Source organism: Lipophrys pholis (assembly GCF_963383615.2).
Source record: "Lipophrys pholis genome assembly, chromosome: 13".
NCBI classification, from domain to species: domain Eukaryota; kingdom Metazoa; phylum Chordata; class Actinopteri; order Blenniiformes; family Blenniidae; genus Lipophrys; species Lipophrys pholis.
In genome coordinates this window covers 6077399-6149487 of record NC_137632.1, presented here as the reverse complement: position 1 = coordinate 6149487, position 72089 = coordinate 6077399, and the positions used below count along the sequence as shown (strand labels likewise).

The 72089-nt window shown below is 41.7% G+C and overlaps 2 protein-coding genes across 2 annotated transcripts in view; both read left to right on the top strand.

The window, feature by feature from the left end:
- The window catches only part of LOC308118551 (uncharacterized protein), a 23268-nt gene extending 3790 nt beyond the window's left edge, over nt 1-19478 (top strand). The window contains exons 5-23 of the mRNA XM_080478009.1: nt 1830-2066; nt 4891-5009; nt 5553-5671; nt 6712-7042; nt 7965-8122; nt 10079-10219; nt 10306-10339; nt 11581-11808; nt 11937-12889; nt 13907-14034; nt 14984-15100; nt 15225-15341; nt 16295-16390; nt 16475-16668; nt 16781-16827; nt 16922-16965; nt 18704-18772; nt 18845-18995; nt 19076-19478. Coding sequence (XP_080334135.1) covers nt 1830-2066; nt 4891-5009; nt 5553-5671; nt 6712-7042; nt 7965-8122; nt 10079-10219; nt 10306-10339; nt 11581-11808; nt 11937-12889; nt 13907-14034; nt 14984-15100; nt 15225-15341; nt 16295-16390; nt 16475-16668; nt 16781-16827; nt 16922-16965; nt 18704-18772; nt 18845-18995; nt 19076-19231 — 3439 coding nt within the window. The 3' untranslated portion in view covers nt 19232-19478. The remainder of the gene's footprint in view (nt 1-1829; nt 2067-4890; nt 5010-5552; nt 5672-6711; nt 7043-7964; nt 8123-10078; nt 10220-10305; nt 10340-11580; nt 11809-11936; nt 12890-13906; nt 14035-14983; nt 15101-15224; nt 15342-16294; nt 16391-16474; nt 16669-16780; nt 16828-16921; nt 16966-18703; nt 18773-18844; nt 18996-19075) is intronic.
- A 5788-nt stretch (nt 19479-25266) lies between these two features.
- On the top strand, nt 25267-51880 carry impg2a (interphotoreceptor matrix proteoglycan 2a). The gene is made up of 17 exons (XM_080478165.1): nt 25267-25602; nt 25695-25925; nt 28618-28784; nt 30609-30767; nt 32149-32207; nt 32377-32397; nt 36242-36450; nt 38524-38567; nt 39862-40045; nt 40215-41146; nt 41610-41885; nt 41977-42196; nt 44023-44233; nt 46223-46411; nt 47389-47590; nt 50685-50764; nt 51817-51880. Exons 1-17 carry the CDS (start codon nt 25524-25526, stop codon nt 51857-51859), a joined length of 3306 nt encoding a protein of 1101 aa, XP_080334291.1. The 5' UTR covers nt 25267-25523; the 3' UTR covers nt 51860-51880.
- Nucleotides 51881-72089: the final 20209 nt, after the last annotated feature.

Sequence of the window (72089 nt, the reverse complement as noted above, 5' to 3'; positions counted from 1 at the left end):
TTGTTTTAAAACCGAATCATTTAGTTTTCTGTAATTATGATGTAGACAGAAGTCATGGATGTTCAAACTATTTCAATTCAGTTTTGAACTGTAATTGAAAAGAGAGGTTTTCTTCGGGGAGTTTGTCTCTTCTCTCTTTGCATATGTGGTTTTATACCGTCGTGCATTTGAGGCATGAAGGAGGGATTCTCAACCGGGGGAATGATATGGCGCCATGAAGCCCTCTTCATTTTAAGGGGGTTAATCATTTTAGTTTTAAAGATTTAGATATAGATGAGTCAGCATTTACCAAATTGATGTCACAAATCCAAGTTTAAATGTTCCATTAAAAGTGTATATTTAAAAAAAGCACATACTCCAAAAAGTTAAAATATTTTAAAGGTATGGACGTGTTCAGTGTGAACATCCTGTCTGCAGAATACATAAAGGTAAGCAGCTGGAGAAAAAAAAAATGGCGGCGGGTCATGGGGGTGCTGAAAAGTTGGATAGAATCTGACTTGATAGCAGTAACGGACAGAATTAGAGCTGGATGCAACTTTTGAGGTGAAAAACTGGCGAATGACTGTTTGAAGCGATGCAAGCAAACCCAAAGAGTTTTTCCTCAGAAAAAAGGAGCTCCTCGTCAAAAAACATAAAGGAACTGTATTTCAAATATCGTACGTTTATGAGGGTCCTTCAATCTTTTTGGCCACGTTTACATTAGTTAAAATTTGGGGTCCCGACCGCGGCCCGGCATGCATCCCGGCGTAAAATCTGCCAAATCAAACATCCGGTTTACATGTTGTGCTGATCTTTTAACTACAGCAGGAGAAATGTCAAATATAGAATAGAAAACCCCCCAAAGTATTTAAAAAAAACCATTTGACAGCGGGAGGATGCGTTTTGGCCAAATGACCAAGGATTTCCCTGTAAAAGACTCGGTCTGGAAGCCAGTGACCGTGTCCTCTGTGCTGAGACGCCTCTGAACCATCACAGATGCTCTTTTTATGTCCTCTGACCCAGTTAAGCTAATTAGATGCCAGTGGCGCCACCAGGTGGGTATTTGTTAGGCATTGCATCACTCTTCCTGTCCTAACTTATTTGGCACATGTTGGCAAAAAAAGAAAAGTATTTTGAAGACTGCGATTACTTGTCCTTTTCAGTCCTATCAATGCATTCTGCCTTTCTGGAATTGGGATTACATTTGTATCCTCAAATATTCTCTAAGAGTTGAAGCTTTTTAGTTCGAAATATATGAACACATTTTTGCTATTTGGCTGTTTGACGTTGACAATTTGAAACAACCTCATTTTGCCAATGATATCTGGTTTATTGCTTTCATCAATACTTGTTTACTCTTATTTTTCCACGCTCTTTAATCAGTGTGACAGTTTTAACTGTGAAGACTAAAAGTCGGTAGTGTGGCTGGACTTTCCTGCGTAATCGAGGGAATTCAGTCGTTGGTTAATAAGACAAAGTGATGCGACGGGAAACTTTCCAGCACTGTTGTTGTATGAATTCTGCAAGTTGCATAACTTTGTGTTGCACTTTAAAACGACAGCTGAAACCAAAGTGCTGTGCATAAATAGACATAAAAACAAAGTGCAAACAATAAAACGGTAATCTAAACGGAACCTGGGTTAAAAAAGCCAAGGAATAAAATGGGGTTTTGAGAAGAGTTTTTAAAAGCTTATCTGGACTTCCCATGTTGTTTATCTGCACTCGCCAACCTCTCCCCGTAGATAAGCCGGTCTACATAAAGTCACGTGAGCGATGACCGAGGAGCTGCGATGTGACGGAGGCAAACTCAGCTGGAGGAACGTTAACACTTTGTCTTTTTGCCGCGTCAGGAGGAAGCCGCTGCTGCTCCTAACAGACGTCCTCAAGACAGAACCGGGGAGAGCTTACGTCGAGAGGATGAGAAAGGGTCTCCTCAGCAGGAGCAGCGGGAAGCGAGAGGCGGCCCGGCGGAGGACCCCAGTGCAATCCTACAGTGAGACGACCCGCGTGGCCGAGTCCAGGAGCAATGGCAGAAAGAGTAGTACTCCACGGGGGAGGCAGAAGACCCCGCCTCAGCCCTCCAAGAGGTAGTAAACCATTTTACCACAAACCAGTTAAAGCCTGTGAGTGTTTTTTTTTTCTCATTTGTTAGTTCACGTGTGAGAACTTTTATTTTGTGAAGTGCAGCAATGTCCTCAAGTCTTACGATGGATCAGGGAACCAGCAAAGGCCTGAACATCCAGCAGCTTGAGATACATTTTTATTTTGTGATGAACATCAGCATTGACATGTAATTCTGATTTAGCAGTTGAAACTTTAGCCTCGTTCACGCTGCAGGGTAAAGCGTCCCAATTCTCTTTTTTTTTTTTGCTCACAGTGACTCATGTCCGGCCTGTTTTGTGGTCGTGTCAAAGCTCTAATTCCAATTTTTTCACACCAGAGCCAGGCCTCGTTCATATGTGGAACCAATTCAGATATTTTTCTAAATGCGACTGCCTCGTCATCGACGTGTGACTGATGTCACTGATGAGCGCCGGAGGAAGCGGCTTCGCCAAAATGTTAAAAGCTCTTTTTTTTTTTTTTTCATTCTCTTTCTTTCCCTCGTCATGTCGTCTAGATTTTGTCGGCTCTTATTTAACAACCACTTGAAAATGAATCTACACGCTGACCAGCGTTGCCAGATATGGCGGTATCCCCCAATTGGGGAGCCAAACACACTTACCCTTTAACTTTGTTTATTTCGTGTGTTTGTGTTTTTTATTACAAATTTAATAGTTTTATGGTTTTAACTTTATTCCTACACAGGCTGAGATTTGAGCTGGCTCTTATTGAAGTGTGTGAGTTTTATGTTGTTTGGGCTGGAAACAGTGAGTCACATCTGGCAACCCTGGTGCTGGCTGGCGTGCCAGGTGTAGGGAAGCACCGATCCACGTTTGTTTCACTTCCGATCCGATCCTGATACCTGAATTTGGATATCTGCAGATACCGATATTATTCCGATACCAGAGCTGTTTGCTTTAATATTATTATTATCATGATATGAGGCTGAAATAAACTCCTCTCTACAGTAAAGTATGAAATGTACTAATGTATGCATGTATTCTCTCAAAAGACAACTTGAGGTTAGTATAAGGACAGAAAAGGAAGCAGTACAAACTATTTTTGTTCCAGTTGGACAATGTGGGGGTCTACGTGACGTCATCCTCTCATAATAAACTACTTCTATCTTTCAAACCTCAGAATCACTTTATTAATTCCTGGGGAAATTATTGAGCAGCGCAGCACAAACAGCAGTGTTTCCAGCTCGAACAACACAAATGATTGGGGCTATTTTCAGGGAGTTTAGTGCGGAGTAGGACGCAGCTTCACGGAGGTGTGAATCGACTGCTACAGCGGAGGAGCGAGCTGATCATTGTTCTAATGCTGCGGTCAGCGCCGTTCTCCTCAGCGAGCTGGAGTTTTAAAACGGTGACGTCTGGCGGCAGAGCGACCGCCTCGCTGTACAACGGCTTTGCAAACATCCACATCGATGCTTTGTGGTGTTTTCAGCATAAAATATGTCCAAACAGCGACATGTTGTCATGAAAAGTTGGATAGCCATAGTGCTACTACGTTAGCCTGCTCGCTGGCTGCAAACTGAAATGGATTTCCTGACCCATTACTCCTCGTCTCATTGAGACCCGCCTCCCTTCAGGAAATCCAGTCCACAGTTTGCAGCCAGCGAGCAGAGCAGCAGCAGGGAAACACTGTGGAGTCATTTCAGTAACAGTGAAGCAGACGAGGCTTCATGGATCAAAAATCTCTGCAGGCTGGATCGGAAAAATCCGATCCGTGAATTACGTTGATATCGGAACCTGATACCGATATTTTGTACCACAAGGTTTCAGTAAAATCGGCCTTATTTTGAGATTGTAGTCATTGTCAGTAGTAATTGTTTGGTTTTTGCAAAAATAGACATTGTCATCACATATCCTCTCCGCCACAACAAAAGAAAAGCTTTAAAGTTTAAATTTAAAGGTTATTACGACACTACTTCACCAGTCCGGCCCACTCGAGATTAGACTGGGTTGTATGTGGCCTCTGTAATATAATGTGTTTGACACCCCTGATCTAATAACCTCCTGAAGCCTTTCTGTTCAATAAAGTAAAGTGGTGGTGTATCTTGGGAGGGAGGCCTTCTTCAAGATAAGCTGCGTTATCTGTGAAGACGGGGTGGGATCATCACGTCTCCGGTCAAACGGTGTGTGGCGGTCTCCGCAGCAGCCCTTGTTCAGTGCACATTTGAGTGTGGAGCGGAGAACCAGCAGCCATCTTTTTGTTTATATGTTTGCCATCGAGATGCTCTGCCTTACCGCAAACTTCCCAGGTTCCTCTCTGAGTTTGTAGAATCTCTTCAGTGACGAGAAGAATCACGATGCTGTGGTACAGCTGCACTCCGTTAGGCACCTGACTGAACTATGATTGCTTACTTGAAAAGGTTTGGTGACTCTGTGTTCGGGAAAAAGACCGTAGCCTCTTTCCTCGCCGCACAAAACTATAGGCTCAGGTCTTTTTTTTTTCTTTTTTTTTAACACAAACCTAAGCATGGGAATGACCACTAACCCAGCGGGAGGCCTTCTCAACGAGTGTAATTTCATCGGTTTGTTTTCGATTAGATGAGAAGGAACGACTTTTTAATGGAGCCTGGCCTGGCCAGCTGTTTTCCATGTGGAGTATGTGGTGATTTTATTTGGAATAATACCCCACAGAGTGGAGTGGGGGATTCTGGTGCTGACCTGGATATTTTGCAATAAAATGTAATTCTGGGGTGACGTCTCTATGTCATGCAGATTTGCTAATAAGAAGAATTAAGTGTGCAGCACATCCAGTGACTTATTGTGGGGTTTTTTTTATTTGTTTTTTTACGTCAAGATCTAACCTCAGGAGAAGGACACAGTCTGCAAGTGATGAAGTGGACAAAGATGCAGAGAAGGTGAAGAACAACGAGGACAGCAAAGACGAAGAGGAAGACAAGTTCGCTGAAGTCGTAGGTGGGTGAACGCAAAGAGTTGAGACGCAGTCGTGATTTAGTTTTCTTCATTCGGTTGTTGAGGTTTGGAAAGAATATTTCTGCCCGTATTCTCCTTTTAGCAGGTTATAGAGTTTCACCAGTAGAGTTTTCTAGATGAAGACATAGAGATCGATTACTATAATTAACAAGCAATTTGTTTTGTCAGTTGTTTCTGCATTCATAAAGAAGTTCAAATAGTTTCTAAATATAATTTTAAGTTGTTATGGCCTCTTGATTTTAACTTTCATAACTTCAAACGCTAAAGAATATTGCAAAAATACTTTCTATATTTCAGTTTATTTAATAATGTTTGAAATATTTGGCAGTTTGAATTAAATGGCCGCAGAAGTGCACCTCTGAATGTTTATGAATCTGCTTTTGTTGCTAGATTATTTTGTACACTGCAGTTGCATATCCCGTCCATTCATTTTTTAAAATACTTTTTTCAACACGTTGCATTTTTGAGTGGCGTGTGCGCAGCTCTGCGAGGCCCCTCAGTTGACCCGTTGCTTGTCCTACACAGATTGTGGCCTGTCGGTGAGCTGGGAGCCGTCTGAGGACGCAGCCAGCCGGGACAAATTCTCTCCAGCCGCCACCAAGGACAAGAGGACTGAGCCTGAAAAAGATGTCCAACACAGTTTGGTACGTACCGCTTTTAGAGTTAATCCATTTCTGCAGCGGGAACAAGGCAAAACAACTGGTGTACGTCTTTTAATATAAAAACTTAATGTTGGCTTCCATCTTTTAAATAAGCGGTGAAATCTTCTCTCGATAAACGTGTAGTTTATCTTATAAACTCAAGCACATTCTAATCGGGCATCTAGTTCTGTGTTTTATTTACATTTCCTACAAAGTCTGAAAATATTGGACTATGTATGAAATATGGATTCTGTTTCTCTGTTTTCGCTGAAGAAATAATGGCAGAACTTAGTAGAAATCACATTTATATTAATGTGTTAAATGTAGGACAAATACAGACATTTTACTTTTTAAAATCACGTGTAAAATAATTTTCTCATTCAAGTTAGATAATGTGGTATAGTTTTATTTAACCTCATGTGAAGTCAGTGACTCAGGGTTTACGGTGTGTTGACGTCATTTAAAATAAGTTACATATTGTTTTTGTGGACAGAAATTAAATGAAATTTAACTTTTCCTTTCTGTCCCAATGAGTTCCACATATACAAAACTATACTAAAGTCGCTCAGCAGAGGTGAAATGTATCTTTGAAACTTTCTCTTCTCACCTGCTATTCCTTACTTCTGACATTTTTGGTCACAAGCAGCAACATTTTCCTTGGATTAGTTTTGTTTATGTTTGGGATTCAACTCGGAGCCTTCAGGACATGTTCAGTGGTCAGGACAAGCAACATGATTTTAAACAATTACTCAAAAAGCTTGTAGTCAAGTAGCTTTTTGTGTTACTCTGGAGCCTCAAAGTAACTCTTGTTCCAAAAGGGTTGGTGACCTCGCAAGTTCAGCGTGTGGGACAAAGGATCTAAATCCCTCACATCTAGTGTGTATTGTTTTCAGTTTAAGCAGCACAAAGTCGAGATCTGTCCAAGTGAATCTGTCTTTTGGCTCCAATCAGATGTTTTGAAGGTCTTTCATTAAAATAAAACAGATATTTATGTTGAGTGCACACCTTGAGTAATACACGGTACTCTGTGGTGTCCCAAACAGAGGAGGAAAAGAAAAGATTCGGGATCACAGTGCAACGGGACGAGCACCCCCAAACGCCACCGCAGGAGCGTCCTTCGCCTCACCGGGGGAGACGTCCGAGACGGAGAAGGGGAGTCTGCAGCAGTTTGTCCGGGGGAAACTTTTGAACAGGCAGAACCGGAAAGCCTGGACTGCAACATTGTCCAGTTCACTGTGGGAGGAGACGATCAAACACGGGTCCTTCTCCACGTCGACGCTCCCAATTTGACCTCTGGCGACATTATCAAGAGCCCTGAACGAGGCTCTGCGCCGAGCTCGGAGAACACGGCCGAAGCCAAGGTCTCCGAACCCAGTGAGTAAACCCACACAGGAGGGACGTTCATGTCTTCATGTGTTTGTTTCTGTCACAGAGAAAGCACAAGTAGGTTATACTTCAGTTTTTATCTATGTGAGAGCCTTTTGTCAACATGTAAATAACGCCATTTCGTGCAGTAGATGGTAGTTTTTACCACCTTTCTACCCCGAACCCATCTTTATCATTGATTTATAGCTTTTTTTGTCTCAGTTCAGTAGTTAAGCAATCAACTGGAGTCAAAACTCTGCACTCTTAATACAGTTGTGTTATAAGTTATATGGGAAAGAAAGTATTCAACCTGTAAATGTTCGTGCCATTATCCAGCTCTCTTTATAGAGCACCTTCCATGTGCGTTAATGCAAAAGTGCTTCAAAGACCATTAATTCATGATAACGATTAAAAATGGGCACAGTTGGCAAAAATGATACATGATTTCTTATTATAATATAATTAATGCTGAACTAAGAATACCAGGCGGTCATGTCACTAGTTATTTTTATGCCACTTTAGCTAAATTTAGGGTGGCAGTGTGCTGTAGCTGATCCCAGCTGACACAAAGCGAAGAGGCAGGGCTGATCCTGGACAAGTCGCCAGTCCTTCACAGAGCAAACAGAGAGACAGACACTCACAGTTACGAGCAATTCAGACTCACCAATTGGCCTGAGTTACATATTTTCCTTCTTTGGAAGGAAACTGGAGCATGTGTGATCAAGCATAGCTTACAAACTACTCTGAAAGACCTCCAAGCCCAACCTGGACTCAACCCGGGGATTCTATTACTATGAGAAGTACTCGTAGTTTTTCTTGAACTTAAACATGCTCCTTGTTTTCTCACTGGGTCCCAGAGCACAAGTAATCAGGGTCTGATTCTAAATTCACAGTAGTCTGCTTCACTCACGTATTTCTGATTACATTTCAGTTGTGCTGTCCAGTGACGACGAGGAGAGTGGAAATATTTCCCGACGCATCCAAGTGACCCACAGGCGGGTGACCGTGGGAGACACGGTGATACGGGGACTGTCCTCACAGAAAGCTGCGCCCAGACGGAAGGAAATTTCCAACCTGCAGAACATTGAGGTTGGTAAAATGTCTCTTATGTCGGAAACACACATCAGAAACAATTTGGACCGTGTTTATGGTCCCCGCCTGCAGTTCTTTCACTTTTTATATCGCTGTGGACAAAGACCTCATGCAGATCTCTGAACAAATGTGACATCACAAAGGGTGTTTAAGAGGTGATGTGGGGGAGAATGAGGTTTTGTTTCACCCCGGGGCGCCCTGCATGCCACCTGTTGTTTGAAGAGTTTGTCTTTGAAACAGTTTTAGTCTGGTATCACAGCCAGTGACCAGCAGAGACAAATTACATGCACAGGAAGGATCCTGCAGCCGTTAACACTCAAATGTGTTTTACTGATTTCATAAACATGTACACTGACGTTACTTGGTTGTTCAACTGTGAAATTGATATGAGCAGACAGCTTAAGACATTGAAGCTATCAATATAACAATCGCATCTGCCTCTCGGTAGAATCACAAGTAATTGAGAAAATAAACCCTAATCATCAAAATACCATAAAAGTTTTGAGTGTGATGCATGATGACTATAACATTGCTGGAAAACTTTATCAGCTAAGAATTTAGGCTTTAGAGAGACAGAAATAAGTCCACAACTAAACAGTTCTATGCAAAAGAAAGATTGTAAACAAAGCAAAACACTGGTAGGAGCTTTAATTTTCATGTGCACGCAAAGATAAAAGAAAAACAGACCACCCTTCCTGAACAAATCCAAACTTGAGACGTTGATACGTTTGTTTTAATAGAATTAGAGTGCGTTTACACTGCAGCAGCGGACACACGATGTAGTTGGTATGCCGGGCCACGGGAGGGCGCTGTTGCTTGATTTTGTAATGAAACCACACTGACGTGTGCAGAGAACAATTCACTATAAGCGTAAAGAAAATGGAGAGAACCTGAATCCGTATGGACTGATGAGGAATCTGATGCTATCAGGGGTGAGTCTCAACTAGTAAACTACTAATATGGAGGATAAAACTAGAATACTAGCGAGTTATTCCACTACCGGTCCGCTATATTTCTTTACAACTGAATGAGGAGAAGGAAGGGGAGGGAAGACGGAGAGAGATGCTCAGGGGCAGTAACAGGCTCCGTAGCGGGAATAAAAACTTTGCGGATACAGTGGATCCTCACACTGGTGCCGTGTAAACGGACCCCCCCAAAAGTGAAGAAAGTTTTGCGGATACACTCGTTTTTGTTGTTGTGTAAACGGGGCCTTAACCATATAAAACTGTTGTGTGCGTGTACATACTTTATATATGTGTGTTTATTACACGTTATGTGCTCACTACACTGAGATTTTCAATAGCATTTTTGTTCTTGGAAGAAATGCATTATTCAGATATTAAGATGTACAATAATCAGAATCAGCTTTATTGGCCAGGTACGTTTAACATACAAGGAGTTTGGCATTGGTAAACTGTGCACTCTCTGTACAAATACAAACATTAGATAATAACAATAAACAAAAAATATAAACAAGCAATTAAAGACTAATATGTACAGGACTAAATAACATAATAGATAATGTAGTGCAAAAGGATGATGAAGTGACGAGAGGTAGTTAAGTATTTACATTATAGAGTGGTGTAGATGGTCATTTAAATTAAATAATATACATATAGAAATAATAAAATAATTTCTGTGCACTTCCTCTTACTGCCACTAGATGCTGCCAAAGTTGGGTACTTTAAAAAACAATGTTGCTTCTAAATGTTGAAATTGGACGAGGAAAACTGGTGTGAAACCCTGAGTGAAACAAAGTCATTTATAAAACACTAAAGTTTTTCACTGTAGCTGTCACAGTGACTGGCCCACTAATAAGTCACAGAAATGAACAAGTTCGTTAAAAGGGCCCTGCCATATATGCACATATTTACTCTCAATTGTAGCAGAGGGATCGCTGTGCATTACTCACCATGTGTGGTGATACAACACAATATTCCTAATGTTTTGTAGGTGTTGCAAGTCGTGGCAAAAGACATGCCTCGTTTGGTGACTGCTCCCTCCCCCCGCGATGCCGATTACTCCAGAATCGAGGTGGCCTTCTCAGCCCTGCACTGTGGAGGTTACCATGGGAAGTCCAACGGAGACATCATGGTAACCTGAACCAGCCAACTGAACCGTTGAGTCAAAATCTGAGTTCAAGTGTGTAAATTGTAATGTGTCTTTTTGCCCATTTGCAGATAGAAAAAGAGAAAATAGTCATCCCTTTGCAAGGTAAATTGACTTTTTCTTTTCTCCCTTTCTGGTTCTTGACTAAGCTGCAGTGAGTTCAAGGTGCTGTGCTGCCGTCTGCCTGTGACCTTTGGTCTCAGTTGTGTAGACGTGAACACAAAAGCAGCCCATCTCGTCTTGTTTTGGTCAGGCTGTGTCTGTACGCCATCCGCTCACAGCTTAGTGGTCTATTTCAGTGAGTTAAGTGTGTTTGTGTTCATGGATTAGTCCCACAAGACCCCCTTGCACTTTGATCTCTGAGTCTCTCCCCCCCCCCCCCCCCCCCCCCCCCGCCAGGGAACCAAGGTTGTTTTTATTTGTCCTGATCTCGTGTTTGAGAGACGATGGGATATCTGATGGGCCGAACATCGTGAAAACAAACTCGTGTGCTGGTGTCGACAGATTTTATAAACACAAATGGTGGAACACCTCGTGACCTTATTTTTAGTGTTTGTACAAAACACTGGCTGAGCATCACTTTGCACGAAACTTAAACCCAAACTTTGATGCCCAAAGTCAGAAAATACCACACACGCATTAGCAATGTCCCGAACTGTCGTCCTACAATTGAGAACAAATGGTGTAATTTTAATCTCAGGAATTAGCCATCATCCCCCTGAAGCCTGAAGTTCTACTGCTGCTTTCTTAGACATTTTGGTTCATCATTTATTGTGTTGAATATTGATATTGCAAGGACTTCGTTATTGATTGCTAAATAAAGTTAATAAAGAAGTTCCTTATTCTGCACAATACAAATAAACCTGTGAGCCAGTGTAACAGAATGTTTTGACTGATTTGGATAATGGTGAACTAAAATTAAAACCAAAAAAATCGCTTCCTGCTACCATAGCTGATCAGATTTTGTGAATATTCTCCACACACTGCATTGATGCAACAAAATATTATTGATCTGATATTGTAAAGAAGTCATACTCTGCTCTCTGGTTTGATTTCAATGTGCAGTAATTGTGATTTTTTGCTCTGACTGCCGCCTTGGTCAGGACAAGAGATCTTCGTCTCAATTGGACCTCCTGAAATAAAAGAATTTATTAAACAAACAAAACAAAAAAAAAAGAGGCATGCTGGGTAATGCGACGAGCTCCAGCGGCCTGATTCATGCTTTGCCTCCCATGTGACAGAGTAACAAACGGTGTGTATTTGTCTTGTGTGTAAGCTGAGGTGTTGTTTTTACGGTGAGGAGGAACGAAGGAGCAGCATCTGATTCTGGACTCTCCTCTTCTCAGATGCTTCCGAGGAGATGGAGGTGCTGCTGAGCTTCGACAGGAAGGAGCTGAGACGGTACAGTGTTTGGGAGCAGTACGAGCTGGAGGAAAAGGAGTTTTGCTTCGTGGATGACGAGGACCCATATCCCGCTGCTGTGCTGCTTTTTTTCGTGTCGGAGAGTACTGCGGCTACTGTTCAGCGAGATCTCTGCCAGCTGGGCTTTAAAAGAAACGGAGCCAGAAAGGCTGGTGAGCCGTGATTTCTTCTTGCTCGATAAAACGTTCCTCTTTAAATGGGTACAATCTATATTTCGTGGTACTTCTTTTTTGACATAATACACATTTCTGATATGTACTGGTATGTTTCATTTTCATAGGAAAGGCCAGCCCCTTCATCCTCCTCACTCTGACGTGTCCCCTGGAGGGAATCAATGGGGCTTTGCTGCGCTCGGTCCTGGAAATTGAATGTCTCAACAGTATGGCACAAGAACAACGCTTACTGAGCCCATGTGTGGACAGATTTGGTAATTTGGATGAGTTCCTCAGCCCGGTTCTGTCTCTAGAGGAGAGCATCGAGCTGATGAGTAGAACTGGACTTGACTCTCATCTACTCTTCATGTTGGGTGTGAAGGGTGACGACCCTGTAGAGGAACGAGGCAGTTCTCACTCTGATGGGCACAAAAGCCTCGCAGCACCACATGAGCCTGAAGTCAAGTCACGGAAAGAGTCACAGGTGGTGGAATTAGACATTTCACCAATAGTAGAGCAAGAAACTTCCCCGGCAATAGAACAGGAAACTTCCCCGGCGCTGGAACTGAAGCCTTCCCCAGCGCTGGAACTGAAGCCTTCCCCAACGTTGGAACTGAAGCCTTCCCCGACGCTGGAACTGGAGCGTTCCCCGACGCTGGAACTGGAGCGTTCCCCGACGCTGGAACTGGAGCGTTCCCCGACGCTGGAACTGGAGCGTTCCCCGACGCTGGAACTGGAGCGTTCCCCGACGCTGGAACTGGAGCCTTCCTCGGCACTGGAGCTGGATCCTTCCCTGGCGCTAGAACTGGAACCTTCCAAGATACTAGAACCACAACCTTCCCTGGCGCTGGAACCGGACGCTTCCCTGGCGCTGGAACCGGACGCTTCCCTGGCGCTGGAACCGGACGCTTTTCCGGTGCTGGAACCGGAGACTTCCCTGGCCCTGGAACCAGACGCTTTCCCGGTGCTGGAGCCGGCGACTTCCCTGTCAGTAGAACTGAATACTTCTCCGGCATTGGAACCGGAAACGGCACAAAAAGAAGGAACAAACCTCAACCCAATAGAAGATCCACCCTGTGAGGTAAGTGGTTTTTGTTTTTGTAAACCTTAATTCACTTTGCTCATGGCTGCAGAGCTACAGGTGCTGGATGTTGTTAACAAGCCTTTTAGAGGCTTTCAAAGTGCTGCAGCTCAAATTCTTTAGATGACAACAATGATGAGCGATGCGTAGGAGCAGGAGATCTGTGCAGTCTTGAACTGAGTACAGGAGTCTGCAGGCCAGCGGTCACCAAAACCTGTCGATCGTTCAGACCAAAAATGATTAGTCTGACTGGCACACAGAGCAGTTAGTTTGAGATCCGACTAATTGTTGAGGAGTTAGCTGTGCTGTGGACCGGTTAACGTCACCGTGAGATGGAGCTGGTGTCTTTGCAATTTACTGTTTCCATGGTAACGGTCAGCAGTCCTACAACGACGTCGACATAGTTGCATAGTCACAGCAAGCTCGTGGAGACTAAATTTACTTAAGAGTTATGAAGAGAGCAGAAAGTTGAATTGAATTTAGATCCCCTCTGACTGATCTAATCCCTGTTGTCACATCAGGGCGCCCAAATTCACTTTCTAAAGGTTTTCCAACAGTAATAATCGTCCCCATACCTGCAATGACGCCACAGAAGTGAAGAAAGTCTGTCCTCTCTCTTCCTGGCTTGTTTCAGTTTTTAAAAACTGTTGCTCCGAGCCAATCAGAAATCAAACCCTATATAGTGTCATCGGGGGTTTAGCCAATCCCAATCAAGGTAGGCCCTCCCTTTGACCCTCCCACAATTAGGTAGCTCTGCTCTGGCACATGGCACCACCAGAGGAAGTACTTCCTCCTCTTCTCAAGATGGGCATGTGTGGGCGGAGCCAGTCCACCTCTCACAGACACAGCAGATTCTGAATGCAGCTCCTATGATCCAATATTCAATTGGAGGAAACTCAAGGAGATGCTGGATTTGGGGCAATAAACTTTAGATTGGACCAACGAGACCCATGTGAAAGTGTTGAAAAGCTGTATAATATGACTCCTTTAATGTATTTATTGTGTTTTGTCCTGCAGAAGGAGGAGGAGGAACCGGCGCCGGTGTACACGCTGTGTCATCGAAGAAACAAAGGCTCCTACTCCGTGTCTGTGTGTAAACCAGACTCCAAGTGGACTAAATATAAACATCTGGGTCTGACCCGGAGGCAAGTCGGTTACACCGTCCCACACACAGGTTCTCATGCAGTCTGGTGCTTTTGGTTGGCGAACATGTAGTTCTCCTTTTGGAACAATTTGTTTTCAAAACAAGCTTCCGATATAAATCAAAGGATTTCAGTCTGACTAAATCTTAATTAACCTGCAGCCAACCCTTTTACTTTGAATAATGACTATAGGTTAGTCCTTCTAGACTACCTGGCAATTGTTGTACCATTTGCTAGAAGTAAGTTGAAGTATAACACCTCTCTCCAGTTATATAGAGTTCTCAAGAGAACATTGGAAACAATCTGTTGCTTATATACATTTTTTTTTTCTATCTCACTTGTGCAACTTATTAGGGGAATATTTCTCAAAACAAGTCCAGAGGAGCAGTGATAGTGAGCTGCCACTGAAATATGAAAATAACTGATGAAATTAATGCATTTTATGTTCTTTTTAAGGCTTTCCCAATTAGTTTATTTGAATTAACATCAGACCTGTGATTGTACGACCTGCCGGTTGTCCGTGACTAATGAGAAGTGATAATTAAGTTAAAAACCAATGGATATGACGCGTGCAAAACAACTGCTTTGCTTCTATTTAAAAACTGGCAAATTCACCTTTATATGTATTAGTCGATGCTTGTGGACACTGCGACCCGTCTCAGCGTTGGTTGTCAGTTCTCGGAGAACAGATCAGTCTTCAGGTTCCGATCACCATTATTGATACAAAATGTAAATGAGAGAATCATGAAACCTTTTTATTGGGAGATATACTTTTTTTTTTTAGCTGGATTGAGTTTAATATATTAATTTAACAAGCCTTACTTTTCCCCTGTCGCCCACCTCTGATCTCCAGACAGGTGGATGATGTAGTTGTGATCTTTCCCATCGATCGTATCGATCTTTGTACTCTACATGTAAACCGTCTTACTCTTCTTTGTCTTGCTCGGTTTAGGTTGATCCAGTTTCCTCCTCCGCCTCAAAAAGGAGGGATTACTGTTACAATGGAGGACCTGCAGTGCCTCGACAACGGGCAGTTCCTCAACGATGTCATCATCGATTTTTACCTCAAGTGAGGAGCAGCGTTTTTCCATTCCTTTTCTCGATGTCAAACAAACCCTTTCTGTGAATTGTGACAATCGCTCGTTAATTTTCTGGGCCACCTCTGACGGTTTCGATGCCCTCTGTTTAACCAGGTACCTTCTCCAGAATGCACCCGCTTCTGTGGCCGAGCGCACTCATATCTTCAGTAGTTTTTTCTACAAACAGCTAACGAGGCGAGACAACGCCAGCGAGGGCAGCAGCAATGAGGCGTAAGTGTCTGGATGAAGTTCGCAGCGACGTGTACTGAATCCAAGCGGTGGCCTCACCGACCACCTCCTGAACGGCGTTAGTCACGTTAACATACCAGCTGCCGCATACAGAAGGAAGTGTCCTTGAGCTTAATTCAGTGGGGGTGACTTGCTCATGAAACCGCACCTCTAAAAGACATATATTTGTGTTTTGCTTTATACTTTGCTTTACCAATTTTTAACCTAAACTATTTGCAAAAAGAAAAATCAAGTTTCTGTATATTGTTACACAAACACTCTTAATTGGTGGTTATTAAGTTGTGGTAGGATGTGATTTGTTTTCACAATACTTAGAAGACATTCAGTTCTGAAAATGTCTTTTAAAGTACACATGATTTAAAAAAATTTTTTTAATGAGTTTATTTCAAATTAAAAGTTCATTTATTTATTTATTTTTTCAAATGTGCAGTGGAAAAGCACCCCCCTGACACTCCCCAGATCTTTGCTCTTCGGCCCCCCGAGGGGGGCTTGTCCACACTTTAGAATCTATTCTTACATTAGAAATCAACAACTTGCAGTTTTTAGTGCTTCTCAAGCTGCTGCTGGTATTTCTGGAATTTGGTTTCAGGCCGCCTCGTTCTCACTCTTTGCTGCGGCGTGCTTCGTCCTCGGGTTCCATCACATGAGCGATTGGTTCTTTAACAGCTTTATATGATATTCGAGTCATTCTGATAGCATGTGTCATCTCTGCTGAGGAGCCCCCGCGTGAAGAAAAGTTTATGACCTCTCTGTAAAGCTTAAAGCAAGAATTTCACCCAACTTTATTTCCCTTCGACTCCATGATTTGCGGATAATCTTAAACAACTTGCATGATTTGTTACAGTAAATATGCCTCACGCTGTCTTGGGCCTGGTGATGACATCACGCTCCAGTGTGTTGTCGTATAACTTTTGGTTTTTGGTGTGTGTGCTTAGCTGTCAGAGGCAGAGGCGGCACCAGCGGGTGAAGACATGGACACGGCACGTGGACATCTTTAACAAAGACTTTCTCTTTGTCCCAGTCAACCAGGAGTAAGTTACACACACGACTGAACATGTGTTTGTGCAGGTTCTTTTTGTTTGCTGCTAAACTCATGGTCTGCGTTGTCTGCTTAGAGCTCACTGGTATCTAGTCGTCATTTGTTTTCCTGGACTGGACGAGCCTGAATTTGAAGACTGGGCTGGTCCAAAGAGCCAGGGCGAGGCAGAGGAGCCGCAGAGTGAAGAAGCACGAGGATGTGAAAGCTCAGATGACGCCGCAGACCGGCCCCCTTCGTTAAGTCGCAGCAACACTGTGAACACACAGGCCGGTATGTTTGACCAAATTATCTATACCTTTCTTTTATTTAACAGTCACTTCCTTCTATTTATATTTGAGCAGAATTGAATAATTTCTCATGTTTATTTGTTTATTTATTTTAGAAAACGCTCCAGAAGGCTCCACCAAAGATTTCATACATTGTCTAGTTGTAAGAAAACCTTTTTGTGATTATTAAAAATAATTATATAATTCTCTTCCCCTCAGTATTCATCTGCTCGATCTAATTTCATGTTTGTTTGCAGAACTGCACAGAGCTGACCTGCCAGGCAAAGACGGTCTGTAAGAGGTGAGCTCAGCTTTCCGCTGCCACATTGTGACTATTAAAAAAAAAAAAAATGAAGACAAGATGAGAAGCTATTCGACAGAAAGCCTTCATCTGAGGATATCAAACACAAATACTTTGTATGAAACCTTGCTGAGATTATACAGATTACACCGAACTGGCCCACTGCTTGTTTATAAAGCCCATCCTTGGATGAAACTTGCCAAAACTCGTCTCCTTTACACATTTAAACATCCCATAAAGTGAAAGATCCCCACATCATCTGTGACCTCATCACTTCATTGAAGTATTTCCTCGCTAAATTCCCGCCTTTTCTCCTCCAGTAAAATGAGGATCATAAATAATTCAGCATTTAGAAGGAACGTTTAATTTTCTAAGCGGCTCTACTTCTATTGTCAAGCTGTTGCTTTGCCCGGCGTCTTTTCCCTTTTAGCACCATTATGAACCGTTTCCAAGTTTCAGTGTTTTTATTGGAAGTATGTCTGTGTGGCGTCTTGATTTTGAACGTGGGGGACCCGGAATCAAATCCCAGGTAGAGCATCTGGTTTAAATAACTTGATATTCTTCAAAAACTTGTTTAATTTTACTTCCAGTTCAATGTCTGGAGAAAAAGCTTTTTTATTTCGTCGTATTAGGTTTCTGCTTTTCTTTTTGGGTGGGAGAGCACCTTTGATATTCAGAGCACCCACTGGGATCCCTTCAATTCACTTTTGTTAACAGGATAGAGGCTTCTTAACGGAAAATACAGTGCCAGTAAAAATGACTAGTTGTGGTGACCTCTGTGAAACAGACTGCAGCCAAATAGAGTACTACGTGAATACAAGGAATCAAATATCACTGACATCTGTTTAATGGAGCGTTGAAGGAACACAATGCTACACATGCTTATTAGTACAGTACGGTCAGTACAGTCCAAAAGCTTCTTTACACCTGGTGTTATGCACCGGTTTTCCCAAACGTGACGTACAACTTAAATTAACCTCGCATCTTGGATTTCATGAGTGTGGACACATTCTTTTATTTTTTGAGGGAACTTACAATCACAGCTTTCTGTTCTGTTCTCGCATTAGTTGCATTTTGGCTTTTCTTTCCTATTACTAGTCACTGATAACTGATATTTAAAAAAAAAAAAAGCTTCCAGAGTGAAACAATCCATTCTCTGTCTTCTTGTAAAGGAAAATGCAACTTTTCTGAAACACTGGATGTTGCACATGCGCACTGTTTGTTTTAAATACTCCACATGTACGATTAGGTCGACGACACTGATGGAGTGTTTACTGTTCATTCTTCTCCAGAAAGGTTTACACCGACTACACCATCATCTGGATCACATGTGATCTGTATCTATCTGAGGGAAAGACATTCAAAGGGGTTTGAATGTTTACAGCGTGCTGGTCTCAGCATGCATGCGTGGTTGCGTCACAAAAACACAATTCAGTTGTATTTATGTAGCGCCAGCCATGTCGAGGCACTTTCACAGAGGGAAACGATTCCACATGAGCACATAGGTGACAGTGGAAAGGAAAAACTTCAATTCAACAGGAAGAAATCTGGTGTTTCCACGTGTGCGGCGATAGTTGTCAATATGTTGCAGTCTGAATGTGAAACTTCTCTTAAACCAAAACAAAAAAAAAACCCCAGTGTTGATGAGCAGGGCCTCGATGCACTTGTCCTGCGCTCGTATGTCAACCTGACAGAAATGTGGAGATAATGCTAATGACGGGCTTGTTTTCCTCTGCAGACCGTGCATCCTCATCATGGACTCTCTCAAACTCTCCCTTCACGAGCGCGTCTTCAAACTCTTACGGGAGTAAGTACAACCCTCCGTCACGCTCTCCCTGTCACTGTTTAGTAATGTCATGACACGTGCATGCCTCTCAAGTTACTTGCAGTCAGAGTGGGAAGTTCGCCGCGGCTCGTCGAGAGAATTCGGTCCGGATCAGATGAAAGGTTCCCACTGCAAAGTCCCCCTTCAGGACAACAGCAGCGACTGCGGCCTCTACCTGCTTCAATACGTCGAAAGCTTTTTAAAGGTGAATTTCGCTCGTACTTTCCGCTTCAGTTGTTTTGAGGAGTGTTCAAAGTGAGTGCTCAACGCCTCTTCTGCCCACAGGACCCCGTGGTGCACTTCGAGCTGCCGCTGTCCCTAGAACGCTGGTTCCCACGCCAGCAGGTCCGGAGGAAACGAGACAACATCAGAGATCTGATACTTTATCTGTACCGACTCCACAACCTGGATCTTCGACACATGAAGCTCCCCAGCTTTTGAGTGCATCACATTCCTGAAGCCATTTTAAAATCACCGCTCATACTGAGCGACGGACATTTCAGAGAGGACTGAAAATATTTCTTATATAAAGATATAGATTGTTTGTTATGCATTAACGTGGAGAAACGACGTAAACCGTCAACTGTCCGCGGGTCCTGTGAAGGAGTATAAAGGTGAAGTTGATGGCAACATGCTAATGTTTGTCCACCCTGAGACTTTTTACTGTTTTAATAGATTACATTTTTTCAAAAAATAAATAAATAAATAAATAAAAGCTTTTATACGGAATCCTTGGAACCAGTTACTGTGTGCAATGTAGTTTGGACAACAAGCTTGTAAACATTTTTGTTTACGTTCTTCGCGGGAGTTTGCCTGACGTTTCATGCTTGTGTGTATTCTGTATGTTTTATAGTTCAGTTTTAGGTTTTTGAATCTTAGTTCAGATATTTGCCTTCAGCTTCAGATCCACTTATGTAAAATATATATATTTTTTCTCTCTCAAACATGATATGGAGTACACTGTACTTTTGTTACTGAATTGCATGATGAGATGGCATGGAAGTCTGCAACAAAAGGACTCGGTGACGCAAACAGGAAACATTTAGTTTTGGTTCCTCTTGATTGCAACAAATATAAAATCTGTGCGAGTGCTTACTCAACTTCCTGTCCTTGCACGTGCAAATACTGAAACACTGCACTGTGACCACAAGAAAAGCAGAAATTGGTTTGCTTGTATCAAATTCATCAGTGTGGCTTTAATTTGTATGAAAAATATATATATTTAAAAAAAAAAAAAAAATCAACTTGCCGTCTCCATCAGCGACTTCCTTTCAAAGTTAGTGCCTGTTGCTTCAGTGCCCCCCCCCCCCCCCCCCCCCCCCCCCCTCAACAGAAGAAGCACATTTGGCCCGTTAGAATTTGCGCTCAGTTCAACCTGACAGGTGCTTGTTGTAATAATTTATTCCAGCGTCGTCAGTTTTGTTCCATGAAGCAGAAAACCTTTCAGGAATGTATTGAATAACTACATATTGAAGCATCTTGTAAAAAGTTGCGGGGAAAAACACACATTAGCATGTGTTTCTGTCCACTCCCGAAACGAGTGAACGCTTTGCAGGTTTTCACAACTGTTGCCTCGACGACTCTCCTCCACATAGACCCGGGTAGTCTTGTCGTTTTGTTTTGTTGTCTTTTAACACTTTGACAAACTCACACACGTTTGTTTTAAAAAAAAAAAAAAAAATTTTTTTAGATATTGTATTTGAATGTACAGTAACTGATTCCAAAAATTTACTAAAATGTTCCAATGGTGTATTAAAGCCTGTAGGAGAAAATGTGTTTGGTATGCTGTGGTTTTTCCTTTAAAAAAAAAAAAAAAAAAACCCAAACAACTCCCTATTGACGTTGATAAGGTCGGTATTGTTTCGCACAATGAATACCAACTGTTGAGATTTTGAGGCGTCGTTCTGACTCACGACTCTTTCTTGTGGTTTCTGTCTCTGAATATCTGTTGATTCATTCGTTTGGACCTTATTGATGTTTCCTTCTATTTCATAACAACTCGCTGGCCCTTCATGATGTTTTTCTTCGTGGGCCAAAAGAGGTGGATTTCAAAATGTCTCTCCAGTATAACGTGTGTAGAAGATTACAGTAAGCGGAGCTGTATTCAAGGTCTGTTTGTCAGTACCCCTCCGCCCCCTCCTCACAAGATCTGAACTCTTAGGTAAATCTGTGAGTCTCTGTATTGTCTCCATATTATCTAAAGTTCTCAGTTTGACTCCAGTGTCTCGTGGTAATGTCACTAAAGCAGTGAGTGCATCCATCAGTGACCTGCCAGAGTAAAGCATTACAAGTTGGCTCAATGATTTCCAGTTCAAGAATTAAGAGGTCAGAGGGTTAAACCTATTCAACAAACTGCCGTACAAATGCATGGCCAATGAAATACTGGACTGAAAACTGTTCTGGAAGTCAAACTTCAACGGAGCAGCACATAATGCGACTCAAAAACTGGCCGACGTCTCTGTGCTTTATTGTGTTTGTGAAAACGTGCTGAAGACGGCAGAAATTCTTTTTTTCCCCTGTTTTATAACTACATTAGTCTTTAAAGTCACCCGGCGGTAGGATATGTCAACATTATCACCCCCAAGGGGCAATTTGTGGTGCAGCCAACATAAGGCATGAATAACAGGCAGCATGCAGATTAATAGTTGCAGGAACAAAGATGTTCTTACGTCGGTTGGATGTGCACATTGTTTAATTGAGCCAATGTAATTTTGTAAGAAACCTTAAATAGTGTTTTTTTTTATTTAAATGTATATCTAATGAGTATTGGGTTGTAGTACCTGAAGATGGCTATGTGACAACTGAAACATAAGAAGAGATGATGTTTGATATGTCCCTTATCACTGAATTTAACTTTTTGTGTCTACCCAGTGTTACAGCACCCTACATATGTCCACTCGACAAAATTCTAGTTGTACTAAAGAATACTAAAAAGTTGGGGATATTCAGCTTCAGGGTGAAGTTTTAGGAGGAACCTGAAATGAGCTATAACCTTTAAAGGTGATCTTAATGCGACTTTCTCCGAACTTTTGAATGCACGCGTCCAACTGTTCAACGTTTCAGTATTCTTTACGCCGCTTGCTGTTTTCTAACTCGGAGCTTAACGGCAAACTGGATGTTCTCGGGGAGAAGTGGCCGCTGAGCAGGTTCAACAGAGACGCTGGAAGAGTCAGAAAGATGTGGAAGTGAGCGTCCTCTGATGGCTGCTTCACAGAACTGTGAATGGTACAGCCCATACTACAGGAATAACATAATTAATCCAGCCATCGTGCCCCTGCGTGAACAAACTAATTTCATCTTCATGGACGACAAAGCTCCAGCTCACGGAGGACGCATCATTAGGGAACGACTGCTGGAGACCGGTGTACCTCAAATAGAGTGACCTGCACTTTCTCCAGAACCGAATCCCTTAGAGAACCTCTGGGATCTGCTGAGTCGTGTTTCGGCTGGTAACTGTAAACGCCGGGCCCTCGATGACCCGAGCGCCGTCCTTCAACAAGAGTGAGATGCCTCAGCAGAGCATAAATGGACCTGTGAACAGCAGGAGACGTCATTGTCAAGCTGTGATTGTCAATTTGTAAGTCAAGTCGGATGCCGCCATGAATTCAATTAAACTTTATTTATTGTGCCAAATACAACACAGTTATTTCAAGGCACTTCTCCTGAGAAAACCCAACAAAACCATAAGAGCAAGCAAAAGCCAAAGGAAAAACTAAAAGAAATCTTCGCTGAACCAGGCTCAGAGACAGCATATTACTGCTTTCCTGCATTGCTGCTCCCCTTGGTGGGCATATTCAATTATAAAAACACATTAGAACGAAATAATATTCACAAATGTGGGGACACATTAGTGGGCATCAAACACACAGCATCACAGTTTTATTGTGTCGATGTACTTTCATTTATGCGAGACATCTCCAATCTGATTGGAAAACAAGAGAGGACAGAAGGCTTCTTCCTGAAATCGGTTCACATTTCACAGTATTTATAACTCATTGGACTCTTGTTTTACTGGTCCAGGCCCGTCGGGATCAAATTGGATTGGATTGAATTCACAGCGCTGCAATATAATGGAGCTCATACCTGAGAAACTGCCCATTGTGAAGCCTCCTGCTTTAGTATGTAGATGAGATTAAATGTGCTCGCCGCGTCACTGTAATGTTAATTTCAATTCATTAAGAGATCAGAGAGGGATGTGCAGTCTGCGGGGACTCCAAGAAAAAGAGGAGTTCACTGGGTTAAGTAGTGGTGTCAGCTTCTATTTCACTGCTTCAGTTCAGACTGAAATAACTCGCCCAATAGGCCCACGAGACGCAGCTTAATTCAATTTAAGCATTCACATTGTGATGCAAAGCGGTCATACTGAAACCATCCATTCATCTTGTAAATCCTCAGGGTCCCATGGAGGTCAGGGCGTCCTTAACGCATCCCGGCTAGTATGACACATCATGAGCGGGCCGGGCGGTCCGTCACAGGGGAAACACAAAGACTCGCTGTAGTTCTTCAACATGAACAAACAACTGAGCTGCTTTTTGCTCACATTCCTCAAAATCACATCATATTTGAATAATGAGGTGGTCGACGGTACGAACCCAGACCGGGACTTTCTGTGTGGTCCACGTGGCTGCGGGGTTCTTCTCCGGTTTCTTCCCACAGTCCCGAAGACATGCACGTGAGGTTAATTGATAACCTTGAATGAGTGTGTGTGCTTGTCTGTCTGTGTTTGTGCTGTGATGGACTGGCGCCCGGTTCAGGGTGGAACCGGCCGTAGCTCAGTAGAAGCTTCAATCACCTTCTATTTTTCCAGATCCTGGGCTGGATTCACTTTTATAGAATGATGGATGGCTCACACATCTTATTTTACCGGTGTGTATACTATATTTTTGTTATACTATATAATTCCACTGGTTAATTTTAATCCATAAAATTCTAAGAAACACAATTTTTTCAAGTGGGTTTTGTTCCTATAATTACTTTATGTGTTTTAGCCATACTTGTTTTTGAGCTGTTTTGGCAGTTTAGACTGTTTCTAGCTGTTTAATTTTGTCTTTTGGTATTTTCTTTCACCACATGTACATTGTTTTTGCTTTCATACCAGTTTTTGTTGTGCCAGTTCACCTACATTTAGCTGCTCTAACGTCTACTTTCTAGATGTTTTTGCCTTTTCGCCATTGTTTTTGTTCTGGTTGCTTTAGTTTTATTTCTTTCGGTTTGGTTTTAGCTTCTTCTTTATACACTTATCGCTGGATTTTTTTTTGGCCTTGACTTTTTATTTATTTATTTATTTATTTTTCGCAGTTTCTACAGTTTTTGCTTGTATAACCATTTTAGATGTGCAAACCAATTTTTCTCTCTCTCCCTCAGTTTTTTTTTTTTTCCTTACTGTTGCCATTCTTGCTGTTTTGGCTGTTTGTGTGTAGGTTTTGCCTCTTCACAGGGGCTGCTGAATCCCTGGCACAAACACGCAAACCTCGACTTGGGACTCGGTTGAGTCAAAGCCTAACACTCATAACTTTGAATATAATGAATAGTAGAAGAAAGCCGAACTTCTCAGAAAAACCCGTGTTGCAGAAAACATGCAACTCCTCATGGCTGAGGCCCAGAATCAAACTCCTGCAACTACAACGACAGGGGATTAAACTTCACTACTTTGTTTTTCTTTTTTTAAAGAAGTAACTGGCATGTACATTTTTCTCAATTTGCTCATGTTCATCCTTTCTTGCTCAAACCCACAGTTGAGATTAGTAAATAAAATGACACTGACTAAACATATTGCTCACCATATTGGAATTATTAATCTTAATCTTCTCACTTAGCTGATTAAAGAACCTCCCTCGCCGCACTAAAGGTTCATTAGCATCGTTGCTTGCTCCAGGCCTCATTTCCTCATATTTCTAATACCGCTTCTTAAAGACCACGAGGGGCAGATTCTTTTTTTCTTTTAAAGTAGGATAAACCTCACAGCAAGAGTCTAAGGTTAAAGGTTGAGCCCTGAGCCGCTGACTCTCACTGCTGTCTCTAAATACATAGTGAGAGGATTTCAGTAGCTTTTTCTGTGAGTTGGTGGGCGGTATTGGAATGACTTTCACAAAGGTCAGCCAATCTTCATCTTTAATCTCTAAATCATTTCCGTTTACACATTATTTAGATTCATCTAATATACTTTGATTTTGATGGTGTATTTTTCCTGATTGGATTAATGACCGTTCAGAAGGTCTGCCGTTCAAATGAATGAGTGGACTTCAAATCTTTGCCATAAAAGTCAGAAGCGCTTCATCCTTCTTCACATTCCTCTGAATATGTATCCTGCTGCTTTTTGTTACCTCCTCTCCGGCCATGTTTCCCCCACACTAAGTGCCCTCCCTTCCCTGTTACTCCAGTAACTTCTTGGCAAGCTCTTCTAAAAGGCTTAGAGTAAACAGGATTAGAGAGCATTAAAAAATCCCCCTCTCTCTCCAAGAGCCATCTGCTTTTCCACCTGAGCCAGGAGCTGTCCTCTCAGCACCATGCGACACACCTCTCATCATCCTCGGAGGGAAGCAGGAAACCCGTGTGCGACTGTCGTTGAATGATTTCTGATTGGGGATATGTTGCTCTTTAGTCTTGGAGGAACTCTGAACTATGCAAACTTGTAGGAGGCTGTTCACATTTCTGTTGTGTGACTTGAGAGGAAATACCCACCTGCTTGATCCCTTTCCAAGTCCACGGATTTAAACACAATCACGGATTTAACATGAGCATCGTATCTCGGAAATGTCTTTGCTACTTAGTTCTATTTCATTTTGCGGCCATATTTTTGGACATAAGAACAGGTATGTTTTCGCTGTTATCTTACAATCATCTTGATTTCTACAGATTTTTCACACAGGAAATGTCAAGCCTTGACTGTTTTTTGTCGTTGCAGATGCAACAGTGGAAGGTTCCTCCATGGGACACCCAGATCTGCCTCACACTCAGGAGCAGGTGGCGTTTCCACACATCATTCGAGTGTCTGAAGTGAAGAAATCTCACGAAGGCCATGTGGTGATTTCCCGACAGAAGAGGAACATCCTTTTCCCGAGTGGAGTTAAGCTCTGTGCACAAGAGACGACTCAACAAGTTGTTGCAAACCACCTGAACTACTTCCACCTCAGAGGTAAGAGCAGACGTGAGCGTAGATCCGCGTGTGGTGTCAAAGGCCTGGCACAACGTGGTAAATGAAGATCAGAGGAGAGAAGAGGCGAGTCAGATCTGCAACGCCCAATACAAACCTAAATATGTTTAGTTGGACTGTCTCTCCTCGTTTTTCTAGTATGCAAAGGCTTCGTTGTTCAGGAGGACAAGTGTTAATGATTGGGACATTTTACAAAAATATACAGCAGTGTGAAGTGGAAAATGTCATTTGACGTTTGTGTGGACACTGGTGGTAATTAGGCCTCATGGGATTTAGGTTTAAACAGAGTGTGGTCTACTCACAGGGTCCGTTTACACAAAGAGAAACATTTTCTCTTTCCTTCGTGGCTTCTATTTCAAATAAACAGAGCCAGCAGGTATGACTGGTTTAATATGACCACACTTTCACATATGTGCTCTCACACAAAGAATCAAAACCAGAGTAGTAAAACCAGACTTTGTGTTTATGTTGCATGGATTGATTCGTGATCAATATACTTATTACCCATGATTCAACTTGGCTGACAGAGTCCTGGTGAGCTAAACAACCCCATCACTGTCTTTGTCATGGTGAAATGTGAGGCCTTAAATCTATTTTTAAAAAAGAAGTGTTCCCTTAAACAATTGGACAGTTTGTGGGACTTCACCCAAATATTTAGTTTCATCATATTATATTTTGCCAAGGCCTCAAAGCTTGTTATTGATTTATTAAACTGATTGTTTCTTAGCTGAAGTTGCACAACCCATATTTCATCTCATCTACAGCGACTGGTGAAACTTCTGAACGCACATAAAGTAAAAAAAAAAGTCTATTTAACTCAATAACTGCATATTTACCGAGGCATTCAATGCATTTAATGTATTTGCAGTGTTGAGTGTTACCAGTATATAATACCTAGATTGATATCAGTTAAAACTTACCCATGATTCTCAAGTGCAACAGTAAAATGTAGAAACATCAGAGGGAAGTTCTGTTGATTCTCTGAAAAAACAAATTCCTTTTACTTTTATTGTTTTGGGGAGTTTCAAGTGTCATAAAACAGATGTAGTGCAGTTGCAATGCACTGAATTAAAGGAGTTATAACACCGTAAATCAACAGTTGATCTGCTAATACTTGAAGAACTCTGTATTATGTTTGCAAAAACCTAATTTCCGACCAGAAATCTTCAGCAACAAGACTTTGCCAGAGACAGAAAGACATGAGTTGTGTTGGCCTGTGATGGAGCAAAGTGGAGGTTTGTTATGTAAGCTCGATTTGGACTGGAGGTGACCGCCGGTGTCTCCGGCAGGCCTTGCAGACAGTTGATTAGAGAGAAAGATATGTCTGTGCACTGACTCTGGACTGATGCCCAGTAGGCTGACTCATGAACTGAGAGTTATGTCACGTCGTTTTTCTGGTGCTGGAGGTTCGAGGCTCAATATTGCGCTTCAAAAATGCTCGTTCATAGCACCCATGTCTGACATTGACTGAGTTGGTTAAAGGTGATGTTACATCCTGTCAAAGGAACATGTACAACGGTGTTCATATCCTAAGGCCCTGTTTACACAACAACGAAAACGAGTGTATCCGCAAAACTTTCTTCACTTTTGGGGGGGTCCGTTTACACGACACCAGTGTGGGATGGACTGTATCCGCAAAGTTTTTATCCCGGCTCCCAAGGTGGAAAGATTGGTTCCCGGCGCTACTCCCTCCTGCAGAGACTGCAGGAGGCTATGGAGCATGTTACTGCGTATGTGCATATTGCCCTTTCCCCAACTTCCTTCTGTTCATCCACTTGTAAACAAATATGGCGGTCCCCCGGGTGGTATGACTAGTTTTATCGTTCATATCAGTAGTTTGATAGTTGAGACTCTCCCTGATAGCGTCATCAGTCCATACGGATGTCAGGTTCTCTCCATTTTCTTCACGTTTATAGCCTTTTTTTTAATGGATTAGGTGTTGTCACGTGAAACGTTGTCGTGTAAACGGGGCCTAAATGTAGAAGATCCTAAAGGGCTGGGCTGGATTCACATTCATGACATGGAAAGAAGGTGGGTTGAAATTAGGGAAAGGGGCACCCAAATGTTCCCACTCACATCCCTCTTTGGTATTTAGGGACTTTTATTAGTTCTTTATAACATAATGAATGTTGGCAACTTTACACGATTGAGGGAGCTCTGAGGGTGGCCCATCACATTACATTGTGCCAGAAAGGCTCTACTCCTGTCCACAAAGCAGAAATACTAAAGAACACTCTGCACCAAGACAACAGACGTACACCAGAAATAAATAACAGGTAGTGCACATTAGTTGCAGACCTTAGAAAGGCTTACATTGATTTTGGCATGTTGAACAATAACTCAGTGACTGACTGATGCACTGAGATAAGAAGAATATAGGCTAGAAGATGACAAGATACAGCTCCTCTGAAATAAACCAGATAACATGAGGCATATGACAGGACACAATAAATAAAAACACCACAGAAACATGAGCAACATGGAAATACAAGAAACCACATGGAAAGACAAGCACTGGGAATACAGCAGGAAAACAGGACGAAAGGCAAATAAAATACCAGGAAAGACCAATAAAAAGGAGATTATTCCATCTATGAGGAGCTGAATAAGCATTTCTATGCTAATTCTGAAGTCTAGCTTTAAAGTGGATGGCCTCTTTGTCTGATCCAACCAGTATGTCAGGAGACCATATGGGAGGCTTTCAAGATCTTCTGGGACCGCCTCCCCGAGCAGGAAGAGTACCAGAGCTGGATGAGCCAGTGCCAGGGAGGCGCCGTCACCGCTCAACATATTGGCAGCTTCTTCAGCCAATCAGATGAGCACCAGTCTCTGGTTAAAAAGGTCAGTGAGTCACGCATCATTCAATATGATTGAGAAAAATTAGTTGATTCTCCAGCTCAACACTTTGTGCTCCATTTTCAGAGAATGTCACTTCCAGGCTTGAAAAGGTAGGAGATGACTCGGCTTTTTCCAGTGTAACGTTTCAGTGATGCGTGTATTATTTCATCACCAAGTCTGTGTTTTGTGTCATTTTTCCCACCATCTGTAGTGAGCCCACCAGGTCCTGGCAGCATATGTGCAGGTGAGGTTGTCAGAGGCTCCTCAACCTTACCTGTTCATATTTCCACTCACCACTTACCAGACATGACTTCAGCTTTTTGTGTTGGATGTTGGTTTCTTGTGCGTGTCTCTGACTTGGATACCAGTATCTGAGCTCTGCTGTCTCTCCGAGACCCCTCTCCGAAGGATAACATCACTAGTTCTTTATTTTCTAAATTATCTCTCTTTTAATTGTTTTCAAAAGCTGCAGTGAGGGCCAAAGCCAACAATGAGCTCATCCTGTCAACAAGCAACGCCTGATATTCGGCATCTGTGTCATTGTCATACATGAATCATTCGAAACAGATTGTTTGGCCATTGGACTGTGTGGCCCCCCTTTTTAAGACTCCAAGGAGATGAATCCAGAAGTTTTAAGTGTTTTTTTCCCCCATTGTAAGTGCAAATGTTTTGACACTTCTCTGCATCGGCAAAATCTATCTTCTATCACCCGATAAATTAAATGTATGTTCTTGGAATGGATCGCCACGAGAAAACCCATACATGCAAAGGCAGAACATGCAGGCTCCACACAGAAAAGGCTCAAATTATATTATGAGTTAGGCAATTGGGCAGTGGTTCCCTAGAGGTAGAAGCAGGATGGGCTAAATGTTGGGAAATCATTTCCCAAGAGGGATCAATTAAGCATAGAACGTAAGCTTTCGCAAAGGCTTGAAAATATAACAGAAAACTGCATCTCTTTGCAAAAAAACACTCTACGATGCGTCATTATGAAGAGACAGAAAAAAACGACACTGTCTGCTGAATGTCACAAACACTTAAAACAAGAAACATGTTTTATGTGCTGAGATACTGTCGGGACACTGGAAAACCAGTGTCAGGCTCTTACCTCACTGAGATGATGTGAGGAGAAAAGAAATATTGTTGGCATTGATCTCTCTGGTTCATTTCTTTGGAAACTGTTCAAAAAGTTAATCCTTTCACCTATAGATGTGTCTCCACCCACATTGTGCAAAACCTGTTTAAATGTTTGTTCTTTTTGTTGTTGTTGTTTGTTTGTTTGTTTGCTTGCTTAATGCAATGAAACATTGTTGATGGTACTTTCCTGTTCCACAGCACGCCGACGCCGGACACGCCAGAAGCTGTTGAGGCTCCAGCGCTCGGTCAGTGTCAGTAAAGACAGTAGTAACTGTGACAAGGTGTCTTTGCGTCCATGCCAAACTAAAATCTAGCTTGCAGCTTTATCTCCCGCAGTCTGCTTGTCTGCTTGTTTCTGTGTGTGATCAATGTGTTAGTTTGACGCGAGGCCAGTTTAGAAAGACTTAGAAGGAACTCGGGGTCAGGTAGGCCTAATCCATACAGCTATCAGCAATCACGGTTCTTGCCAACGGTTTAAGCGCACATCTACTTGAAATAAACCATCAATCCTTTTTTTTTTTTTTTTTCAATGCATGAACTCAACCACCCAGAAGGTGAGCGGGAGGAGGATGCAGCTGTCATCGCATCTCAGGAGGAAGGAGGAAGTCAGGTGAGTGCACATGACAGAGTTGATGTTTTGATGGTGTTATGCACACATAATTAACTGTGTCTGTCCCTCGCGGTGGACAGCTGGACAATGACATCGCCGTGCAGACTCCCACCGCCGCCGCGCTGGAGCAGGTGGTGGAGATGAGCATCCTCCTGACTGGAGAGATGTACAGTGGTGGCGACCTCAGCGATCCGGCCAGCCTCCACTACCAGACTCTCAGCAGACAGCTTGCTGAAAAGGTGCGTGCTCAGCTCCACAATGTGTCTCCTTGTAATTGCTCTTAGTCCTGCTGGCACGGGCCCGGACCGCCGTGTCTACCGGTCTGTGATTGATGCATTGTTAGTTTTAATACTCTGCACTTTAACAGCGTCAGCAGTTAAACCCTGAGTCTGAGGCGCACGTTCAAAATGCACGCACATATTTTATTTGACACAGTAGGTTATGAAGAAATGACTAAATAAGTGCTGAAAGTACAGCTTTATGGTATGTCCTGGGAATTGATAAACTATCGCACATGCATGTGCTTGCTTTGGTTCTCACCTTTGCAAGCGCTTGCTGTGGTTTTACAGGTCGTTGGTAAAGTCCGCAAATTCACCTCGAAGCTTTTTCCCCTTCAGTCAGCAACACATGAGAGCACACAAACATGCACGCACACACACATAGGTTTATAAAACATCATGCAAAGGATTAAATGGGTGTGTGAATGCTCAAATTTGTTTACTTAGTTCATATAGATTTGATTTGATTTTTTAAACAAAAAGCCAAACAGTTGTCTCAAAAATGATTACTCTACCTGTATTTGCATCATATGCCATACAAAATCCCATTGTACCCACTTTTCATGGGATATATTACGTTTTAACTTGATCATATACTGGATTTAAGTTTCCCCATCAAATAAAACGTATATTTTCCAGTCATTGATCTTGTTTTGGAGCATTTACATGAAGTGACTTTTCTTGCTTGCTGCAAGATATTCAGGGAGTATGAAGCAGATACTCAATTCTATGTGAAATGTTAAGTGAAATGAACTTCTATGTCTTATTGTTGGCCATGTTCAGGTTTTTCCAGCTTGCTGACCTGCTTCTTATTCCCCGGGGAAGATTTCCTGGTCACTTTAAGTCTGCGCATGCATTCACGCACAGTAACACATACCCATAATCTCACGTGCGTTTAAAAGATTAAGGTCTACGTGGAGGAAGTAAAGTGGAGTGAAGGGGAAGGCCGGGACTCAAGTCTCGGATTGTAAATAACGGACAGTGAGGAAGTAAAGGAGGACAGGCTGGCTGACAACCGGCCCTGGAGTCCTTCGTTTTCTTGAAAAGATTAAATAAACTGGGTCAGTGGGTCTGCAGAACAGTGTATGCATTGTTTTTCCCTGCATTGTGTGGACATGCAAATCCTCACATAGCAATAAAAAGAGTTTCCCAGTCGAGTGCCGCGCTGTCTGCCTGTGGAGAATCTGGGCCTCGGCACAAAACACCCTTCAACTACCTCAAACTAATTAGTCCTTTGTGGGCAATTACTTTGATTTATTTTGACACGCAGTAACTCACAAAATATGAAAATAGTATATTTATGCGGCTTTGGTCCAATGCCTGATTATCATTGTCTTCACAGATTGAAGATGCTCTGGAGGGGCTTCCTGGATTCAGGAGTGTGTCTATGATCGACCTGAGGTCAGTCTGTCTCTCTCTCTCTCTCTCTCTCTCTCTCTCTCTCTCTCTGAATGTTTTTATGGATGAAACAGCTGGCGGCACATTACGGCCAACAAGCACCTCATTTTGCAGCACTGACACCATTTCAGCTCTGGGCAGACATTGAACAGCTCCTCCTTGTTTTAAACAGACCGCAGAAGGACGCCGAAGGGTGAGTCATCAGTTCACATTGTGATCCTTTGCCCTTGAATGGTTCTCCCCGCCCGCTCCTGCGTTTAAGCCCGCAGATCCCAATCAAACCTTTGTTAGCTACAGCTGTGCGAGTGTGTCTGGCCTCACCTTCATCTCGTACTGTGTTTACCTGTGAGTGTGGGCACGTGTTGAGGTGTGTCACTAGTTGCCTGTGTTAATGGTCTTAGTGCGGTCACTCACCTGTTAAGTGGGATCAGGATGGGTCCAACCAAGCGAGCAGGTGCTCCTTCATAGGGGCGATTATCTCAGCTTTGCGACTTCACCAATCAGCCTCTGGTGGAGTGAGGAAGAGGAGGACAGCTGGAGGGAAATATGTGGCGTGTCATTGGGTGACAACAAACAGAAAAATATGAGTATTTGTAGAAATAATATAATATAATATAATATAATATAATATAATATAATATAATATAATATAATATAATATAATATTTTATAATATAATATAATATAATATAATATACGGTAATATAATATAATATAATATAATATTTTATAATATAATATAATATTTTATAATATAATATAATATAATATAATAGAATAGAATATAATAGACATACTTTATTAATCCTAAATGGAAATTCTTTAATTTAATAAAAATTCAGTAGTTTAATAAAACCTAAGTTAAGATTAGTTTTTGAGAGGTGACTCAACATGCTTTATTATGTTTTAAATAATCTTTCTTCAACAATCGATGGTATTAAAAGCATCTAAACATTTCTGCCATCAAACAACGATAGAAGTCACACCTCTTCTGTGTAGAAAATCTGAATACAAAAACCAAATAAATGTTTTCTTTTTTCCGAGTTCTGGTGTCTCATCAGGTGGAGTCAAAAGAAACTGACACGTATACCGCCGGCTTTGCGCACGGTGTACTCCACCTCTTATTTGCCCCAATCAGTTCAGCACTTTGACATTTTGCAGGCGGATTACATGCGATGCTGCTCCACTGTCTGCGCCATAGTCTGCTCCCTCTGTCTGAGCGTCCTGTCGCAGCCTGGTGGGGATTACATCACACGCAACAAAGTACCGTAATGACCTGAGCAGAGCACCACTTTAGTCACATTTCCATGTGCTCTCCATCATCTTACGTTGCACTCAGTGACACCATTTTTTATTTTTTTTTTGCAGCTTGACAGTTATCAAGTCTCAGCTGCATTGATCATCATTAGACTAAATTTACTGTCGTGTCTCCTCTTGTGTAGCTGATTAGTTTGACCTACTTTTGAGCCACTTTTCTCCAGGTGATCGCCGTTTTGCTCCATTTCTTGGATGCAGGTTATCTTGATGTTAGAGATACTGTTACGTCCTAGTGGATAATGAATATGTTTATTGAAGAACAGTCATCTCGTTTTCTTTAGACCCCTGAATATAAGGTAACCTCGCAGGAAAAAAACTTTGTCTTATATTCGGAACCAATACAAAACCTTTCTACACAAAGTCATTGTGTGAGAAGTTTTGATAGCCGATCACAGACACGGTCATGTGCGAAGCTTTTTCTTCATACTCAAGTTTATAGCAAGCTTATATTTAAAACATAGTGTTGGTTAAGTTACTGAACATTACTCACTGATTACAGATTGTCACGTCTTTAAACACTACTGCAGTTGCTAAATTGATTGTAAATAATAGAAACTTGATACTTGGAAAAAAAAACCTCTATGTCACTTGTAATGTTCTCCTTCAGCCGTGTTATTGTATTATTTTCCGGAGTTGCAGTGAATGATCAGAACTGTCAGCATCATGACGGTCGGTCTAACGATTCACTCATGTTCAGCTGAAGCTGCCTCAATTTGTTGGAAGCAATATTGTGGCACTCGCGTGTTATTTAGGTCTTTTGTTGGAGCTTGGTGTCTTAATCTGCACACATCCACACGCCATGAAGAGGATGTAGATTTCAGCATTCATACAGCATTGCTGTACATAAATGAACAAGTGAAAACGGGAACATTTAACAAGCTAACATTTATTTAGGGCCGCCGATACATCAAAAGTCCTGTGGAAACACGATACTTGCAGTTGTACATCTTTCATGTTGCTGTCAGGAGGAGTGACTTAGTTCAGGAGTTATGAGGTATTTTTCCACGAAACAGGAGGTTTGAAATGTGAAGACAAAAAGTGCTGAAGCCAACAGCTTGCACATATAGGATGAAGCAGCTCCGACTGTTAATATAATCAATATTATTATAAAGCAGTAAAATATGACCTAAGCAACAAGATACATATGGCAGATGTAACACATCCCGATTAAATATACACGTGCAGTATAAATGTATTCTTTTTTTTATGCATTTGATGCTTTGAGAAACACATGTTTTACTGGCAGTACTCTTACATATGACTGCTATCTGCAGATTATGGGACGGAGCAGATGCTGAGCTCCTTCTGTCTGTCTGAAGTGAGAAACCAAAAGTAGGGAAAGGGGGTTGAGGGGGGAGAAAAAGCGACTCTCCATCTAAACGGGCCGACTGTGGTCCGGCACGTGCTCAGCCTGTCGCCAGAAGCCCCACAAACTAGGTCAGTGTGGAGGGCTCCCAGTAGTCAAATGAAGGCTGATAGATGGTTTTTTTGGGTTTTTTTTTTTCCTACAGCCTGGAGTCTCTTGTGAGGTTTTCATGTTTATTATGATGATATTGATCATCCTGCTGACTCGGCTGTTTCATCCTACACAGCCATACGCCCGCGCTCCGAGCGGGAATAAATCACTCGAGTCATCCGCCGTCTATAAGCTCGCCACATTACTTTAAACCCGTTTGATGTTGTACCAAACTAATGCCAAAGAATATCTTTTTTTCCCTCCCTCTCTCTCTAAGAGAATTGCTTTTTAAATCTTTCTCTGTTACTGTCTTATTGTTCACGAATGCTCTAAAAACTTGTTTTGACTGGGAAATGTCCTCACCCAGTTCTAGTGATTAAAATGAATGAGAGAACCTCTCTGCTCATCCTTAATGAAATACTTTGGTGCCCTTTAGCAATGCTGACTCATTTATTGCAGTGGTGCAGCTGTGCACTGGCCAATTACAGGAATTAAAGCTCATAAGGGCTTTTGAAAAGAGGGATTAGAGCTTGCTAATGTGAGGAGCGATAAATGCACTCAGCAGTGTACTTGATGCAGATGTGTTTGCACAACCAAGTAAAAGTGGTAAATAGGACTTATTTTAATTGTTTCCCTTGATAACTAATCAACCTCATGTCCAGTGCAATAAAGAATTGATGTGTTTTTGTTTTTATACTTCGACAAAGCTTCATAAGGCGTAGCGGCATCACAATACGGTTATATCAAGCGTCTCCATCACCAAAGTGTCAAACATAAGGACCACGTGCAAAAATCATCTTGACAAATGCTTGCAAAGTATAAATATTGCAAATGACAACATGAGGTTTTTGTTTCTCTAAAAAAGGAACTGCTGTTTATGTTTTGTTTTAGTTTTTTTTTTAACTCAGGGCGGCACTGGCCACAGATAGACGATATGGCTTTTGGACATTTTGTGGCACCAGAGAAAGAAGCATCATAAAAAAAAAAGCTTAATTTCACTAATTTCTCCTTGTTAGTTTCATCTTTTCAGGGTTTTAAACACATTTCCTAATTAAGTTGGTCTAAACTGTTTGCATTAAAACAAAGGCTACAAATTTGGTTTTTGATTATTCATTAATTGTGAGGATCAAACTGTGCTGTAGCTGACCTATCAATTAAAAAATGTGCATCCGACCCCAGTTCGATAGAGTATTTTTTTATTTTTATTCATCCTAACTACGTTCTGTTTATAGTCGACATTACAACTGTGTATTTGTGTCTCCAGGGTGGACGGGGTGTGGGTGGACTACGCGGTCACTGTGGTGGTGAATGGAGCTGGAGTGAGCTCTGAACAGCTGGACTACCTGACCTTGCAGTCGAACCGTGTGGAGAGCTCATACCGCGGCATCAATGAGCTCCCCACGGTGGTCTACACCATGAGCGAGGTCAAGAACCTTTTCACCGAGGGCCTTCATAACGAGGAGCTGGAGAGCGGTAAGACGATGGCCAGTCTTCCAAACGACCGTCGCCACTGTAACGGGACACTCGCGCTCTCCGATTACGGCTATTTATTCAATTTGCATGGCAGTGAAGTCATTGGGAATGCATTGGCAGAGGTGGTGCATGAAATGCATGGCGAACCTCCATGTGTCATATCGAATAGAGGCACCGTAAACTCTGCATTGATATTACAACATACGGTACACCACTTGAGAAAACATTCCTGGGTTTTAATAGCTTCATCTGTTTCTTATTTGACTGCTCTTTCTGTCGCAGACGACAGAAACATATTTGTAAGAAGTCTCAGTGCAAAAGTGGGCCATTTCTAATGGACAAATAACAGTCATCAGTTATAGGAACTGCGTATTTATTCGGTTACACTTAAGTCCTTGTCATTAAATGGTCTGCGAAGGAAAACCCAGCAAAAAGGGCGTTTGAAATCTGAACCCCAAGATTCTTTTTTTTTGGGGGGGGTTTACTTTAATCCTTTATTTTGGCTGACACAGTTAGGATCTTCCAGTCAACTCTTCAAAATGTACTTCACTGGATTGTTCTATAACTCTGTCACACTGGTGATGAACAGCTTCTAAAAAAAAATCCAGCAAAAACACTGGCAGCTACAGAGAGGTGGTAGGCTAAAGCCTCTGGGTGGGATGAGAATAAACATGCCCCAACTTTACATATCCCCAATTCTGCTAAATTAATTTTACCCTGTCATAGCAATGAAAACCACCTCATCAGCAGAATGGACCAAGAAAAGACGTTCTGAAAATTCATTTAAGTAAAAGAGGGGTGCCAAATCACACAGATGAATGAAACCCGATTTAGTCTGAAAATGCACACCACACATACTTTGTCTCAACCATTAACTTCTCTTTGCTGGACTTTTTCCTTTCTTAAAATAAATTACATCTTTAACCACCATTTGGATCAATCTACTGACAACACAAATGATGGTAAGAAGTCTGCTGGAGGTTTTTATTTTTATAAAATTCCATAAAATGATGGCTTTGTTCCAAATATTCGCTTAAGATTCAGTTTTTAAAGAAATATTACCTCAAATTTGAACACACCCTGGTAATAGATTGCTATATAATGCCTAAACAATACCATGATAAAGAATAAGGTCTTCTTATGAAGCCTCTGCTTTTGGTAGTAACCTCTTAATAACCGATTACAAATATAACATTGTTAATGTAGTTACCAACACCAAAGTTTCAGTAAGCTCATCGAACAAGCTGTATAGCTGCTGTCTCTCTCTGCCCTGCTATTGGAGCTGACTGCTTTATCTTCACTGAAGAGCAGCTATTATTTATTTAATTAAACTCCTGTTTACTGGACTGGTTCTTGTCCCAATTGCCCCAACTAAATGCAGCCTCCAGTGCATCTCCTACATAATACTGTTACAACACCAACAGGTGGGCATTGAGTGATCTCATTATTACTCTTCATTTAATTATGTGACGTAGTTTAGTACTTGTGCATCATTATTATGAATCTGAATTATATGGGTCAAACAAACTTTGTCAGGTAAAGTTGTGAAAGTTCAGCGTCACGTCGCTGAGCTGCCTCCTCTTTTCGGCTGCAGCCTTTAAATGACGGGATAATGTGTAAACCATGTCCTCCCCCTGTGGGAAATCGCCATGCTCGTGTTTTTAAAGAATGCGTGTCATTGGTTTACGGCGAGCTCCTCTGGAGAAGGATGCCCTCTGATGCTCACATTAGTTATAGGCTGTGACATCTGAAATGATGGCTAAACACTCTCATATGGCAGACATGTGTGGCTGGAGAACGTAAAGACACAGCTCCGCTTTGTTTTTTTGCTTTGGTGGTGATGCAGTAATAAGCTTGGCCCACAGCGGCTGTTATACTCTCCAGATTTTAGCACTGATTTGTAGATATTTACCCCCGAAGGTAACGCTGTCATAAATGCAGGTCGTCAGCGCGGAAACGCTTACGGTCAAAAGGATTTTGCAGACTTTGGCAGATAGAAATATTTGGGCTATTTGGCGCGTTCGGCTTTTGTGTCAGTTTGTGTTAATATTTGTTTCTCCTCTGGTTCCACAGTGTCTGAGATTCCTGCGTCTGTCAACACTGCAGATGGAGCCACGGTGAGTAACACGTTGCCTTCACGATTATCATGGCAACAATCTCTCTTCGGGCGATCCAGCTGCTTCGAGCTCCAGAACGTTGAAGAATCGCGTTTGTCTAAAGACTGCTGACAGTTGTATAACTGATGTTGCGATAACCTGTAACTGGCTTGAGATGTTATCCAGACTACTCCAGCGCAGGTAGGGGATGAGCTCACCAGCGAGGATGAAGTGAAGCTTTCAGGATTAGTTTGGCTCTTGCTATAATAATCCACTGCTATTCTGGGGCAAAGACTACAGCGCAGCACACCGCAGCCAGTCAAGACGAGAGACTGCACATATGAGTTTATTCAGACGAGTAATACCATCTAGAGCCTGTCTGTCTTTATTTGCACTGTCTTGTGGTTGAGTGTTCGCTTCGATGCTCATCATAGTTTGCGCCTGCTGCTTCACTTTACAGCACAGCTCGCTTAGTGATTAATTCTACTCGTTATATGAGTTAGAAGGGGTTGGCAAATTTGTCATCAGTAAGTGATTTACAGTGCAGGCCGGAGCGCTGAGCCACTGTGTCACTGAAGCACTTACTGCCCCGGTTTTGGATTTGGAGCGTTTTACATTGAGCTGCTGGCAATTCAGCCCAGAAAGAAAGATTCATTCAATACAAGCTGTAGCAAGTTGACAAAATGTTTGAATATTTCTTTAAAACCTTTAAAAATAAATGTATTATTTTAATGTATTTTAATGTATTTCTCTGTATTCCGGCTCACAGGTCATCTTAAAGTTTTCTTTTAGTTACGAACCTGAAAAAACAGACACCGAATCACAAAGCTGCAGTCGGAGTTCAAGTTCAGGTTATCCTGCGTACAAACCCTGCCAATATTCACTCCTCATTCCCAAGCCTCTGTTTCATTTTGCGTCCAACTGGTGAGAGCATCAGTCTGCGGATCAGTAGGTCGCAGGTGTGAGCTACAGGTCAACTGACCACAGGATCTTCTGGGTTATATCCTGGAGCAAGTCACTTCACCACAATTGCTTCGTACAGGAATAAGCAGCGTCAGGGAATGATATGTTGAATGACATCTGGCTCTCTCAGCTGTCATTGAGCTCCTGGTCTATAGGCGAGCAAAGAAAACTGCCGTCCACGCATCAGTCCAGTCTAGTACTGGATGTTGTACTCTTGACCAAGACTTTTGGAAACTAATAGCAGCAGCACGACACTTCATATTTTTTCATTTTTCCATTTTGATATTGAAGAAAGAGTTTGTGCAGGAGAAGCTTTAGATAACACAATTCTGCATTTCACTGTTTGATGCAGGTCATTTCTGAAGGTGGACCACCAGACGTCTTGGCGGTTGAAGAGGACGCTGACGATTCCATCCAGTTTGAGCTTTCGGAAACCAGCACCGTGCCAGCAACAGAAAACGATGTTGTTGTTCTGGAGGAAAGTGAAGTTGTACCTCCGGCTCTTGAACTGATCACCAGTGCACCCAAAACTTCCAGTAAGTCTTATTTTGCGTCCAAACCAAAGAATGACTATTCTACTGTTTGAAGTTACCAGTCACATTTCCCTCAAAGAGCTTCCAGTCAAATACTGCGTCTGCTTCCTTCAAACCAAAGCAGCCTAAACAGACCAAGCATTCAAGTTTCTTCTCGTCTTTACTTTCCCAGGCATTGAGGAAGAGGGTCTGTTTTTAGAGGACATTGTGCCGACCCCTCCTGGAGAGACACACCAACCTGAGGAGCTGCCAGCTGAGCCTCCTTCTCCTGAGCCGCCAGGTGATATCACACTTCCTCAGCCTCCAGTGGAAATCGAGGCCTCTGGCTCGGGCGTGGTCAACCTGGGAGGCCCGACTGAACCCTCCATAACCAGTGAAGATGAAGAGGAAGCGCTCGTCGAGGAGACCGCGGCGGAGGTCGAACTGACTTCAGAAGAAACTGACACTAAAACAGATGTTGTGTCTGAAGCTGAAACTGTTGTCGAGGCAGCCGCCGTTGAGGTAGAACCTACCACTGCTCCTCTGGAGGAGCTTGATGTGAATGAGGTTGAAATGTCAGAAGACTTTGAGATCTCTACAATCACAACCGAAACTGTAGAAGAAGAAGATCTGCCAGTCCAAGTCCCACTTCCAGAGGCTGCAGACATTGCGAGTGAAGCATCAGAGCAAGAGGAGGCGGAAACTGATCTGCTCCCTGCAGGTAAAGACTCAGTGGAGGAGTTTACGGTCACAGATGAGGAAATCAGTGCCTCACAGCCCGAGGAAGAGCCAACTGCCGTCGAGGTTTTGAGCCCAGCTCTGGATGAGATCAGTCTAGAGAACGCAGTAGAGAGCGATTGGACAGAGGAGACGGGAGAGGAGAGCATCGCTGAGGCTCCTGTTGTTGAGGAGGAGACACCGCAAGCTCCAAAGATCTCAACAGAAGATCTTACTGAAGATGAAATCTTACTAGTTAACAAAGATGAGCCACCACTGCCTGATTCCTCGAGCCCCGCCCAGCCGACGGCCCTGTCTCCAGAGAGGGAGTCTCCTTTCACGAGGATCGCTGACATTGATCCAGCTTTTGACATCCAACCTGACGCAATCGTACCTTCATTAGTGGAGGTAAACAAAACGTAAAAAGAACAGGATTGGCTGGCAGGGTCTTTCTGTTTGCGTGTTCTCCCTGTAACAGCATGGCTTTTCTCTGACGTGATGCACATTAAATTCACTAGTTTTCCCTGCCTCTTGCTGTCACCCCCTGCGACTCCAGTCTGGAAGCAATAAGTTTAGTCGATGGGTGTATGTTAGAAAGAAAAACCGATAGAAAATGTGATCTTTTAACAACATTGTAAATGCAGCACACGCTGGGGAGTGTTTCCCTTTGTCACGCAGCGTTCCACATCTCCAGATTGTTGTTGCTTTCAGGTAGAAACGGAAGTTATGCTTCTGACTAAAAACTGTCCCTCTCTTGTGGTAATACAGGATATTTCACAAATCGTCAAAGCATCTGCTAATTTAATGAGGAAAATTCTTCATTCACAACAATTGATGGAGTAAATGTTTGAATTTCACTTTCATTCCTCAGAATGAAGACTTAGAGGATGTCACGCCTGGAGACAACGGTTTCGACGTGCTTCATTACGGTTTTGGTTTGATCAACCACACAGAGGAAGGCAGCACAGGATTTCCCTTCGGCGTGCAGATCAACACTGACCAGGCCAGCATCGCCATGCCTGTGAATCCCGGACGGGCCCTGATGGTGTTCTTCAGCCTGCGAGTGACCAACATGGTCTTCTCAGAGGATCTCTTCAACAAGAGTTCTCCCGAGTACAAGGCTTTGGAGCAGCGGTTCCTAGAGCTGGTGAATAGCAACACTTTATAGTAGTCCGATGTTTCACCATTTCCGCTTATGTCTTCATTAAAACAATAAAAACAAAACAATCTTTTTCCAGCTTGTGCCATACCTCCAGTCCAACCTGAGTCACTTTGAGAATCTGGAGATCCTGAACTTCAGGAATGGGAGCATTGTGGTCAACAGCCGGATGAAATTTGGGAAACCTGTGGCTCGCGGCGTCACCACCACTGTCTACCTGATTCTGGAGGACTTCTGTAACACAGCGTACCAGACCATGAATCTAGCCATCGACAAGTACTCACTGGACGTTGAATCAGGTCGGCTCTCACTTTTATTACTACCATTGAAGCTTCTGGATGTTGTATATTTCTCAACGTTTTGACAAAGAAGACGTTTTCTTTTATTGTTTCCAATGATGGTTAGATGATGGATACCATTCTTATGTTTGTAGCCTCATGAAACAGCAAACAACTGTTGTGTTTATCCGACAGTAATGACAAGCTATAAGAAAACTGGTTCTGGACCACACAAAACCCCCAAAACTTACTCAACGATTGATGTGCAGGCACGTTGGATCAGTTTTGGAAAGACAGAGGTTCTGAACAAGCTGAGCGCTCACTGCCTGATAGCAGGGATTCTGTATTCAGTGTACAGTCTCCTCGTCCAACTCTGGGAAAAACAGCGATTGGCATCTTGTCTGAAGTGTCAAACTGTTCCTTAATTGAATACAATATGAGAACATTATTTTATAGGATAATGATGCATTAGGTCACTTAAGAACAATGTGGGGTTTTCTTTCTGTGTGATATTCTCTAAGAAACCAGATGGTAAAATAATGGTCACATCACCTGAGATGAACTAATAGAAGCTCTCTGGACTGCAGTCACATTAACAGATAGAATTACCTGCTCAACTTGAACAACTGAGTAGTGCTTGGGGCTCTTGTTTTAAACTGTGTGTATTGTACAACTTGCTTTTTTTTTTTTTTTGTTAGTGTTTGCAACATAACATTACGTCATGTGGTATCTAAACCAAAATCTGTCCGTAAAAACCTCAGTAAGCTTGAATCATTCAAGTGGTTCATTATGATGTTCATCACAAGAGAATAACATATGAAATACCAAAAGTTTGAGCAATGACATTTCAGAACACCCCAAAGCTCCTGGCAGCTTAGAAAATAAGCTTTTCCCGTTGTAATCCGTGCTAACATCTGTGCAAATCAATCTGTATTCTGAGATTACCACACCACAGAGGAATTTGTCATTGCTCACCCAGCCAATCAATAAAAAAGAGCAGGCATATAAAAAAAGATCTCAATTTAATTACCCAGCTCCCATCCCTCTCCTAAGATCATTGAAGTGTCCTCGAACAACCGTTAAACCAAAAGTGAAACTCTGCAGAGAAGAAACTGAAAGGTACAAAGTAATATGGACGACGACCTTTACAAACTACTCTCAATATTCTGAGGAGGATTTTTGAAAGTAATGAGCTTTAATTAACCGGAGGCCTCAGCTTGAGTCAACCTGTCTGAGAAGATGAAGCTTGCGTTTTAAAAATCACCTCTCAAGATATACTTTTACAGACTTGCTTTTATTTAAGTTTGAATTTTGTTTGGGAGTAATTTTCTGTATATTTTTCCCTCTTAGTGTGAGAATTCACAAGATTTTTTGCATTTATGGAATGAAGATTTATTTATTTATTGTAAAGAAATAATTTTATAGTTTCTTTTTATTATAACCACATGTGTTTTTGTCTGTATTCTTGCTTGTGATTCGGGTTCTTGTTGCTCCTATTTTGTCAAGATGTTTGGTTTTCTGCAGGTATACACCACATAGTATTTCTTTTTCATCAAAGCACTTTGTGGATTGTTTCTTTAACAGACAATACAAATATGCAGTTGTGTCTCAAATCATTTGTCCCATATAATTTGACAATGACCCTTTTATATAATTCAGATTTAATACACCTAAAATGACACCTGCCATGCTATGACATGCAAATGCGAGTGGCCAAAACGATCTCAGCCTTTGAATTTATACTGGTAGAAATAACACTCTTTCTCAATGATTATTCTTCAGACGTACCAGCAGGTATTCCCACACTTCTTAGTGAGCTCTCCTTTGTTTATTCTTTCCTCCTTCAGGTGACCAGGCTGACCCCTGTAAGTTCCAGGCTTGTAATGAATACGCCGAGTGCAAAGTGAACAAGTGGTCGGGGGAGGCAGAGTGTGTTTGCAACGCAGGCTACTTCAGCGTGGACGGCCTGCCCTGCCAGAGTATCTGTGAGCTGCAAACCGACTTTTGCCTCAATGACGGCAAGTGTGACATCATCCCGGGCCAGGGAGCCATCTGCAGGTGGGTGGGGATTAGGGGAAGTGATTTGCTTGCGTGCGGGAAGGAGTGTCTGAGTGTGCAGGTTTGAGAGGTTGTGCCTCTTCACTTAACACTAAACAGATTTTGAAGCATTTTTGCAGGAGACCACGGTCTTCTAGCCTCATAGCTGTTTTTTGCTCAGCTGGAAGTTAATCGTGTGGAGAAGAGGAATGCACCCCCAAAAGTCTTCTTCATAATTTGGCGCCACGTTCTCTATTTAGCCCAATGTATTCTAGACATAAACAACTAAATGAAATAAAGATTGAGTTTTACGTCCCTGTTGGCATCAGAAAACAATTACCATCTTCTGTGATGTATGTTTTCTTGGCACAAAATCAAACCCAGGAAGTCCACATTTTTTTGTAAAGGCTCAAAACACTGGCAGTACTCAATGTTTATTTATTTACACTCGAAGGCATACTTAAGAGGAGGATGTCTGTATTTATTTTGATTAAATGGCTGTAGAACTGTCAAAAAATTTGTGAGTGTTTCTGCCTCTTTTTCCAGATTAATTAAATCTGAATTATTCAATATTAATATGTGACATGCTCTTGAGTCTTGTTTATGATTGGATGGTTTTACTGCAGAAGTAATGACCGTAATGACTGGGATACGGATACAAGCCTACATTCCTCTGCTTCCTGCTTTGCTTTGAGATTTCTAATTATAACCTAAGCGGTCCACAAGTGGCCAAATCCTGCCTGTGTGGACTTGATAGGAATAAAATGTTAATGCTATGGCCATAATTGAAAACAACTACCATTTGTCGAAGCATGATCGTTAAGCTTGAATTACAATTGTGTTAATTTTGCAGCATCAGTTTACACATTGTTAGATCTTGGTGTAATACTTTGCTATGTATGTTTTAAACAACAGTACTGGGATTCATTCTTTAGATCAGTGCATTTGTTTCTATAAGCATTTGCATGGGTTTCAGTGTATGAATGACAATACAGGTATGCTAATAATCCCAATCAGTGAGAGAAACTGGCCTGTAGACCCTGCTTGGCCTTTTTCAGGTGGTGCACTTTAACTTGAGCGATTATGAACAGACCGAGAGAAGACTGCAGGCCAAGATGAGCTCTGTCCTGAGCTTCACACCCACTACCACATCATAAAACACTCAGGCCGATCCAGATGCTGCTGGATTGGTATTTACCTCTCGCTGTCCAGCCAGCAGCCAATGGATCACTCCATGGAGACAGGAAACAAACACTTGAAAAAAGTTGATACTAAAACAAAGTAATAATGATTTTTTGGTACAGACAGACTAGAGAACGTATTATCTTAATGAGGGAAATACAAGGATCCCAAAGTTCCACCACTACACCATGGAATGTGATAAATTGCAAACAGAATTTATAGATGAGTCTCCAAAATGTCATTCAATGTTAGTATGGGTTTACAATGTCTATTTGTGAGTCACAGAGCCTTGCAAACATTCAACTTGTTAGAATTTTGAACATTGTTAAAGAATTTGCAGAACTTTTAATTTTTCCCAAATCTTCTGAGTTTTCACATAAAGCTGTCTGAAACCATTGCCAGGACTGTTTCTGTTTCTTACAAAGTTTGTGAAATGAGAAAAGACCCTTCTGGATGTTCAGCTCATCTTTCTCCTAGTTTAGATCCTTGTCCAATGGCTTCCACATCAAAAAAACTCCTAATTTTATGTGGCGAAGGGGTCATGTGGCGTACATGCAAAGTCCAGGCGAATTTTGACATCTTTTTGTAAAATGTAAAAAGCAGCAATTTACTTTGAGTCTGAATGAAGATTGTCACTAATCCACATATCTACTCAGACCTCTCACTCTCAACTACTTTGATGTTGAAATCCTTTAAAAATGAAAACCAAATACCACATTTGCTTTATTTCTAACAGATCATGGGACGTTGTTCAGTTGCATTGTTTTGTTCTTCCTGAGTGAAAATGATTTCGTGACACCGTGGCTGAACTCCTGTCTTCATCTTCAGGTGTCGCGTCGGGGAGAACTGGTGGTACAGAGGCGAACACTGCGAGGAGTACGTGTCCGAGCCGCTCGTGGTCGGCATCGCAATCGCATCTGTGGCCGGCTTCCTGTTGGTGGCCTCCGGAGTCATCTTCTTCCTGGCCAGAACGTTACGAGATCAGTACGACAAGGATGAGTCAGAGGACCCCATACGGTGAGGATTAGCAGTTTGAGGCCAAACAGTCTTCTACCTTTCGTAAGAGAGGTATCAACACGTAGGCTGTCAAGACGGTTTAACGGAGAAGCTTTCTTTTAACAGTACATTCTGTTTCTGCTGCTAATATTACAAATATTCTTCATACAAAAACTCTGACAGTTTTTTTTAAAATTCAAAACACACTGTAGTTTGGTATAATAAGGATTAAGTTCAAATGTCCGACAGAAATAGACGTTACTGTATAACAGGTTGTACACGATAGAAAGCATTGAAGATGACTTGTGGAAAGTTTAATAGGAGAATCAAAACACTGTTACTTTCCTCCGTCTACTCAAAACGTCAAGTCAGAGTAGAAATAAAATGTGCTTTTCACTTTGATACTGAACAGAAATACTTGACATTAGGTTGTTTAATGACTTTCTCTCCTCCACGTAATCGGCTTTAGATTAAAGAAGCCTGGTTATTTTCCCGAGGAGGCAAATTAAGTTGAGAAATCCCAGCACTGCAAATTCAGTTAGAGGTCAAAATGACCCGCTCCCCCGACTCCGTGTCCTTCTTAACTCCCGGCAGTGCTGCTCCGGCTCTCCATGTTTACAGTCCCCCCCCCCAAGTCTCATCCTGTTTACTTTCGTTCATCTCCCCTTTGAAGACCTGCACAGTGCCATTCATCAGAGAGTGTGTGTGTGTGTGTGTGTGTGTGTGTGTGTGTGTGTGGATCCCAGAGCTACCTGTGGAGACTCGCTGATCTAACCTCAGCCAATTAACTGATCACATATTGTGCTGATCTATTTCTAAAAGGCCTTGAACACAATAGTTTCTCTGGTTGTCTCGGGTCTGACTGAATCATAAATAGACTTTATTAGATTTATTCAAGGTTAGTTAAGGTTAATCCACACTAACGTCTTATTTACTGCGGTTCAATTTTATTGTCGGGTTTCCACGCTGATTCCTCCCGTTTGCCTCTCATGGAGCAGGCGGGCGGAAAGCCTCCCGTCTTTGGAGAGGGCGACCAAGTACAACCCCATGTACGAGAGTGAGGCCACCACGGGCTACAGCCACTACTACCGCCGCTATCCTGAAGCGCCGGTGTACAGCAGCGCCAGCGCCGAGGCCTCCACCGACTTCAGCAGCGAGGAGATACGACACATCTACGAGAACAGCGAGCTGACCAAGGAGGTGCGTGTGCAGAGGGTGTCTCTTAACGTACTTTACGCAAAGTCACGTGTTCTGATGTTTTTCTGCAGAATTTATGAAATCCAAATTCTATAACTTAATGTTGCTTGACAGAAACGTGGAAAAGGTTTCATCTGATTGAGGGAGTTAGTTTCACAGAGCCGGAGCCCCGCCTTCCTCTCATGCCTCACATGTTTGTCTCACACAAAGTCAGAGCGAGTTTTGGTTGGAAGCTGGACTTCCTAATGTTTATATAACTTAATTAATCGCTGTTAAGATCGATGGGCGCTAATTCTTGTGATGTTATATTGCCTTCATTTTGAGAAATCTAGTATTTGGGTATATACAGGACTGTCTCAGAAAATTTGAATATCGTGATAAAGGTCTTTATTTTCTGTAATGCAATTAAAAAAACAAAAATGTCATACATTCTGGATTCATTACACATCAAATGAAATATTGCAAGCCTTTTATTATTTTAATATTGCTGATTATGGCATACAGCTTAAGAAAACTCAAATATCCTATCTCAAAAAATTAGAATATTTCCTCAGACCAAGTAAAAAAAAAAGATTTATAACAGCAAAACAAAATCAAACATTTGAAAATGTCAATTAATGCACTCAGTACTTGGTTGGGAACCCTTTTGCACGGATTACTGCATCAATGCGGCGTGGCATGGAAGCAATCAGCCTGTGGCATTGCTGAGGTGTTATGGAGGCCCAGGATGCTTCAATAGCGGCCTTTAGCTCATTTGCATTATTGGGTCTGGTGTCTTTCAGCTTCTTCTTCACAATACCCCACAAATTCTCTATGGGGTTCAGGTCAGGGGAGTTGGCAGGCCAATCGAGGACAGTAATGCCATGGTCAGTACACCAGTTACTGGTGGTTTTGGCACTGTGGGCAGGTGCCAGATCATGCGGGAAAATGAAATCATCATCTCCATAGAGCTTTTCAACAGATGGAAGCATGTAGTGCTCTAAAATCTCTTGGTACACAGCTGCATTGACTCTGGACTTGATGAAACACAGTGGACCAGCACCAGCAGCTGACATGGCTCCCCAAACCATTGCTGACTGTGGGAACTTCACACTGGATTTCAAGCAACTTGGATTGTGCTCCTCTCCAGCCTTCCTCCAGACTCTAGCGCCTTGACTTCCAAATGAAATACAAAACTTGCTTTCGTCTGAAAACAGGACTCTGGACCACTCTGCAACTGTCCAGTGCTTCTTTTCCATAGCCCAAGTCAGACGCTTCTTCCGTTGTCTTGAGTTCAGGAGTGGCTTGACCATGGGAATACGGCTATTGTAGCCCATTTCCCGGACACGTCTGTGAACGGTGGCTTTTGATACCTGGACTCCAGCTTCAGTCCACTGTCTTTGAAGCTCCCCCAAATTCTGGAAGCGGCTCTTCTTCACAATGCTGTTAAGGCTGCGGTCCTCTCTCTTGGTTGTGCAGCGTTTCCTGCCACATTTCCTCCTTCCAACAGACTTTTTGTGAATGTGCTTTGAAACTGCACTCTGTGAACAGCCTGCTCTTTTAGAAATTTCTTTTTGTGTCTTACCCTCCTGATGGAGGGTGTCAATGATGGTCCTCTGGACAGCAGTCAGGTCAGCAGTCTTCCCCATACTTGTGATTTAGTTTACTGAACCAAGCTGAGTGTTTTTAAAGGCTCAGGGAAACCCTTGCAGGTGTTTCGAGTTAATTAGACGATTCAAGTGATTAGTTAAATAGCCTGCTAGTATACTTTTTCATGATATTCTAATATTTTGGGATAGGATTTTTGAGTTTTCTTAAGCTGTATGCCATAATCAGCAATATTAAAATGACAAAAGGCTTGCAATATTTCAGTTGATGTGTAATGAATCCAGAATGTAAGACATTTTCATGTTTTTAGTTGCATTACAGAAAATAAAGGACTTTAACACAATATTCAAATTTTCTGAGACAGTCCTGTATATAGTCTGTAACTGTTTTAACTCTTATAGTTGTGGTTTGACATTCTTGTTTTGTGACTTAATTCACATATATTGCTCTCAAAACAAATTAAATTCAAACAGAAATATTAAGTATTTTACCTTTCACCTATTTCTTTTCTATCATGATTTCTCCTCAAAGATTAAAATGACAAAGCTGAGAAAGGTTTCCCCCACGGCCTGATGCTCTTTGGTGATCTTTCCTAATATAATTTTACTGAGGTTAATTATTAGACCTAAAAGTCATTATAAACCTTTTCAAGGTCTAAATGGACACATATTAGTAAATTAAGTTTTATCTCCCTGGACAACATAATAAATGTTACTCTTTGATTATTATATTTGTAGTTTTGCAATTTCTTCAGAATTAAAGATGCATTTTAACATGTACGTTAAGTTTGTTTTCTCTGTCCACATGTTAAAATGTCCTCAGGCAACACACTGAATTCAAACTTACTGTGATTTGAAGGCGAGCACCTGGGATGACGGCTCGCTTTGCATTTTTGTTTTGTCAGTGGTCGTCAGTGTGACGCTCCTTGAAACTAAAAGTGAAAATGAGTCTTTCAATAAAAATCAATCACAAACTGTGTCAAAGTGTCCTTGAGCAAGACACTTCACCTCAACTTGCTCTCAGTGGTGGGCGAGCACTTTGCCTGGCAGCGCTGTTGCACTGGTGTGTGAGTGAGTAAATGAATGTGTGCCACAGGATGAATATGACTTCCAGCTCATTGAGACGGTTCATGTTACTGTTGCATATGAGCGCTACTCAACATCTTTCTCTTATTCTAAGGGATGTTTTGAAAAACGTGCCAAAAAGAAATTGTGATAATGTGGATAGAACTTGTATAAAGAACTGACTCGTAACACAATTCCTTAATTCCTTAACATTATTATCTTAATTTTTTAAATCTTAAATGAGCTGGATCCAAGATTGGCATATGAACTAGTTTCTATGAACCTTCTAGATTCTGCTGGAGGCGAAGAATCAAAATAGAAAAGTCTTAAAGTAATTTCATTGTAATGTTTTTCTGACTGTAAACTGTAACAAAGTGTGTTTAGTTTACTGTTTATCTGACTGTGGCGTAATGTTTCCTGATGCCCGATATCGTGTGTGTCTGCAGGAAATCCAAGACAGGATACGCATCATTGAGCTCTACGCTAAAGACCGGCAGTTTGCCGACTTTGTGCGGCAGCATCAAGCGTGAGTATCTCGCCTGTTTTCTGCAGTTGGAAGGGAATAAGATAAAGCAAGGGGCCAGACAATCCAGGATATAAGGAAAAGGGAAGTCAATGTAAGATAGTGGAGGCTGACAGTTTGGAGTGAAAAGAAGGGGTTTGTTCGTGGAGATTTGGCAGAGACGAAGGGTTTGAGTCGTGCCAAACCAGTATGGAGACAGATTTATCATTCCTGAATCTTCACCAGTGCACCCTGGAGCTGATACAGTGAGGCTCCAAAACACAAAAACCTTCATGCACTTCAGAAAAAGTCGAAAATCAAAGTCGAGATTTTTTTTTTTTCACGGAGAGACGTCTATCCATCCCTCATCATTATGTAAAATCACATCAAATCACTTAACTGTGACTATATAGGGTTGCTTACTGCTTATGGACGTGTGATTTTACACAGGATTTCCTTTATTAATAAGAACACATTGAAATAAGCAGCCCGGGATCCGTGCCTTTGTCCTTCATATTCGACGAACTTCCTCTACAGAACAAGGCTGCAGGCTGCTCCGTCTCTTCTAGTCCTGATACTGATGATAACTGCACCGTGTTTATGAGCTAGATTCTGTCCTGAAGCATCTTTTCTCCACTTCATTAAACCGCCTGATATGCATTTTGAGGAAGCAGTCACACGCGCTGGCATGTGGATGGACAGACTTTGTAAAAAAACCTTTTTTTTTCACAGTGAAAAAAGAAATCTCGACTTTGATTTTCGACTTTTTCTGAAGTGCATGAAGGTCTTTTTCGGGTTTTTTTTAGCCTCCGAATTTTTTTCTTTTTTTCAGTGGCCCTAAAACTCTTCCATACATCTCTGTGCCAACAGCTTGGCAGCAACAAATATGTCTGCGTGCAGGGGTGGGGATTGTTTTTAAGTTGTATCTGGCTGCAGATCAGCTCTCTGGGTACCGCAGAGATTCTTCCTGCCAGATAAAGCTCAGTTTAGTTGTGGCCAATTGTTTATACATTGAATGGAGTAATTGATTTACATGAGAAGATTGAATCACATGTGTTTGTATGCGTGTGCTGCAGTGTTCTGGATACGCGTCGAGAGAGCTCCTCTGCACAGACATGAGACTCTTCCGTGAATATGAAGGTATTTCTTCTTCATTTACACATTGCAGCTCTATAGTTTTATCCAGACATCCATTTTCTATATTGCTCAGAGTATAACTTCACCTAACAGACTTATGTCTTTAAGTGATAATATGTGTGAGTAACAGCTTTTCTGGTTGAAAGTAAATTGCAAAAATAGCTGAGCCTATGCAGATCATCACTAATAATACCTTACTACCAAGAGAGCAGTCGTTTTGACAGAGTTCTTTGAGCTTTAGGAAAAATCAGACGGTCGGGGGAATGCCATTTCCCAGCATGCTTTTCTTTTTTTTTTCTTCCTTTTTTCAAAAGGAATCATGATGAAAAACAAACCAAAAACACCGCTCGGATCGGAATTGGTTTCAAATCCAAAAATTTGCTTCGATGCTAAATCTTGCAGCCTTGGAAATCGTTCTCATATAATATATGGAAGGATAAATTTCAAGGACTTTTTGACAGGTCTGTATAGTGAATAAACTGCTGCAGCCAGCAGTGTGTTAGCTTAATTTAAAGAACGGAAATTAGTTGAAAGAGTCTGGCCCCGTCTCGTATAACAAAATCCAACTGTTGGTATTTTTTATGCAACGACCTAACAGGATATAACTTGTTTATTTTGTGTCAGTAAAAGCCAATATGTGAAAAAAAACAAACAAAAAGACAAATTGTAGGTTCTTAAGACTGGCAGGACATGTTGTCACCTCTTTGTTAGTAATCTGAGGAGACTTTAGGAAGTAATACCTTAAGTGAAAAATCAGCTTGGCATAGAATTTCTCAAAACAACAAAAACTGTCGTAACACCTCAGTTTTTCTAAGGGTTCTCTTTCGTCTGGCGCAGACCCTTGTTTCCATTCTTAAGCTAAGCTAAGTGGCTCCTGGCTGAAGCGTTGGACTTTGCATGGAGAACTGAAAGCGGCGTCTGCCTTTTCCTCTAACTCGGCAAGAAAGTGACTTAACATATTTCCTCAAAATTTAAGTAATTGTAGGCTGGCTCAATCCAGCCTAATTTCTTTAAAACAACCACAGCTGACAACCGAGTTCTGTGCATTTTTCTTTTATTTATTTGACCTTCATTTTACCAGGCAGTAAGTAAATACTCATCAGAACAACAAATACATAAAAAAACTAATTGTGGTATAGAAATGCATGGATGAAAGAAATCAACAATAAAAACTAATTCTAATGCTGGGTCGAACGCCAAATAGTAAAAAAACTGATTTTGAGAGTGATTTTATAAAAGAGAGTCGGGATGAGGCGGCTCAGAGAGGAAAGATGGCGAAAGAGTATTCAAAGGTTTAAAACATTTATAACTAGAACTACACTCGCTAGAACGCAGACCTGCGCCAACGCCATATTTGTTTGTGGAGCCGAGTTAGCATCGCTAGCATGATATGATATTGCTCGCTAGGTCAGGTAGCTACATCACGGTGTGAAACACTGAGCAGGGAGCATCTCCATGGCAACTGACATCTCCTTAGATCTCCTCCATGAGGTGCCTCTCGGAAATGTTATCACAGTTTTTTGGGATTTATTCAGAAATGCTTCGCCGCTAACATCCCAAAAGCTAATTTACTGGTCCTTGTATGATGACAAATCATCCTTGGAAATTTTATGTAATTCGGGTGAGTAGTTTTTGCGAAAAGTTTGTTAAATACATACATACAAGTAAATTAATACAAAAATGTGTTAAATGATAAATTTATTTCACCGTATGAAGGCCAATTAAACAGAACTTTCTAGCTGTACAACTCCAATTACCCAAAAATAAATGACTATTTTATTCAGTTCCAATAACCCAGCTGACGTGTCCCTGCTGCTTCACAGACCGACGATTCCACGTTGAAAACTGAAGCTCCTTATCAAGACTTTTCTTCTTCCTCACGACGGTTTTCATGGCCTGGACTGCGCCGTGTAAAACGGCCACTGATCGTCTCACACGGGGAACAAGCGTCCGCCCCGTGGCCGTGTGGTCGGGCGTGTTGACGGTTCCTCCTCTTCTCCTGGTGCCTTCTGTTGACTGAGCCAGCTCGGTGTGACATCTGCTCATGTTCTGGTTGTCTCCCTGTAGGGAAAACTGGACCGCATCCTAATACTTGAAATATATCGACAGACACAAACAGTGTACACATTAAGTAATACATTTTCCTAGTTACATAACGGTTCCCTTTCACCATGTCATATCTGTAATTTATTTTTTTTTTTTAAAGGGAAGAACATAAAGTGTGATTACTTTGCGTTGTTAAACTGTTAGTCGAGATTAAGTTGGTGCAGTTTGCTTTGTTGTTTCTTGAAGGCTTAAATTTTACTTTTTTTTTAGTCAGTGGTGCTATTCAATATAAAATGGTATTTATATTGTAGTGGTCTGTAACTGCTTATTTTTACAATGTAAAGGCAACGCCAATGGATCATGTCAGTATATTAGTCTACCACTGTACTTTAAAGGAATAGTTCAACAAAGAAAAGAAAACTGACTGAACTCCAGTAGGACAGAAACTGCTCTGCTGAACACATTAGTGGAATTATTATCAAAAATGTGTATCACTCAACATGATTGAACCGTTTTCAAGATAATCAAAGTAATAACAGATTTGATTTATTCGGGAAAATTTAACAGAGGAAGTAAAAGCAGAGTTTCCATACTCAGACCAGAGTCTGACCAGGCAGTTCACATACTATTGACGAGTTCTCATAATACTCTTACTGGCCACTTCTTTAGCTACTCCTGTTCAATTTGATATGATCTGTAAACACTCAGCTCTGCACTGTACCTCCACAAAGCTCAGTGCTCAGGTTTGCTTGCGACCATCTGAAAGGGTTTTTGTTTTTTTAAATTTAACTATATATTTGTTTCTGAAGTTGAATATTGCAGTGGTGTTGAGCTGGACTGCTTCGTATTGATTGATTGACTGATCGATGAGTTGATTTATCAATAGTTTGATATGCAGTTCTAAAAGTGAAGTCAAAAGGAAAAACAACAAAAATCTGAGGAAAGTTTTTAATTGTTGCATACATCCTTTTCAAAGAACATGTAGACATACGTATAATACTTAACACAGCTTAAAGAAAGATTCTTACTTTAATATGAAATATACTGAATAACACACTTATCTCCATTGACATAAGCGTGTACGTACATTTGTGTATTCAAAAATGAGTGAAGAGAAGTTAAAATAACTTACTGAATTCCATCGCTTTTGCCAAATTCAGGGGCGTTTCCATTATTTTGGCATCTTCAATGACATGACACAAATGTGTCTTAATACAAATTAGTGCGACATAAAGCCACTCTAAACTACAACCTAAAAAAAAACATACATTTGAATTAAATCTTCTATACGACAAGCTTCAGTAAACCTGATCATTGCTCCATTTGTTAAGGGAGATATCATGGCAGAGCTTTTGTATCAGATCATAGTTGGACCGGGGGGAACTTCATGAGGTTTATAAACAGAGCAGACTGTAACTGATGGAGCTGATGAAACTTACTTTTTTTACTTCAACAGGAGAAAAGAAACAGACCTGAAAAGGAAAAAAGAAAGAGAAAGAGTAACCTGTGATGATTGTCATCTCTGTGATAATGCTTTCTCTCTGGATTTGCCTTTAGAGGGGCTGGTAAGTGGATTTAGTTTCCACTGGACCGAGCCAGGATATCGGTCTCCCTTTGCTTCCAGACTTGATGCAGAGTAAAACTGCACAGCAGCTAAATAATCACACTCTATTAACTCAAAGTGGTGTTGACCTCCCATCTATAATACCTTCATAAAAACAAACTACTCCAAAAGCAGTGTTCCTTTATAAATGAGAGTTTTCACTAAATGTGAAACGCCGCAACTTAAAATGGATTTAACTTTTTTTGTAAACATTCTAACCGCCTCATCAATGGGAAACCTCAGTGTTTGTTTGCGCACCTGCGACGAGGCAGACGTGCGTGAAACAAACGGCGGTGAGGGAAGCGAGGCGGAGAGCATGAACCCCGTGTAGCTCTGGGATCCAGAAGTAAGTGAAAACACGTTTCAGTGGAAAAATGCTCTGAGCCAAGCGGTCCAGGGATTTGATCAAATGGTCTGCTTTCAGATGTCATGTGTAATGCAACTGCAAGAACAGGAAAAGCAGAAAGAGCGAGCTGATAAACAACATGTGCTCGTTGGAAAGACAACCTCAAGCTGCGTCTCCCACTGAAGAAAAACTTTAAGATTAACAGCAATTCTTAAAACACTATCTGTCCTCCGACTACTTATTTGGCCGTGATCCTACTTCTCAATCTTGAGCTTTCTGACAGTGCTTCTTGAGGTTTTTCTTTTCGGTTTTTTTTTCTTTTGGTATTCCCCTCAGTTGCTCTTGACCCCTCTGGTCGTCTGCGTCGACCCTCGCAGCTGCGGCTGATTAAAACCTTTGGTTTGCTGTCAGCCGCGGTAACAGTCGTTTCCATTGTTGTGGGGAGGATCCCCCAATCCCAGGTCACAGATCATGTCTTAGCTTCTGGTTTACATCACGTGCTTCTCTGCTCTTCTTTCATACGTCCACACAAGTGAAAAACACTGGTGAAGCAGACCCTTGTGACAAAGTCATGCCTTTTCCCACCTGTGTGTTCAGTTTTCTTTTTATATGTATGCTTTTTTTTCCCTTTCTTCTGTGTCTGCATACACTTTTCTTTTGTCACAGTCCTTCAACATCTGCCACCTGGCCAATCATCACATACAGTGTTCTGTCATGTAAATATGATTGTAGATGATGTTTGTTGTATAGTAGGATGTTAATGTTGTTGTGTCCTGAATGTTATAACCTATGAACAATATCTTTTTATACTGACGACTCCCGTGTTAACAGTGTTATCTGATCATGCAGCTGTTTAAAGGAAGAATACCAGAGTGTAACAGGTAAAGAATAAAACGTTTTTAAAAAAAAATTTTAATCTGTTTTCCTGGCTGAGTGTAATTAACTATATTGTAGGCTGCTTGGTGCGTCAATACATGACCTGCTGTGAAATATGATGGGCTGTTATAGATTCACCAGAAACATCCTGTTATATTATACATTCGCAGTGAAGAAGGAAGGAATCTAATTGAATACATCAATAGCAAGTTGGGTGAAAGAAAAAATATTATCGCTCCATTTGTTGGGGCCTTAGTGTTTCCGTTTGTGTTTCGTCTTGTTTAATTCGTTTTTATATGTATTCTCTCATTGTTCCTGGGGTTCCTTGTGTTTTTTTTCCCCCCTAGTTCACATTTTACATCATGTTTCCATATGATTTAGGCCACGTTTACACATACCTGGGTATTTTTAAAAAACGGATATTTCTGTGTTTGGCACATAAACTCAGACTCACCACAAACGATGATTCTTGAAAACTTTGGCCACAGTGGAGATTTAGAAAAACTCTGTGTCTCTGTTTGCATCATAATGGGAGGGAGGCGGAGATTTATGTCGATTTGTGACATTGTGTTTATTCCAGGATTCTGATCATGGATTCACGCTTCTCGTTACACTGCCCCCTACAGGTTTGGCTGCTCATAGTAGCTCTGACCCAGGTGTATATGCGGTCGGTGTAAATTAAGATTTTTTTTGTAAACATAGAGGTGGAAATATCCTTTTTTTTTTTTTTTTAAATCCCAGGTACATGTAAACGTGGCCGAAGTCTTAATGGTTTCCTTCTGTGTCTCGCCGCCTCTTTCCTGTATTAAGTGAGTGTATTAAGGCTTCAGTCTGTTCACTGTCTTTGTTAGTGGATCTGAGTAGTTTGAGTACTTCATCCACACTCCTTGACTCTATTTTTTTTATTGTAGAGAATAATTTCCTTTGGAACACAATGCTGCCTTATCTTGACGAGTAATCCAGGTTATTTTCAGTAACTCATCTTTGATTTGACTGAATCTGTCCTAATAAGTGCTTCAGTTCCTCAGTTATTCACATCATGTGTTTGTGAGGCGACGGTGACCATAAACTTTGATTGCTCCAGTGTCGTGGGGTCAACCCTGAGTTCATGCGAATGTGTTTGCCAAAGTGGAAGAAACTTCCTCCAGACAACCAGAGCAAGTGGAAAGATCTGCACCATGAGTGTAATCTTTGACGTCTGGCTGCTTGAAATCGAACCACTTCATCCCTGTGAGAGTGTGCCAAGTTTCAGCAACTTCCCCCAAAGTGCTGCTGAGACGTCACGCTATGAGAGTGTGTGGACAGTTGGGCACGTCAAAAACAGCCCGTAGTTTGCATCTGGTGTGGAGGCTGCGAGATCCAGTGACGTGCAGGGAATTTCATCAGTAAGACTGAGTAAGACTGTTTAGGAGAAACACTGACGGCTGATTTGTTTCATATCGCACATCATAATTGTCTCCAGACCTGAGTGAAGAACATAAATGGTCAAAGAGAATTAAATTTGAATATGATTACAATAAAACATTTTTCATTTGAAAAACGTCAGCAGAACATGCTCAGACCTGTGTTCAGCACTGCCCCCTAAAGTGAGTCAGAGGTACTGACTGCCTCACGTCCTATTTCTTTGTTGAAGTTTTTGTCAGATTAGCAAGACAAGAGGTTTTGGACATGCGATTTTCTGTGGAAAGTGACAAGGTGTTCACATTGTTTTTGTCTTTTTTTGACTCTTTTTTTCTCCATAGTAGAAAGTGAGTCTTTGGCTGCTTTCCTCCACAGATGATCCCATTGCACCAATTAGCCTAGTTTTTTTTCTTTTCAACAGATACCCTTCTAATGCAACCAGGATTCAAACCTATAGGTAAGTAACACACGAGTGCAGGATGTATTGGCAGATATATAATTTACTGCATTTCTTTATTTGCACCATTGTTTGACCTATTTTGTCCTTTTGTCCATATAGTTTCACTCATACCAAAAGTCACTCTTCTATATGTAAAAAGGCACATGTGAAGATAATGATGTAGTTCCCACACCCTGAGTCTTGATGACATTTGAATCTGAGGTGCAATTATCACCTATTTACAAAGTTTCTTTAATACTTTACTTTTTCAATGAAAGTAAAAATGACACTTATTTGGACAGAAAATTCAATTTTTTTTAATTTTGATTCAGAAAAATATTGGAATTGTACAGAAATTGCATTTGTAGACCATCCCAATATAGAAGTATTTATACTAATGATTTCTTTGATCATTGTGTACTTAAAGATGGTGATGGTGACGACTCCCCTCACCACAAAATCACATGTGAAAATATAGTATGATACTTTTTCACCTCTTTTAGGAGCCATAAATATATGTCACTTTGTATTTCTTTAAGACATCAGACTGCACACAGTTCTGGGCCCTGGTGGCAGTTTCAATGAATACTCACCTGCATGCTTCACCTGGTCTGAACAGCTTCCATCAGGATGCAGTACAAAGAACCAATGGATCTACCACGCTTCCTACAAGATACAGTGATGATGCCAATGCCCTATTTGAATTTTGTTTAAACTTTTCTTTACTGGATTTCTATAAATAGGAACACATTACTCCTGGCCATTCTCACAGAGTCATACTCTGTTAGGAGACGCTGGATAGACACTTAAGAATGGGAGAGACGGTTGCAACAGGAAGTCATTTTGAAACATATATAGTGTTTTTTTTTTTGTGTGTGTGGCTTCTTGCTGCAATCAGGATTTAAACCCAGATGCTCAACAATGAACCTGATTTGCTGTATTGCTAATAAATAAGTAACTGCAATTTTCAATTCTCACAGCTATGTTCCGATGTTTGTCATTTTCTTTAGTTATACAAATAAAAGAAGATTTTCTTTTGTCCCTTCGGCCACATTTTAACCTGCTGCGCCTGCATAAAAATGCAACAATAAATGGCTTTGGTTGATACTTCGAAAACATCATCAATGAAAGTAAAAAATATACAATTCTGGTTCTTTTGTTAGAGCTCAGAGCTGTGATGGAAGAGTTTTCCTAGATATGTACTTTCTGGCGAAAAGAGCAGAATAAACGTTTCTCTTTCTTGCAGAGTTGCTGATATATTGATGTCTTCCACTATGCTATTGAACCAGGTGTTTATCCGCTCCTGGATGATCTGGAGAAGAGATTAGCTTCAGCAGGTATGGATTATAGGCTCATCTGCAGCCATGACGGTTTCAAAAAGTGTGCACTCATAATCGGCCTGCGTCACACACACACACACACACACACACACACACACACACACACACACACACACACACACACACACACACACACACACACACACACACACACACACACACACACACACACACACACACACACACACACACACGCGCGCGCATGTGCCAGGATATGGCTGTGTAATTTAACGTCTATGCACAAGCACGGGACTGTGTAAACATACCAGTGGACTGGTGAAACAATACAACCTGGAACAGAGTGTCATTGTGCTGCATGCAGAAACGTTGAGATCCAGCTGCCCCATTCTTTTTTGCAAAGGTTTCAGAGTGAGCATTGTTCTAAAGGTTTGAATTATATTTTGGTGTGTGGTTTGCTGAGGTCAGTGGGTGTGTTGGTAGCCAGAGATGGTGTCATGCGATTTTTAATATTAGAACATTGCGATTATGGCAATCGAGCAGAAGGGTGTGTCTGCTTTAAGTATCATTGTTTTTTAAATTTCAGTGATGAACGAAAAGTGGCAGCGAGCGCCAGTTGGCTCAGTTTGGATTGAATACCAGCATGAAGCCAGTCACCTCAGTTCAGGGCAACGTGGATGAAAAAAATGGAAAACCCCAAGTTGGGTATGAAATCATTACTACACATTGACAGAGAATTATTATTTTTTAAATGCTGGAGGAAAATTTGGGCCATGGAGCGACGGATGAAAAATTTCAGTGATGAGGGATGCTCTTGACCAGGCTGGCTCATGTTGCCCATGTGGGAAACACATCTACCCTCTGCATCAGATGCCCTTTCTTAGTTGCTGCCAAGTCTCTGGGCATGACACAAGACAGTTCATATGCAACCAATCTAGGAAAATAACACGAAGACGAATGTTATACTTTTAACATAAGTAATACAATTAAATGCAAGCATGAAAATCAAAATTAACCTGACTTGTCTAAGACTGTATTTGATTAAGGGCCAGAGTGTTTGTGCAAAATGATTCTAAATGCAACACAAAAAGCCTCTTTTTTTTTTTTTTTTTACTTTTCAATTCGTGAATCAAAAGCTCACGAGTCTTGCTCAAAAAGAATCTGTTTCTTTGAAATTCCAGTTTATTGGGATATTTTTGTGGCGTTTGTTTTTAATTCATGTGCAGGAAGTGGGAAGATTCTCGATGTCATGGGTTGTGGGAGTTTTAACTAATAAAATGACTCAAGACAAGTTTGTCTGTAAACATGCGAGTGATGCACAAAGCTTTCATATTTAACAGACTGAAACTACAAAAAAGATGAAAAAAGCATGTCAAAACATGCTTTAAAAAAAAAAAAACATGTTTGTGTGGCGTTTACAGGTCGTCCTTGTATTTATGGATTTTTGCCTGGTATTACAGTTTTCTACCTCAATAAATTGCCTGTAGATTTGTTCAGTTGTCTCTTTTTGCTCTTTGTATTGTTGACATGTCCCGGGTGTCTGCTGCCTTTGGTCAGCTTGAATCAGCTTCACCCTCCTTAGGTTTTGTCCATTGACCTGTAAAATAGTAATAAGATAACCCTTTATTTGTCCCTAATAAACTATAATATAGCATAAGACATACAAAATACTTTCAAGCCTTTCTTTTTCTTTCTTTTTTAAAGAGTATGACTTGAAAAGAAAACCTTAACCCTTTTTTGGATACTGGAGAGGAAGAAAATATAACTCATCTTTTTTCTTTTTGTAACTGTCCAATTTTGTCAACTAAAAATGTCTGAAAAATTCAGCAATTTTTTGAGCAAGATTTTCTGTTTTTTTATGGTGTGTTCTTGACTAACTTGGCAGAGAGAAAGTTTGGCGCTCTGAGTGGGGAAACTACACAAGAGCTGTCCAACTCTCACTAGGATAGTGGAAGGTTTCTCAGAGCATCATAAATCAAATTTAGTGTCACCCTGTCATGAGGCTGTTTGTATGAGAATTGTTTTCTTCGCAGATGGACTAGATATTAAACATAATGTTGCAGTGTTGAAGTGAAAAATACCGCAGCTTCCTAGTTCATTCTGCCTGTGTGTGCACAGGCATTCAGGTTTCTTCCCCACGGCTCCAAAACATGCCTGAGGATGAGGTTGGTGACTAACAAGTTATGATAGGCATGAATATGACTGATAATTGCCTGATAAACAAATATGTTTCCTGTTTATTGTCATTTAATCGTTCTAAATTCTCAACTGGATCTTTCTCCAGTCGGAACCTCGAGTGTGGCCAAGAACACACTTGAAAGGAGAGAAGCACATGGAGAAAAATGGGAGTGCATGGGCCTTGGCCCTGGCATTGGGCATCGACCGAAAGGGGCTGTTTAGACCCAGAGGAAAGATTCAGAATGGCCAAGATCTAGAGGCCTATCTCCAGCTCATGGTTGAGTCCCTCTTGCCTGTCTGTTGGTCTGAGGGTGATAACCAGAAGAGAGACTCATCCACGCCCCCAGTAGCTCACAGAATGCTTTACAGAATTTTGAGATGAATTAGGGGTCCTGGTCCAACACTACATCAACTGGGAAGCTGCGCACCTTCAGGAGAGCTTCTGCCATCTCCTTACTGGAGGGGAGTTTAGGCACAACAAGAAAGTGAACCGCCTAGAAAAGCAATCTAGCGTAGCGAGTATAACTGTATTATCTTCGGACATTGATAACCCAGTCCAAAGTGATGTCAAACCAAGGTTGTCGAGTCGCAGGTAGGGGGTGCAGGAGACCAAGAGCCGGGCGACGAAAGGTCTTATGCTGAGTGCAGCTCAGGTGACAGGGTAGCCTCCGACATCTCTTTCCATGCCCAGTATCCAGAACCTGATCACGTCTGATCACGTCTGAACAGTTATCTCTTGGCCCAAGTATGCCACAAAATGAGTGACAAGTGGGCCCAGTGGATTATTTCAGGACTGAGGACCTCGGGCACATAAAGGCTCTCGGGTGGACACTGTCCCGGGACCATCGGATCTTCAAGGGCATGTGTGACCTTCTCCACAATCTCTCATTAGACTGTCCCTATGCTGGGAGTTAAGGCTTCTAGCCGAATGCAGGTACTGAAGATTCTTGTAATCGGTCCATACTATGAAGGGGAATTCTGTACCATCAAGCCAATGATGCCATTCCTTGAGTGCCACCTTCATGGTCAACAGCTCCCAGTTGCTCACGCCATAGTTGCAGTCATATGGTGACAGTTTCCTAGAGAGGAAAGCACAGGGATGTTCAGCCTATGATAATCAATGCAGGGCCGGAGCAATTTATTCTTATTCTTCATGAAAACAAAAACACCCTGCCCCGGCAAGAGAAGATGAAGATGAAAAATGCTTGCAGGAAGGGGGGGTCTCGATGTACTCCCTCTTTGTCTTGGTTTCTGGGGGAGACAAGGGGTACAGCCTCCCCCGAGGAGGCGAAGAACCAGGAAGCAAGTCTATAGCACAGTCATAGGAGTGGTGAGGAGGAACGGAAGTAGTCCCAGAAGACCTAGGGCACTGAGTGCACATTGGGTGAGAAGGAGATACTACAGTTTTTGAAAGGTTTACAGGCAGAAGTGGAGTGAACATGTGGTGTGGGGAAAACAGTTCCTTATTCAGGGGTTGCTCCAGCACTCGATTCTGCCGGTGGACCAGTTAATCTGGGGGCTGTACCCCCTCAGCCAGAGGTATCCCAAGATGAGGAAACATGACGATGAAGCTGACATGAAGAAGCTCATCTTCTCCGTGTGACTGTCGGGAAAATTTTGAGTTACAGGGTCCCTACATTGTGTTACTTGTCAGTGCAATCGAACGTTGAGGGCAGTGGCTTGGAATTGCTTCTCCAGCTGAGCAATCCCCAGTTTAAGCTGTTTCACTGGACGATGTCTTGGTGAAGCTCTGTAGAGTTAGAGTTGTCTAGTGGCTGAAGGGGCAGTGGCTCGTCTCTGCAGCTGGTGCACCTGGTTCCCAACTGCTGACTCTCTCGTGATGTTACGCCACTCTGTAGAAATCCTGGAGGACGTCTTCCAGGCGTGCCTTGTGTTCTACGATGAGGCGTCTCTGGGTAGCCAGCACCACACAAACAGTATGTGAATCTGCTGGGGCTACTCTTGGCTAGATCATACTGACACAAATCAAAGCGGAACCCAAAAGCAGACTGACGGAACACGTAAAGTTTAATAAGTTTATTAACGGTCAGGTTCTCACAAGTAGACAAAGGGTGATCCAAAAACAGTAATCCAAACATGAGAAACGAGTCCAAACACGAGAAAGTCCAAAACATGAGGAAACACTAGGAAAATGGAAGAAAGCTGCAGAATGTCCCGACGACGGTTTGGCAACGGACAATTAGGGAAGCGGGATTTCAATACACTGGGGAGGGGAAGACACAAGTGAATCACATCAGAAGATGAGATGCGGAGAGGGAGGGAAGACAGGAGGGACACGTGTGCAAAGATGGAGATGATCAAAATAAAACAAAAAGGGACAAAACAGTTCAGAGACAGAGACTTTACGGGGACACTGAAGGAGTCCTGACTCTTTATACATTCCATTAACATTAAATGTATCTGCAACAGTTCTTTGACTTTTAAGTAATTGGTGTCAATGTCTTAACACTTGTGAAACTATAGCCTGTCCAGTTACTGCATAGTGCATACTGCATAGATCTTTCTTTCTTTAAATGTTTAGTGAAATGAATGCACAACTTTAACCAAGTATATCGGTCATGCTTTTCATGTCTGAGCCTTTGTAGCCACAAGAGAGCCAAATGTCAGACTGTCTGACAAAATGACTGTTGAATTGGGTCTGAATGAAAAATGATTTCAAATAAACTCTAAATTATGCATCTTATATGAAGGCAAGGCTTTCAGAAAACGAACTACATGATATTTTTCAGAATTAATTAAACTGTGTTTCCAGGCTCCTGCCTGAGTGAAATCAGTTTTAAGGGACTCCAAGTGTGATTGTAGATTATGTTCCTGTTTAAAAGTACAGTATGAAGTTTATTAAACGAGTGATTGCATGGGACAGTAATGAGTTACAGAGCATGGGAACAGATCTTGTCTCCTGGTGCATTTTCTCCAACAACGGCATGTAATTATGCTGATAAGCTTTCACAGGGGTTATTTGATATCTCAATAAGTCTGCAGCTCATTCCCTTGTGTAGAGCTGACTCTCGTTAAGTTTCTTATAGAAGTCCGCTGATTTATGAGCTGATAAATGACAGAGTGAGTGAGAAGAGCAAACCCTGACCCTCACCAGCTGGCTGTGAATCAGCGAGCAGACACTTAAGAGTTTATCTCTTGTACCTGTGCACCATGAAACCGGTGAAGTTGTTTTGCTGCAGGCAGGTTGGTACCTCCGACTATGACCCAGGTAGGACTTTTATTTGCTGCACTCACAGCTGTTCGAGGATTTTCTTTTTTTTTTTTTCTTTTGTTAAAGATCATGCCAGATTTTAATGTCTTGAGGGAGCTCATCTTTTGCAAATAAGATGCGACAAAAAGTAAATCCGCATGGAAGGCTTTATTGGAGCCATTTTTGACTTTCCAATGACTTTTTGACGATCTTTTAGTGTGCACTTTAATCATTTTCCATCACTTATAATGGCACTTCCTTCTTCGGGCTGTCCTGCTCCTCACACCAGAATCTCCCCTCGTCACTTCTTTCCATATCTTATCGCTGCGCCTGATGTGAAACTTTAATGTCTCCAGTATGTTTTCTGTGGGTGTGTGTGTGTCTGAGGGACAGAGAGGAGTGAATCGGGTTAAAGGAGAGAGAATACAAAAATGCACGTGGCTGGACTGCTGCTCTCTTTTTAGCTCACGTGTTTCACCAGCAGTGTAATGAATGTATTGTGTGATCAACAGTTCACTGGCTGACAGAAGTATGCAAGTCATTGTCAGCTTTTTCTGCCAGTTCTCAAGTCCTACTGTCCTAATGGACAAATCCCTATAAACTATAATCAGCACTAAATGATCCAATATTTCTGGTTCACCAAACTTTTTTGTCTTCAACCTAAAAGGGGCGTGGCCATGGCACTCCAATGAAACTCTGATGGTTCGCCATGAAACAGGAAGTGATGTGTAACTCTGCTCTACAAACTGCAATCTGTCTGAAACTTCAGGGGTACGTCCGAATTGTCCTTCCTAACTCCTTATCTATCGACTTTTCCTTAACCCCTGGATGACATCACGGGGTTAAGGAAAGGTGTTAGAGGGCTTCCTAAAGGAGTTAGTGAAAGGCGATCACGATAGTGGGGCAGTCGGACAGCACTTTCATTTAGTGATGTCATAATAATGCGACGGCTGCGCAAGTTAGTGACGTCCGCCATGGTGGGGGAAAGAACTACAAGTTTCCGAAAATGGACTACAAAAAGCTCATTTGGGTTTTATATGATTTAAAATTGTTCAAGGCAGATTATTGCTTTGGTAACTTACATGATCTGCTCCTTTTTTCCAACATCCTGAGTTTCCCTCAACGCTCCGATGAGCGGGTCCCTTTAAATGTTGTCGCCGCAAGGAATTGTGGGGCACCATGAGCTCGCCTCCTTTGTGAAAGGATGCATCAGTGGTTCCTAAGCTAAAGGAGGCTCTAAAGGAAGCAACAAGCCTCCTGTTCTTTGCTTATCGAGAATACGACAGTCCTTATCGTGGCCGCCACACAAAACACTTCCGGGGTTCAGGAAAAGTCAATAGTTAAGGAGTTAGGAGGGACAATTCGGACGTACCCCTGGTGTCATCACAGTGCTGTCCTGAACACTAATGTCCATTCACAGTCATAGCGCCACCTTGTGGTCGCAGGGATTTTAACTTTTTTGACACTTCGGATTATTGCGAGCCCATTTTAAGGTCAAATGGTGACATAGACCTTGACAATCATGATGAGTCATGACGAAAATGTGTCTGAAGCAGCATGGCGACAGTGTTTATATCTCAGCTGCACATGATCCAATCGACCCCAAAGTTCAAGTGCTGGACATCAGATCCCGTCTGAAGACGTCCACACTCATAAATTTTGAAATAGTATCCGCGCCGCCTATTGGTAAGAGGAAGTTTAAGGCATTATATTTTCACATACCATGCCTCCAAACTTTGTGATATCATCCTTGAGATTAGTAGGGATATGGACAGTGGCGGCTGGTGATACATTTCTTAGGTGGGGCTCTTCATTCTTCATTATTATTAAATTTCAGCCCATTCCGGGGGGGGGGGGGGGGGGGGGGGTTGGTTACGCCCTGTATTGGCCAGCCGCCAATGTATTCTAACACTTTGAAGATTAAAGTGAATATGAAGATTATTCACAGGCCGAGAGTGTGTCTAAATGTAGTAGTTAAGTAGTTATTTTTCAATTTGTAAAAATGTAAATTTCATTTGTTTTTGTAGTGGTAGTAATTAGTAAAAGTACAAGAAGAACTTGCGGTCTCTCGAGAGCCGGTCACATACACCTTATTTAAGAGGCAGCTTGAGGAATGTGTCCAAATCTGCTTTTTCAGTCAAAACTGTTTTACTCATATTGGCTTTTTGGGCTATTAATTTTACTTTAATTTATACTGACCCAGAATCACAGGCTATAAATGAGGTTCAAGTGAGTGCCAGTTAAGTAGAGCATTTCCACTTCTCACTGTGCCTCATATATTTCACAGTGCTTTTGCTGTATCCAAGGTTGATAAGTTAACATCTACAGTTATAGACCTCTGGAGATACATTTAGTAGAATGGAGTGTTGATTTCCTTTTACCGCTGCATTACCCCATTTTTTTGCTTCTAGTTTTCCTCTCCAAACCTCTGTCTTAGCATAAATTCGGTCTTTTGGCGATTAAAAATGATGTACTGCATGTTGTGATGGTTAAATGGGTAAGGGGTTTCTCTCTTTGTCACCCTGGTGGTTTGTGAGTTAACCTCTGTGAGAGTGATTTATATCACACAGATGTTGTGGAATGAACAGTGATCCTGTTGGGAAGCAGCAGAGTGTGTGTCTACGTGATGAGTGTAATGGCAAAACACTGCGATACTGAGGTGTCCAGAGTAATACGAGGGAAACACTTCAGGGCCTGCGCTAGTGGAACCAAACACACTTTTCTCCTCTTCTTTGTTCACTTTAGCAGGAGAAAGTAAGTCTGTCCTTTGAGTATGATATTAATAATTATGATGACAATAATAAGACAATAACCCAGCTTTGAAACCCGAGGTCCCCTTCCATCAGAAAACTATCAAACAGAAATTTAAATAAACATCAATGACTTGAAATGAGTTAAAATAAGAGTAGCTGTGTGCGTGTGTGGGTGCGTGTGCATCAATATTTGATATATGCACATCACCAAACAGAAACTGTACTCCAATAAATTGCATCCATGCACTATGCATGGATGCCAACAGATTTGTCCCATCAGATGATGGTTTTCTGCTCTCGATTGTGTCGACAACAGATCGTATTTCACCATTTCAACTTGACATCATAACTGGTGACAGCATGGTGGAAGTCGAAAGCACAAAAGTAAAGTAAATATGGTAAATAAATAACAGTTGCTGAGCTTCTGAAAGGCTGCTGGTGGGATCGGCAGATGCACGTGTGAGCAAAATAATCAAGTTGGATCTGGTTAAAACAGCATTGTACCTCTATTTAAAATCACAAAGACATTATATCATTCTAGTACGCGTTGGAATAAAGTGGGTGATGGTTCTGGCGCTTGCAGGTTAAATCTTTTATTTATGAGTTACATTTGTAGTGATTGGAGATTTTGTATGGTTGGATGAGGTTGATGACATCTCATTGTATTTGATTAATTCTTTCTACATCATTTCATCACAGTAGTTGATGCTTTACATTTTCACCTTAGATGTAGTCATTTAAAAAAAAAACTTTAATATCTTTCACTACCTCCAGTAAAGAGGCCCAGTGTCAGTTCAAAACATGAGGCATTCTGTCTTGAATAGCTCTCATTGTCATCCATCTTTAATCAAGGCAAGATTCAAACCAGGTTTTCTGGCAGAAACACTAACTAGCTGACTATTTTTCAACCAGTATCAGTTTGAATACTTGGCTCTGGTTATTCCTGTGTTTTGGTGATTGTTGTTGTGTTGCATGAAACACGTGATGCACAGTTATAGACTGAGGCAGTCGGGGTATAAAAAAACCCACTTTGAAGCAATGAAGCATTTGTCCCAGAGGACCGAGAAAATGCAGAACCAGTGCCATTTGTTTCCTCTCTTCCAATTATGGTTCTCTTCAATCATATTGTCGTACTGGAGCATTTTCTCTGACATTATTTATAACCACTGTGGAAATGGTCAATCAGGAGTGTGAAAAACATGATCTCAGCTGTCTTGTTCCAGACTCTCCGTCGAAGGAGACCTGAGCCGGGACGAGTGGGAACAAACCGCTCATAGAAAGCCCTCCTGGTCCATCAACACCTCAACTCATAGTAGGTAGACAGGTGTTCCTTTCCTGGATCAGAAATAATGTGTTTATATAACCACTGAGCTCACGGCCTGATGTCATTCAAATTTCAATGGCGACATTGTTCATGAGTTTTTACTCCCTTACGATAAATGAGAGGTCTGTTTAGGATTTTATATGACATCGCAAGTACTCACGTGGAGGTTTTTTTCTGTTTTGATAGCAAGGCAATCTTGTTTCATGCTGAGTGTTGAAGTGTGAGGTTTGCCACAGAGAGCAAGACGGAAAACTTAGAGATTACGTTCATAAATGTCCAACCTCATTTACTCTGGTTAACCCACTGTGTGGAACAGCAAATCTCAGCTGTCTGTAAGTGTTCTCCCGAGTGAATTACGGTGAAATATGGGGCTCAAAGTTCAAGGACTTCATCATTCCTCACTGTGAGATCCCCTCATATAGACAAATTGCTGTGCAGCGGTGCTGGAGCCTATTCCAGCTCACTGTGGGCGAGGGCAGGGTACACCCTGGACAGGTCACCAATCCATCACACCTATGGGCAATTTATCGTCACCATTTAACCTCACATGCAGGCTTGTGGACTGTGGGATGAAACTGGAGCACCTGGAGGAAAACCCACACAAGTAGAAGTATTTCCTCAGACCTTATTAAACACCTGCAGCAGGATTTCTTTAAGAATCTTGGCGTAAAGTGATTATTTACTTCTACATTTCCTATTCACTTTGTTTTAATATTTTAATAAATGCATTACTGTGTGCCTTATAAACTACTGTGAATTGCCTTGTGCTCTACTCATGCCTGAAATGAGAATCTAGCTGATAATCGTACTGCAAACTTTTCTTCATTACAGTCAGACAACTGGACAGAAACTATCCTGAGCTCAAGCTGTTGCTTTCATTACTGCCTCAGTCTTTTTATTCACAACCTTCACTTGTCAGATCATCTGTCACGTGTTTGTTGTTTCTCTTCTCTCCAAATTCAGACATTTATTTGCTCATATATTTGTTAACTTCCAATATGTCTAATTCCATAGTGTATTTGTTTTTCTGCTCGTCGGGGCTCAGTTCACCATTCAATCCCTCTATGGGAAACACAAACAAACAACACAGAAGCGATGCTGTTTACGGTGATCATAGTCGTAATAATGAAGCATAATGCACGTAAAACCTTCATTTGGACACGCCTGATGCCAGTTGTTATGTCATTTTTAGTTTATCACCTGCAAAACGCACGCAAACCGAAAACTGTCTATTTACGTTTCAGCACGTTTTATACAGGATCTCAGTAAATCTCCCGTTTTAAAAAGTCCTCTGAGAGAACAAGAACGATTTGTTTTGATTCGCTGCAGTTTGTAATTTCCATTCTTAATTCTACATGTGTCTCGTGCGTGCATGACTGATGCCCTGCCGCTGTGAGCATCAAGGACACGTGGATGAAAAACATGCCGTGTGGAAAAGGAAATCGGCCCGAGACAGAGTGCAGGTGTAGAAACCAAAAGCCCTCTGAGGCCCACTGCTCATGTAGAAAAGATGAGCTGAGTGTCTGGTGTTAGTCTGTTTCAGGCAGACGGTAGCAACATTTTTGGACTTCCTTGTCATCAGAAGTTGAATCAAACATATTAAAAATAATATATTCAGAACCACAACTTCTTGGTTTTACTTTCTTGCACAGCATCTATTTAACATTCCGAATTGGTTGCGATTTACTCTTACCATTCTCTACATTTATGATGATCTTTGTGGTGTAATCTTGAGAGAACTTGGTCTGTTCTAGTTAGTCTATATCCAGAAATTATAAATATGTAGAATTGCAGCATTGAGATGACCCGAGAATAGTTTCTAATGAGTCTTTTTTGTTGTGCTGTGTTACATTAAATGTCATATATAATAATTGACCGATTTTTAAAGCAAACCAGACGATTTAACAGGATTTCCTGACTTTTAGGTAACCCCAGGTTTCTGCTCATTTAACTTTGGTATAAAAGAGAACTTGAGAAGATCATAAATTTCCAAAGTAATCGCAGAGAAAAATACAGTCCATTTATTTGCAGCTGGCAGCCGAGATTTCTTTTTTTTGAGGATTTAACCTGGCTGCACAAAGTAAAGACAAACAAAGATCAAACATAGATGTTGGTGGGGTTAACGTGAGTTTGCTGCATAATCCACTTGCAGCTGCTTTACTCGGCATCAATGTGACTTTGGCTCACAATGAAATGATCCTAATATTGACTGTGATTGATTGGCGATCATAACCAAACATTTATATGCGTGCTGAGATGAACAGACGAGTAAAGCTGCCCAAAGGAAAAACTGAATTACAGTTAGACATGGGACAAAATCATTTCTGTGACTGTTTAAAATGTCGACTAGTTGCATCAAACCACAGTACTGTTGATTTTATTGCTTAAAGTCAACCTATCGACCCGCGATTCTCCATGTAACTAAAGATGGACAGCAGCTGTGTGGCTTTGTGGCACCGAGGAAGACTGTCGTCCAGGGAGCGACGGGTCCATCTGGGTTGTATAACAGAGGAGTCCACAGATCAGTTGTCTCTCAGTCCTGCTGTTGTTTCTCTTGGGACGGTCTGCTCTCATGGGCCCCAGAACAGCTATAAAAACCAATGGGGCCATCTGTGAAACAGAGGCAACTTGAAAACGACAGGCACAGGTCCCTGCAGCAATGCCCTTTAACTGACTCTTCCTACCCGGTGCCTTTGATTTTTTAACTCTGTTAGTGAAAACCTTCCAAAAACCTTGT

Coding starts and splice junctions, on each gene's coding strand:
- impg2a (XM_080478165.1), top strand. CDS start 25,524: ATGAGCATCGTATCTCGGAAATGTCTTTGCTACTTAGTTCTATTTCAT. Junction 44,234..46,222: donor GGCCAGGGAGCCATCTGCAG/GTGGGTGGGGAT, acceptor CTTCATCTTCAG/GTGTCGCGTCGGGGAGAACT. Junction 50,765..51,816: donor TTTGTGCGGCAGCATCAAGC/GTGAGTATCTCG, acceptor CGTGTGCTGCAG/TGTTCTGGATACGCGTCGAG.